Here is a 69,698-nt window from a genome sequence, read left to right as displayed (position 1 = left end):
TGGCTAAGTGGCGGTCATTTGTCCATATAAGCCACTCAATGGATGAACTGTTTCAATGAACGAATGAACACGCGAGAGGTCTATACTCTCGCAAAATAGTACTTTCCTAACGTTTCTTTTCTTGAGGACTATCCCCTTGAACTTTAACTTTGGGTGTATTTTCATCATGAAATATGATTTTTAGAAGACTTTGAGATTTACTCTATAAAAAACTCATGTTGAAAAGTTAACCAAAAATGGCAAACGAAAAGTTCAGGACAAAACATAAAGTAAAATGTAAAATCAAACACGTTTTTCAATGTTAACATAGAAAGTATGTATTGGCCTATCTACAATAACTTTACTAAGAAAACTGCACTTAGCAAAGAATTAGAACCAATGGAAATAAATCTGATTAACTACAATCAAAAGTTATCAAATAAGAAACTTGACGTATTTGGAAAATTTCAAAATCAACGGTAAGTTGACATTTCCATATCAAAGGTAAACAAACAACTGCATAGCAACGTATAACAGACCAGCAAGTTTTCTAAGCTGATTGTTGACAATCGTACTTTTTAAACGCAATTTTTCTATTCTACGCAATTAAATTATTCTAAGTAAATTCTTTGTAGATAGGCCATTATTCAATTCCTACAATGTAGGATTGATCTAATTTTTTTCTTTCGTGAAACAAAATAATATTCCCAGAAGATCGCTTACTTGATTAATCGTCTGCTTCCCCCATTGTCTACTAGAAGGTTCCTGTTGTAACAATTTTACCAAAATTAGCAGCAACGGTTATCACGTGCAAACATCGCACAAAAATAGAACATTTCTAGAAGTCGAAGCTTTGTGAGCACAAAAAAGAAAGTAATTTACGACTTGAGGTGCACAATTTTGGCGTTCTCAAAACCCACAAAAAGAAAGAACTTTAACCTACATTTAACGCAGGATAAAATCTTGTGCGGTCTCCTTTCTTTCGCTAAACTGGTTAATCTACCCCCATAAAGTTATAACTTGTAATCTGGTGCGTCCTATCTAAATGAGATGGTTACCTGAAAGTCATCCTCCGCACCGTTTCATTAGCACGAAAAACCGCGTGGGTTCAAATTGGCTGCAACTTTATGTATGCACATTCTTTCTGCGTTCGACGGGTGCATGGGCGATTTAATTAGACAATTAAGCGATATGAAACGGTTTCGTTGAGATTGTTGATGTTGGAAAATAGTTGGCGTTTCTACACCCAAAGTTAAAGAACGAGGGGATAGTCCTCACGAAAAGAAACGTGAGGAAAGTGCTTTTTTGCGAGAGTAAAGTCCTCTCGCGTGTTCATTCGTTCATTTGAACAGTTCATCCTATTGAGTGGCTTATATGGACAAATGACCGCCACTTAGTCACCGAACCATGGTGGCCCATACGGCAAAGGCACGGTCTAATAAGCCGAAGGTCTTGGGTTCGAGTCTCGGTACCGGTACTTTTTTTTGATAGATGAACTTTTTTGAAGATGACCTATGAGTAAAGTACTCTCGGTAATTTCGGAATTAATCCTCTCCGTCCGCACACAGTACCATTTTACTACCAAATCGTGCTCTTTATCCTCTCGTATGCCGATGCCCAGTTCTGGGTGTATGGTTAGATAATTTTGAGGCTGATTGTTAACAAAATGATCTTGTAGAGAGATTTTTTCAGAGCTTATGTTTTATGAAGGTTTCTGTGACATCAAAATAGAAACGCAAAATGTCAACGATTTCATTATTAAAATTATTATCTCAGTAGTGTTAAGTTTATTAAAACAAAAAATGATATTGATATTGATTTTCGACCTGATTGAGATTCACTCAACGTGAATGAAGCAATATTTCCCTATATTACATGTAACTAACGCCAACTCGCGGTGGTTATGGGGAACGACACCTTTGATAAGATAATAAAGCTTAGAGGGATGATTTCAAGTGTTCTACGCGAGGGTATTGTCTATGATTTATGTCTACCGTTCTGTTCCGGGATTTTGTAACTTGTGATAAGATGTTTTGCAAAGATTCTTTTTATATATTACCGGTTATAGGTATTAATGAAAAGTGTAAAGTAACAACTTGTAACAGTACCTTCATCAACCACTCACACTTGCCCTTCCGTATAAAATATCTGCGAGCTGTGCAGTCGACTTGTTTAGATTATCGTGAGCAGAATCATGGACGAACTTGTGCCCATTTCAAGGGAAAACTGGACGGACCTACGCGATTTGTTCAGGACAAACTGGCCAACGCATGAACTACCTCACAATGTGGTTCAAAATTACATTGATTGGATCCAAATTGATGCGAAAATTGCACATTTGCAAGTATTCAGTTTGAATGGGACTTGGCGCTCAAATGGAACATTCATCATAATAGTGAGTGAGTTTGTTTGCTTAATTGATCCAAGCTAAACTAGTCTTATTGTAGGATCGTTACGAGCTGTACTGCTACACGCTAGAAGAGTCAAACGACAGCTTGCTACGAGCCCTGAAGCTAGTCGACTGGGACTACAGCTACCGGATTTGTGCCATTCTGGACCGTCACCAACCTGCCCTGGAAGCGGTATTTGCAGATCATCCCCATTGCAACCCACTCCGGACTCCAAACCACGTTCTTCATCTGTCACGGGAGAAAGCTCTCCAGCTGGAGATCGCCCTGCCGGAAGGTTTTCGACTAGCCAATCTAGATCTGAAGCATGCTCCCCAAGTCAACCAAGCTTGGCCGTTTCACTGTGACGGTTCGGAGTTTACGGTCAAGCGATGTCTAGCTTGGAACACAAATGTAGGCTTGTTCAACCAGGAAGCCGAGCTGGTTGGATGGTGTTTGCACTCGAATCTGGGCTTTCTCAGCTATCTGCACGTGGACGATCGGTGCCGCAATCGAGGATTTGGGGAGTTGATGGTGAGGGCGATTTCGCGAAAGGTCGCCGAAAAGGGTCTAAATGTTTACGGCGGAGTGCGACCGGATAATGGACCCTCGAGACGACTGTTTCAGAAGGTTGGATTCGAGCAGAGGCAGGCGATCGCATGGATTAGGAGCCGGACGGGGAAGTTGGTGGAATGGGGGATTTCGTAAAGTTTTGGTTTTTCAGGTTTTCGACATCAACGTCTTATTCACAAATTCGGATTTGATAAGAGGTGAAACCATTGCTTGGACAAGCAATCGCCCCCAAAAGTAAACGCAATGAGATTTTCAATAAACTTTAACTCCGTTCAGTTCTAGCAGTTTGTCACCCCATGCCAAAAAACTCCCACATCTCACCCATCATGCTGCGGAAATGGCATAATCGTTAAAAAATACCCAACCTAGTCACAGTGCAAACAAAAAAGGGGCTTAACCAATATACTCTGCATCTGGCCCAACTTTCGTCACACTGTCTTTGCAGCGTGCGTCTTTCCGCATGTTTAATTTACAAACTTTTAAATATTGACTGCCATCGGCCGAAACTTTTGCATTCATCGCTGGTCGGTCACCGGGCTCGGATCTTCGTCAAAGTACCTGCAAATGGAAAAAGTTTAATCTGTTTCGTGACAAAAAGGAAACGTTTAGGGCGCCACAAAATGAGAAGGTTAATCGAAAACTCAATCAGAAGCTTGTTAATCTGTGGCTTATTGAAAGTGGCATTCTGTGGTGATGGGGAGCAGTTCCGGATGGAAAACGTGTACAACGAGGACACAACGGAAACCAACTCCCACGTGAGTTGGTACGTGGCCAGCGAGCGGAGATCCGTTGAGTGTGGGGGAGTTTTCAAGAGGTTGCAGAACGAGGTGCAATCCCCGGACTATCCGGAGGTTTACGGTGAAGATTTGCACTGCGAGTACACGTTCAAGTCCCCGTTTGTGTGCAGTAGCAGATATCACTTTCAGTTTGTGGACTTTGAGTTGGAGCCTTCGAGGGATTGTCGGAAGGATCGATTGGTTATTGGAGATGAGGAGGTGCTGTGTGGGACGGTTATTGGATCGAAGACGTACAACTCCAGCAACGGGATCCTGACGATGAAGTTCGTGACGGATGGGTGGGGTAGTGGGCGAGGTTTTCGTATCGTGGTCACTAGACAACCTTGCGATGACAACGAAGCTGTGGAATCGTCTACATCGTATACGGTGGACACTACGTTGCAGGTTGCAGATGATCAAACAATTGCAAGCGATGAAGAAGTAATAATCGGTTCGAAGAAGGTCAACAGCCGTCAGGATATTCCTCCGGAGTTTAATCCATCTGGATATTTACCTCCTGGGCCGTCTACTCCACCAAGTTATCCCACCAATACCTGTCCACCATACATTCCATCCTATCCAGTGAATCCAGGTTATCCGATTGGTCCAACTTGCCGGAACTGTCCTGGTACTCCAAACTACACACCAAACTGTCAGAACTATCCACAGCCATGTTATCCGTCCTATCCAGCGTATCCAAGTTATCCAAATAACCCTGTATACCCAGCATCACCCTCTTATCCCACCAATCCGATCTACCCAACTAAACCTGTTTATCCCAACTACCCACCAAACAATGGCGGTGGAACGAACTCAATCGGTGGTGCCCCTCCAGGATACCAACCACCTCAACAGATTCACCCAGATGTCGACGTAACCCTCAACGTCACCGACGTCGATCACCCACAACGTCAGGACATCCCACCACCCCCGATACTACCTCCAGCCAACCCGACAATCCTCTCCTGCTGCCGTAACGTGTTCAGCCAGCAGCGTTTCTACCTCGTCAGTCCAAACTTCCCCAGCTTCGAAACCTCCAACGCGAACTGTTACTACCACATCAATCGCTACTCCCCAAACACCTGCCGGCTGATCATCCGCTTCAAGTACTTCCTGCTCGGCGATGATCGCATCGGCTGTTCCGACGCCTTCGTCGAAATTGACGGCCGTCGCATCTGCGGATGTCGCACCGGAATGGTGTACACCAGCCAGTGGGGCTACCTGCCCAAGTTCATCCGAGTCTACAGCCGATACAACCGCTTCCCACGCGTCCAAGGGTTCGTGCTGGACATCTACCAAGAGCCCTGCCCTCCCCGATACACACGGAACATCGCCCAAAACCGCATCGACGTGCAACCCTCGAAGCCAGCCAACATTACCACGGTCGAAACCAACACCAGCTCACGGTACACGTACTACTTCTACAACATGGAAGACGAAGAACCCCTAAAACCGCAAGAAACGATACTCCAAGCTGCTCTACGAGTTCCGGAGGGACCGTCGTCGAAATTCTTCTACCCCACCAACGTGCCACAGTACGGATCGTGCAGCTTTACCAGCCTCGACTTGTTGCGGCTCAAGCTGGAGTCCCTGTGGATCTCGAAGCCGCGCTGTTACTGATTTAGGCAAGCACATATTTGCTCTCTGTGTAGAAAGTGCCCTTTTTCGTGAATGAAATTAAAAGAAGCGTTCCAGATGATTACAATTGTAAATATGCTATTTTCGTGACGAAATAAAGCGCGTATTAATTTCGAAGTTAGCGTGGCATTTTCTCCTAGAACATAATGTCACAGATTTTTCCTACTCAAAAATTACTCATGGGACGAGCCAAAGTTTCCATGTCGTATGAATTTAACGGTGTATTTACAGTGTTGAGCTTGCTCACTTTGTTTGATTTCATACCACCTCATCATCTTGCAGTCACTAGTAGCATACCCGTTAGGCGTTTTTCGTGGGAATCGTTTACGCTCGTTAACAGTCTCAATGGGAAATTTCTTACGAGCTGCAAGAAAACACCCGTAAATTGAATCACGAATCAGAGTTTATAGAGTTGAGTTTTTTTTAATGATGACTTGCCTACATGAGTTCATTTTTTATGTTAAAAACCGCATATTTAATCCTCCTTTAAAATTTTCAGATTCTGGTTCCAATTTTGTTATTCTTTTTTCAGCAGCATGAGTGGTATAAAGGTCATTTCGGCTCAACTGTACACAAAAAAAGTACAAATTCGAAATCGACTTTTTCTGATCAAGCTCAAATTTGGTGGAGCTATTATTGAACTATTAAAACATGTAAGATTCCCGATTTTGAACCAAATGGGACCTCCCATTTTTTGGCACCGCCCCAAAGTTTTGCGATTTTCGTATATTTTTCAAAAAACGTGTATTTTCAAATGGCCAGATATAGGAAACAAAAACGGATAGAGCTAAACTCGAAAGCTTGTTTTAAAAGGAAATTGGACGCCTCATTGAATGATTCAACGCTGGAACGCCCAACGCATGTCCAACTTACACGGACGCCCAAGCCTCGCAAAAAAGTTGGAACGGTAACTTCAACACGCCCGTTCTCGGGCATAACTCAACCAATCGGGACGATTCTTGTTCCCAGTGATTTGTAAGAATGTCTAGATGATCCTAAAATTTTGCAGAACTTGATTTGAACAAATCTGTAATTTCTGCGACCGAAAACATCGTTCCAACTTTTTTTAAACGACTGCCTCCGCGGAATTTTCGGCGAATTTTTTTTACACGCGAAAAAAAAAGTTGGAACGATGTTTTTGATCGCAAAAATTACAGATTTGATCAAATTAAGTTCTGCAAAGGTCTAGAATCATCTAGACATCCTAACAAATCACTGGAAAGAAGAATCATCTTGATTGGTTGAGTAATGCCTGAGAACCATTGAGTTGAAGTTACCGTTCCAACTTTTTTGGAGCCTTGGGCGTTGGAATGTTAATCAGATTTTCGATTGGAATCAAACTTCGATGCATTTTGCGCAATTGGAAAAATTGCAATTTTTGTAAATTTGTTTGTCCAAGTCATACATACCAGAAAATTTAAAAAAAAAACTAGTGATTTTCGAAAAAAAAAAAAAGATTTTTATGACGTTTTAGGATTGATTTAAAAGTATTGAAACTAATGTTATTTATCTCGAAGATTTGATAATTCCACAATTTTGGACCAATAGTTGCGGGTCAAATTGTCTTTTTACGAAAATGATAATATGTTCAAAATGCTGCCTTTAAACATTGTTTGTGCAAGCAAAAGGTTCACATTGTAGATTTGTATCAGTTCAGTTAGATCTAGTGCTACAGGATAATTATAAGCATCTTCAGTGAGTTCTTTTCATTTTGCTAGAATTTTCCGCTGGAACTATCAGCTTTGGTCTCAAGAATCATCTCTAGAAGTGGCCATTGCTTTTCGAGACAAAGTACAGAACAGATCAGACAGAACAGAACGGTCCTGTTCTGAAATATAGTTAAAGATGTGGAAAATCACATTTTTATTGTCTAATTACCATCCATTACAATTCAATTGAGTTGCCTCACCTTTTAACCTTAACAGATCCCCAAAATTCAATTGCAATCCTGAGATATTCAATAAAAATCAAAAAAGTGCATTTTTGTCACTTTTTATATGAAAGAAGTTCCAATCTTGTCGTGCTATCTTGTCACAGCCTGAACATTGATGTAAGTGCGACAATTGGCCAAAGGGATTTCAGGCCAGAACGCGTTTGACACACGTATGAGCTCGACTAGCGTGGACATTTTCAATTATAACTCGGGACTCCGGCAATCAAATTCAATCAAACTTTGGGACAATGCTCAGAATGGTCAACCAAACAAATTGTGTTTGTTATTGTTTACATCGCATGCTCTCGTTTTTGTTTATTCAAGGTCAAACATTAAAACGCGTTTTTCTCAGATCGTCAAAAAGTGACGTGCGACTGCTGGATGCTGGAAAATTAATAAGATTTGATCGTAAAAACACAAGCCGAATCAATTTTGAGTAAGGTTTTTCTAAAATTTTCTTCAACAGAACAGATTTTAAACTGTTACTACTAGAGGGTGACGATTCTCGAGATTTTCAATTTCCCGGGAATCGAGAGTTGAACTTGGCAATTTCCCGGGAATTCCCGGGACCCGGGAGTTTTCTTTTACTACGCCAACAGTGTCAAAAATTTAAAATGAATAGTAATAAATTTGTTTCTTTTAAATGAATTCAGTTACTGTTAATTCATACTAATTCTATGAAACGTTAATTTAAGCAGCCTCATTGTTTTGACGAAAACTTTTGATTTTTTTTCTGATTCTGCAAAAACAAAATCGTTTCTTGAGTTTTTTTAAGACTTAAAATTGTAGTTTAAAATACTTACGAATCTTAATTCGCACTGAGTGATTTTTCAAAAGGTTCACAAACTTGTTATTAGATTTTTGTAAAAAACAAGCCTTACCCGACAAACTTCGTTCTGCCTTCTTTTCGTTTGTTGACGTTTTTAACTTTTTTGCTTATTCAGCCTCCTGTGATCAAAATTTTATTTTACGTAATTATTCCCATACAATCTGCAGATTTTCCGGAATCGGTTCCAGAGTGGCCAAAGTTGTTACTTTTTGGCGTAAGAACCTTCCTTGGACTTATACGAACCCAACGCAACAAAGAGCATCTCGATCCAACGTTCTGTGTTGAACTGATACGCGTTCGAACAAAACCATCGAAATTTTTTATATATATAGATAACTAATATAGGTAGGTTATATATAATTTCCCATTATCGGGAATTTTGCAATATGATAAACAACGACTCAAAACAACAAATTAAATTGTTTTTTTTTTGTAATTTTTAAGTTCAACATTAAATATTAATTGAAGAAATATTTACAGTTATCAGGAAAACCCAAATGTTCACAAAAAACTAGATTGGATTGCTTTGCTCAAGAGAAGATATGGAAATTGAACTTAACTTGAAAAAGCTTTTCCCTTTTACAAATAATTAGAAAAAATAATATTTGAAAATAAAACATTTGATTTCATATCTGGGGTGTAACTGCTAAATAATTTTTAAGGTAAATTTTGAGGTCCACTTTTTATGGCTTCTCTAAATTATAGTTATTGGAATTTTTGACAAGTTAAAATTTACACTTTCCGAATAAGAAGATTAGAGAAACATTGGTTTATTCGAACTTGAACATCGAGCATTGGACATTCAATGTTCTAAACAATTTTGAATTTTTCAAATGTTTTTCTGATCAGTTTAAATAATTTTATTTCGATATTTATAAGCTTAAATTTCCCGGGAGTCTCGACCGAATTTCCCGGGAATCGAGAGGTCCAAAAACGGTCAATTTCCCGGGAAATTTTTCCCGGGAATTCCCGCTCGTCACCCTCTAGTTACTACGAACCAAGATAAGTGTAGGGACAATATGTTTTGAAAATCATTAAAGCGGCTTAAAATCATAATATTCCCCAGGAAGTCTCAACCAATTCCACGAAGGCCTCCCGCATACAATATCTAGTGCGCGAGGATTTAGCTTGTTTTGACCTGTTTATTCCGAGTAACTTCCAGTTTCCTCGAAACGACTTCAATGTTAGTTACACATCTATTTTTCCGCGACAACGCAAAGATCAACATGACCACGACTCCCCGCGTGCTGATAAACCACCAAACTGGCCTAATCTCGGCCTAGATCGTCCGCGATGCGGTGTTTACTTGCAGATTATTCCAGCAAGGGGTTGTTGGACTTTAACAGGTTGCAAAGTCCTCGCGATGATCGATGGTAGCCTAAATGCAGTCAATCTGTTAAGTCTACCCACAATTACCTACAAACATAGAATCGGTCGGGGTCACTCCATTAATGGATGCATTCTTTGTATGGTTGTTCATGACTACCCTGCTCGTTACGAGTCTTGAAGGAAGCAACATCAAGTTCAACTGTACTCATGTACGCTCTACCTCAGCCCTCGGTTACTTTTGTATACACATGTCAATCACTATGAGGCGTTTTTTTTGCTTCTGAGTTCTCGTAATTCCTTTATTTCCTTGCCATTCGTCAGATGCATCATGCAGGTAATATCACGTGTTACTGTTCTTAGCAGGTTGGCGAAGAAGCGGTTGGAATTTTTGCGAGAATTCACTTTGAAAACAAACTGCAAACAATTTACGACCTTCAGACGATTATCGCACCCCAAAATTTGAACAACTGGTCGTAACTCAGCGCTGTGACCACATGCATCATCATTCTACGCAGCAGTGTAGGTTACTCGGGATTGTCTCAACCGTCATCGTCAGTTCCCGCGGGGCTGAAGTTGTTATCAGTGCTGGTGATCCTCAGCTTGGCTTAAGTTCAGAGTGAGAGAGGAAAGTCTGTTATGATTGTGCGCGGGGCCATCATTCAGTCATCCTCGGCATCGTCATCCGAGGGTAGTAATCACAAAACATGCTGCGTTAAGAATTTAAGATGACCGGCCTGGATGCTGCAGTTCAGTGCCAGCAGCCGAAGGAAGCGGATCGTAGTACCAGCAGCATAAGCAGCAGTGGTGTTTAATTGAAGCGGTGTCCGAGCAACGGTGAAAGCAGTTCTAAGAGAGAAAAAAAGAGGGAAAGCAATTTACAAAAAAAGAAGAAAGAAGAACCAGAAGACAAGTGAAAAGAACCAACCGCCTGGAGTGACCTGCGAAGGAATAGCTACAATAAGAAAGGTGAAGGTCAGCAATTTAGATTATGACGAAAGCGAGATTGGGTCTAGTGCGCATTGTAGAAGAATTGTGTAACTTTCGTTTTCGGTAGAAAGTGATTTAATTTGAAATCGACTGTTGAATTATTTGATCGTCGTTACTGGGACGGATTTTTCAACTAAATTGTAGAGTTCTCAATTTTTATTTAGTAAACACCAACCTTAAGGCAACCTTAGGGCGGTTTTTAAAAGCATCATTTTTTGAAATCACTGAAACATCAATTTTACATGCCTCTCAAAATTAAAAACAAACTTTTTTATTAAGTTGTTTTTACAGAAATCGAGTGCCGTCATCTGGGGCGAAATGGGGCACATGGGGCGAATTGGGACAGTTTAGCCTTGTTACTGAACAATATTTGGATAATTTTGATTAGTTTCGGATAGAACAGACACAGGACATCTAACATAGTGCACAGTTTTCCAAATTTCAAGCTTTTAAGTGCTCTAAAAACTGCTGTCCATATTTAGACTGAAGTCCCGATTCGGCCCGGATGACGGTGCTTCAAATCAATTTGTGTTAACATTTTTTTAAAAATATTAGCAAATTCAAGTATAAAAAGTTAAATTTCGGTGGATTTTACAGTTCCTGGGAATGTTCAGCAAATGTTTCATAAGAATAACCCTTTGGACGTCTGTTGTGGCAAAACCTGTTGAAAAATGACCATGACCATCATTTCTTATAAAAAATGTCGTGGAATTCTGGTTAAGGGGTTACATACATGTAGAAAATCACAAAATTTCATGTTACAGAAAATTTATTGAATCAACTTAAAAGATGATTTTCTATCACTCCTGAAAGTTTCATGAAGATATTTTATGATTAAAGTAAGTTACAGGCGATTTTAGCTGAAAATTTTGCCATGCGCAAAGCGAACTGTCAAACTTTGCGAGCGTTTTTCTCTGAACACCGAGTTGATTTACGGGTGCCACGATATCTCGCGATTTTGAAATTTTGCATTTTTTTAAAATACAAAAATCAAAAACTTGCGATTTTTATATGAAAAACATAAAAATATTTTTATCTTTTTTAAAAATAAACTTTTTGAAAATCGGCCTTCGTCATGCACACGAGACCGGTTTAACGAGTCTTCACCAAAATTTTGAGCCGATTTGGTCAGCCACGATACAACCAAATGTCCTCAAATTTGTTTTGTTAACAGATGAAAATATATATTTTAATGCCCTGAAAACAGATTTAAAATAAGTTTATGTTTGTGTTCAAACCAACCTCTGGCATTTATGCCGATTTACATGTATGTAACCCCTTAATCGTGAAGAATACATGAAAACCTTTTTTGTATATGAATCAAATGTTTATGTTTTTGGTTACTCTATAACTTTGTAGAACATTGATTCATTCTAGAAAGTTAACCAAAAAATACAAAAACACGTAAATGACCTCTCTCGGTTATTGCAGATGTAGAAGTACATTAAATTTCTCATTTCAATATTGACATTTAATCAATGGGAAATGGCAGCGATTTCAAAAATATTTATCTTTGAATTGAATTGAATCATGCGTAAATGAGACTAAACAACTTCTAAACTTTTTCATAATACGAGAATGAATTTTAACCAAATAAGGCCAAAACACTTAAAATACTATCAAAGGTTAACCAGTTAACCTTTAGGAAGTCGCGTTTTTCAGCCTGCCATACAAACAATGCACAAAGTATGGGGATTGAATTTGACAAAATCAAACCAAATGAAACTTTTTTTTTCTTTTGGGAAAATTCTAACTTATATAGACAGTCCGTACTCGATTATCAATAACCCTAACTATCCGAAGATTCGAATATCCAAAATTTGATTATCCGGTTTCTGTAGAATAGGAGAATCGAAAGCAGACAAACGTCAAAAAAACAAAACAAACAAAACCGAGGGGTTAATGGATGCAAAAATCATGTTCCATTACTTAAAAAAAACTTTTTTCAAACTTTTATTTAATTTCAAGTCACAAATAAATTTGATTACCGTAAAACGGGGTGACTTTGATAGCCGGGGTGACATTGATAGGTTTGTGATTTTTCCGCAAAATGAAGAGTACAATTAAAATACGTATGGAATTGTTTAGAATAATTCTGACCGTGGAAGAGAAGTTTTCAAAGAACCTCGAAAAGAACTTTTCATAAAATTTTGAAAAGTTTAAAGTTAGTTAACTAAAGTAAAGTAAATGTTGATGAAAGTTATTATTTTAAACTACTCGAAGTGTCATGATTTTCTCAATGAAAATAATTTTGAATCGGAAAACGGAATGCGTTTTCGGATTCTTTGGACAATTTTCCACTAGGAAAAGGTAAAATAAGTTTGTAAATAATAAATAATATGTGTTTAAGAAACACAATTTAATAAAATCTCCAAATTTAAAGGCAATCTCAGTTGAACACATTTCATGTGAAATGTGAAAACTTGTGATTAGTGCTTCGAATTCAGTATAAAATGCAATATAAATCGATAATTTTATAAACAAAACTATGTTTTAACAAATTTCAGGCAAAATTCCGACTTTTTAGCAATTTTATTTAAAACTTGTGTTGTTTATTTTGTTAAAAAGCTTATTAACTTAGATAACTAAATATAAACATTGATTTTTTTTCTTAAAGGCAATATCATCAACTTCAGTGATGGTACATTTAACGTACAAATAAAGTTTGAACATCTTAAATATGATTTTAACAACAAAAACTATGACTGTCAAAGTCACCCTGGAATTCAAACTAAGAATTTTTAACGATACTATTTTTCTAAACACTATTGAAAAAACTTTTTTTTCCAAAATAGTGCATGGACTTTGTGTGGCCTACCCCAGTACATGTTTTAAAAATAAAAATCTTGAGTAAAACCTTACCTGTTGGAAAATATTCCAAAAACAAATTGAAATCCCATCAAAGTCACCCCGGTTCACGGTAACTTTTATTTTAATATTTCATAAGGAAAATATTATGCATCGGTGGTCCCCTCGATATTTTTTGTTCAGCCCAGTTTGCGAGCAGCATTCGGTGACTGGGCTATGTTCTCAGCCCAGTTACCGAACAAGTACTGTACAATAAAATATACAATGTTACAGTAACCAAATACTAGCATTGTGGACAACATCTTTGGACACATACAATGAGATCACTTCAGAGCATTTTGGATAAATATTTAAGGTCAATGACAAAAAATATGTTAAAAATAAAATCAAACATTTTGGGCAAGGACTTCAGATAATCGAATATGGACTGTATTAACTAGAATTCCAATGAATGATCCTTTCTATCAATTAAGCTTCAAACGTCCTTTTGAATCAGCTGATAGCTCCAACAGCGTACTCAACTTGATCTTCTCGCACGCGTGCATCAACACTTGCGATGCGTGATGCGCTCAATCTGACATGTGTGTTTGAGCTTAGACAAGGATGACCAACTATCTGTACACTAGAGCAGTAACAAGAGAGCAACTTCCTGTGCGGGGACAAAGAAGAAGTTCTCGCACCGGCATCAGCAATTGAAACTAGTTCACACGGGTACGGTAAACCGGTTACAGGCTGAACGCCGGTCGGGCTTGACCCAGCCTCAGCAATTCTGCCCAGCTGTAATCTATATTGTAACAACAGCAACACACGATGATGTCGAGGATCACCGTCAACACTTGGTAGACACATCATCACTCGGCGTTTGCGGCGTTCGATGATGATAAGCGAATTATTGATAGTTTCTTTCGAAACACTTCACGTAGAGGTTTCATGGCTGAGGAACTACCCAGATTTTAAGGAAATTTGTGGCATGACTTTCAAAACATTGACGTTATTAAAATAGAATTGAAACAGATTGGCTTTTTATAGACCAAGTATGATCGTATAGGTTATGTCTTGAGATAATAGAATTGTCGAAATATGACCAAGGCTATTGATTATTTTTAATGAATTAAATGCCGACACATGTATAGAAATTTTTTGGTGGCATTTAGGCCACGAAGGTCAACCACGAGGATGCGTATAAATTTATGTACGAGGATTACGCTTATCTGTTGTCCACATGAGTAAACAGGCGATCTGGAGGCCTGAAGTTTAGCCGACCTACTTACCTCACTTAATGTAATCTCATTCAACGAATTGCCTACGTGACTTTTTTACCCGTTGATGAGCGGCGACTTCTTCGTTGACCTCTTCAAAAATTCCAGCTCAACGCAAGCTTCGCTGTTTCCAAGAAATCCCATCTGGAAAACATATTTTGACTCAACTTCTAATCTTGTTTTTCTATCGCAGAACTGGACGAACCCCCCCGTGAACTTGTAATATTGCTGCGAAAGGGGGAAATCACTCTCTGACGTCCAGGACTTTAGAGAGAGGCTCATCAAAACAACAGCAACTGCAAGTTCGATCGTCATCCAGCGACTAGCAACCAACCAGCTACAAGATGATGTCCAGAAAGTTGGTAGCGGATGAAGCGACAGGCGCAGCCGAGCGTGACATCCCGGAAGAGTTCCGTATTAGCAACTACGGCTACGGCAAGGACAGCGTCAAGGTGATGCACGTGGTCCGCAACGGGCTGGTTCACAGTATTAAGGAGTTCGAGGTGGGCACCAAGCTGAAGCTGGCCAGCCAGAAGGACTACCTCCAGGGTGACAACTCGGACATCGTTGCCACAGATTCGCAGAAGAACACGGTATATCTGCTAGCGCGCAAGCACGGACTCAAATCACCGGAGGAGTTTGGCATCCTGCTGTGCAACCACTTCCTGACCAAATACTCCCACGTCAACGAGGTGTCGATCCACATCGAAGAGTACCCGTGGTCTCGGATGGGCTTCGGCAAAGGACCCTATCAGGCCCTCCACAACCATGCCTTCGTGTTCACCCCGACAGCCACGCGGTACTGTGACGTCACCCAGAAGCGAAGTGGTAAGACCCCAACAAACTCCAAAAAAGCATCCAACCTTAAACCTTCTCAACCCCCTTTCCAGAATCAACCCCAACCGTCATCAGCGGTCTAACCGACCTGCGCGTACTCAAAACCACCCAATCCGCGTTCGTTAACTTTGTGAACGACGAGTATCGGTCCCTGCCCGATCAACACGACCGCATCTTCAGCACGGTCGTGCGCTCGTCCTGGCAGTACTCCACCGTCGCCAACGTGGACTTTGACTTTTGCTGGAACAAGGTCAAGCACTGCATCCTGGACACGTTTGCCGGCGAGACGGAAAAGGGTGTGTTCTCGCCGAGCGTCCAGAACACGCTGTACCTCGCGGAAAAGCTGGTCCTCGAGCACATCCCCGAGGTGTCCTCGATCGATATGACGATGCCGAACAAGCACTACTTTAACTTTGACTTTAGCAAGTTTCCCAAGCTGATCAACGGGGACGAGATGAAGGAGGAAACGGTGTTCCTGCCGGTGGACAAGCCTTCGGGGATCATTTACGCCCAGCTGGATCGGAAGTCGACGATAAAGAGCAAGCTTTGAGGGTGGGATCTTCGGAGGGTGCGCGCGTGTGTGTGTTTCAATTTTAATGTATTTAGACTACGTATTTTAAATAATAAAGCTTACAAGACAACTTTTTAAAACGGTTTTTAGTTGATGACATACTCCATAAAGACTCAATGAGTATTAATTGAAAGCGGAAGCTCCCACCACCCACAAGAATGATCATTCTAAGTAGCAACGTTTCAAAACATAAACTTGCAGCATAAATTTTCCTGATTTTTCCCAAAGCTTTCGAAAGGTTCGTTTCAAATGCATGGGCAATAAGGCTTTCAAAAGTGAGCTTTTACACGGGCTTTCGTTTCAATTATTTCCAGGGCCGAGGGGTCATCAAATAGAGACAGATGGATGTAATTCAAGTCAAGGCATATAAATTAGATAAGGTTCCCAGCTGTAAAAAATAGTTAGCAAAATTGTAGATATTTAGTATCTAAAGTATTTTTTTAAACAGGTTCAAAACCATTTTTCTTAATTTTCACTTTCAAGGTGGTTTTTTGGCCTCTTTGAAATGTTTTCATATTATTTTTATTAGTAAAATTTCACTAAAATTAGCTCGACCATTAGTTTCTGAGATATTGGTACTAAATAGAGACCCTAAATAGGGAGACTGGTCTAAGTTTGCTAAATCGACCTGGCAACGTATGCTTTGAGCTTGGCAATACTGATAAGTTTTGCTAGGCGTAAAAGCAAATGCTCGTTTGGATACGTCAAACTCGTGTCTGTTTGGGTACGTCAAATTCACTTCGACCAGTCCCCTATTTAGGATCTCTAGTACTAAGCTGATTGGATCAGACTTTTAAAACGTTTTTTTGTTTTTTTTCTTTTTAATTAATTCGCTGTTTTTTAGCAACCATCCAACAACCATCGATCAAATCTAGAGTTTTTTAAGGTCCAATGAACAAAATTTTAAATTTTTGCTTTGTAAGTGTTTTTGAAACTGCATTGAGTCATTCAAAATCATTGAAAAGATTGTTTATTGGACCTTTAAAAAAATACTCCAGGAATCTTCTAGGTCTCTTAGGTAACTTCACGGAAATTTTCACAACTTTTCGAAATGAAAAATTATTTAAGGAATGATCAAGTATAGCCACTATTTTTAATTCTAATAACCTTAATTTTTCAGTTCAATCAAACTTTATCAAACAATCTGTAAAGTACTTTTCGATTCGCAAATGTGATTTTACATAAAAAACTTATGTCAAAAAAAAAATTCTAATAAAATTTCTATTTTTACAAAAATTCCTTTTTCAAAAAAAAAATCAAAGTTTTATCATAGGACCTAATAAAAAACAAAACAAAAATTTAGGTTAACATAAATAAATAATTTATATAATTTTTTAGTCAACAATTAATACATTCCATCAAATTCCTTTCACTCACCCCTCGGTGGACGTACGTCGGTTCTCGGCGTCTGTTTACATCGCTCGCGTTTGACAGTTGGCCAAGCCACCATTTGGAACTTTCGCTTGTTTTCGTGTTAGCGGCATTTTTCTCCAATTTCCCATAAAAATTGTGTAATTTTCTGTCCGCATCCGGTGCATCCCCGTCGAAATGGGTTCCAAAAAGCACAAGAAACACAAATCCGAGCGCAAGGAGCGGGAAGGTGAGTTGGTTTTGGTGTTTTTTTCGGTTTGCGAAAGTGATCAACATTCCGCTTTTGGATTTCGCAGAGAAAAACTTGCTGCTCGAGCGTCCGCCCAGTTTGAAGCTGATTCTGAAAGTCAGCGGCAACAGTTCGACGCCGGAACACGGCGGGGCCGATTCGCCGGCGTACGGTATCCACCAGGATCTGAACGTGGCGTCCTTTTCCGGGGAATATTCCGGCGAGCGGCACAAGAAGAGCAAGAAGAAGAAAAAGAAGAAGGACCGCGAGAAGAAGCACAAACACCACAAGGAGAAGCGCCGGCACCGGGGTGAGGACTCGAGCCAGGAGGACTTTAACAGCGTCGGCGATGAGAGTTCGCAGGCTCCGCCGGAGGGCAGTCTGTTTTACGGGGCGGCCGCCGTGGCTGGTGGCAGTTTGGCGTCCCTCCCGGTTACGAAGCCGCTGGTGCCGATGAGGAGTCCCGAGCCGGAACCGTGTCCGGTAATTCTGCAGCAGCCGGCAACTCCGGCTACCCCTGCTACGCCGGCCACGCCCGTTCCGATGCTGCAAAAGGACGATCTTATCGCGCCCAGTTCGGTCACGACGGAGGAACCGATGCAGAGTCCCGGGTCGGTCAGTCAGTCAACGTCGCGGCCGGGCAGTAAAATGGACTTTCACGAGTCGAACTCGAACCTGGGGGCGCCGAAAACGCCCGGGTCGGATTGTAGTGGCCGTGAGCCGCGGACTTGCGTGCTTAAGCTCAAGCAGAGTCGGTCCCCGTTGGCACGGCTGTTGGATCATCTGCTGAAGGCGCTGGAGAAGCGCGATCCGCACCAGTTCTTTGCGTGGCCCGTCACTGATGATATTGCGCCCGGGTACTCGTCGATTATTACGCGGCCGATGGATTTCAGCACGATTCGGCAGAAGATTGACGACAACGAGTACATATCGCTGTCGGAGTTTAGTGACGATTTTAAGCTGATGTGCGATAATGCGATCAGGTGAGTAAACTTTCAAATCTTTAAAATTAATGAGAATTTACTTATTCGAGTGCGACTAAAAATTACAAACCTTTGAAATAAATTTGTACATTTGAAAATCCAACATTACCTCATAAGGCCGAATCTTGAAATTAGATGGGCATCCCAATTCGAATTAGCGGACATTTGCAGTAGCGAAACTCTAATCAACGAGTTCACTCTGTAAACCCAAGAAAGAAGTCGAACAATAATCATCAAACTTTCCAGAAATTAAAAAAAAAAAACAATATTTAAAAATTGTATATGGAGAAAACAGATATCTAGAAATATAAAAATACACATATTTAAAAACTTCAAATAGAAATTTTAAAAAATTTAAGAATCAAAATTTAAGAAACTCTACAATGAAAAAATGTACAGACATTCTTAAATTCTAAAATTTTACAATTCTGAAATGCTGGGGTTCTAAAATTTTCAAATTCTAGTTTTTTAAAGTACTACAATTCTAAAATTCATCGATTCTAAAATTCAGAATTTTTATTTGCATTTTTGCAAATTCAACATGCGTATATTTCGATGTTTAAAATATTTGACACACATTTTTTTTTTAAAATTAGCAGATTGTTTTTTCTTTCAAGATTACAAATAAAAAAAAATAGAATAAAAACACAAAACTTCCGATATTTAACTTTCAATTTAATTAGTGTTTATTAGAATTTAACAGTTCTGCTCCAGGATGTTACATTTGCAATTCAGAGATTTGGAGAACCTTTCAACTGAGATTAATTCATAAGCCTTTACAGGGAGGGTACTTATGTCTAAGTTTAGATTTTGCCAGCTGAGTGCTCTTTTAGGAAAACGATTTTTTGAGAAAAAAAATTAAGAAATAATTAAAAATTTAAAAATAATAAAACTTTAACAATGTTCTCACTCGATTATCCTAAGCCATCTTTAAAATTTTATTGCATATTATCGAATCACAAAAAAAACATCTTCCTCAAAATTTTTGACTCAAAAAGGCTTCAAAAATGTTGATTTTCTGTTCTATTAGATGGCGTAATGAAAGAATTGATAAATTGGTGAATTGAAATGAATACAAGAATTTTAGCAATTTGATATATTTAATAAATTTTAAGAATTTTAGAAATCTTTTTTTTTTGGAATTTGAGACATTTTAGGATTTAAGAAAATTTTAGATATTTCAAGAATATTTTTTGAATTTTTAGATTTTTAGGAACTGTAGGATTTTGAAAATCTTTGGATTTAGGAATTTTTGGAATTTTATTGATTTTTTGGATTTTAAATTTTATGAATTTTTGAGTATTTTAAGAAACTTTAGAAGTTTCAGTAATTTTTGAAATTCCAAAAGTTAGGAGTTAAAAAATCCAAGGAATTTAAAAATGTTAGGATTTTTAAGAATTTTAAGGATTTTAGGTGTTTTATAAGTTCAATGAATTTTAAAAATTTTAGGTTTTCAAGAATTTTAGGAATTGAAAAAAAAATTAAGTTTAGACATTTTAGAAATTTAAAATTCATGAGTCTAGGAATTTTAGAATTTTTAAATTTTAAAATTCTAGGAATTTCAAAATTTTTTATAAATTTTATAAATTTTATACTTTTAAATAATTTTGGAAATTCAAGGAATTTTAGTAACTGTAGGAATTTTTGAAATTTTTAGATTTTAAGAATTTTAGGAGTTATAGTAATTTTGATAAAATTAGAATTTCAGAAAGTTTAAATTTTATAATTCTTAAATTAAATACTATAAGAGTTTAAGAATGTAAGATATTAAGGAATTAAATATTTTTTCAATGAATTTTAGGATTTTTGGAATTTGTAGAGTTCCAGGAATTCTAAAAATTTAAAAAAAAATCATTTTTTTTACAATTTTAGGAATTTTGTAGATTTGGGGAATTTTATAAATTGTATGTTTCTTTTTAAATTTAGGTTTGAGGAATTTTAGATGTTTAGAACTTTAGAATTAAAAAATTGTATTTTCAATTTTCAAAATTTAATATTCTAAACTATAAGATTTTATGAAATTTATAAATTTTTTATAAATTTAAGAATTTTGAAATTCTAAGATTCTAAAATTTAAGAGTTTAAGAATTGATAAATTCTAGGAATTATAGGATTTTTATAAATTTTATGAATTTTATATATTTTTTGTATTCTTAGAACTTTAAGAATTTTAGGAATTTTAGGGGTTATAGTAATTTTAAGACATTTAGAATTTCAAAATTTTGGAATTTTAGAATTTTAAGACTCGAATATTGAAGAGTTTACGAATTTGAAAATTTTAAAATTTTATGAATTTTATAAAATTTAGGAATTTAGGAATTTTAGAACTTTCAGGAATTTCAAGAATTGTGTGAATTTCGGGAATTTGGAGTATTTTGGAACTAAAGAATTCAAGGATTTTATAATTCTAGGAATTTTTAATTCCAGAATCTCAGAATTTTGTTTTTTTATTTAAGAATATTGAATTTAACCGAGCCACGTAGCCTAGTAGTAACGCTTCCGCCTCGTAAGCGGTAGATCGGGGTTCAAATCCCGGCTCGGACCAACACAACTGGCGATCGTTTCTCTCTTCTGGATTCGATTGCTTAGTAAAGGGAACGATACACTGTCACAAACTGGACCATATCAAGACACCTTAGGAAGACAACCTAAGGAATGTTAACATTAAGTTGAATAATAAACTGTCACTGAATCCGCTTTGTAAATGTCGGCCCCGATACTCTTCACGGGTTTTCCCCTCAGGAACAGGGAAAGATTTACTTAATATTGAATTTAAGTACTGCAACTTTTTAATTTTTCTTGACCGCGTTCCTTCCTAGTTCCGTACTTAGCTTATAAGGCCTCGATTAAAACAACTCTTTCCACTTTCAGATACAACCACTCCGAGACCGTCTACCACAAGGCGGCCAAAAAGCTGCTCCACGTCGGCGCCCGCCTGCTGCAGCCCGAAAACCTGATGCGTTCGCTGCGCCCCCTCATGACGTACATGCGCGAACTGACCCCAAAAGAGCTGGGCTTCGAACTCCCGGCGTCATCCGACTCTGCCGAAAACGACCACCACCTGCTGGACTCGGCCGACGAGGCGGTTGCCGCGGCGGTGGACGAGGGCATCAACGCGCAAATAAACGCCCAAATCGAGGAAGATGAGAAGCGCAAACAAATTCGGCTGGAGAACAATCCGAAGGGCAAGTTCGAGCCGTTTGTGGACGACTTGACGGCGGAGGAGGTGCTGGCGCAGGTTCAGAGTGCGGCGATGAATGCGCGGACGAAGCTGCTGAAGAAGAAGTCGGCGAATCGGATGGGCTTTTTGCGACAGTTGAAGAACGGCACGACCAGCATGAGCATTTTGATTGATGGCGAGAATAACGCGCCGGAGAAGGTAGTTTCGCTGGAGGCGTTTACGGGGAAGTTGCAGTACGGAACGGCGCAGCTGCAGGGATTTAGGGAGGATCGTCGGAATTATGCCAAGACGATTAAACCGTTGAATTATGGGGCTTTCAGCTCGTTTGCGCCGACGTTTGATTCGCGCTTTTCGAACCTCTCGAAGCAGGAGTCGGAGCTGGTGTTGAACACGTACGGCGATGAAACGGGGGCGGATTACGCCGAAAGTATTATGAAGTACACGAAGGATAGTCCGTACGCGGGTGGCATCGCGCACAGTCTGCTGGACATCTTGACGAATGGGGAGCATCGCAAAACTTTTGGGACGCTGTACGAGTCGGACATGCAACGGCAGGAAAAGGACGCCGTCAAGCACACGTTTCCGGAGCCGGTCGAGCGCGAACGGGAAGAGAAGAAGCTGGCGGACGTGAAGGTTGACTTCAACGCGTTGCGTTCGCTGAGCGATCTCGGCGTTGACGTGGGATTCTTGGACGAGTTTGAGCAGCAGCTGCAGAGCGCGAACGTAACCAGCTCGCTGCAGCAGTCGCTGAACGTCAACTCGGGGCTCATTCACAAGTTGCACCAGATTCAGTCGGATCGCCTTTCGGCGCCGCTGCCCGGGCATTTGTCGTTTGTTCAGCGAGCCGGCGAGACGGAGATTGATTTGGCCGCGCAGATTACAAACAATTTGACGAATATTGCGAAGCAGCTGCCGCCGGTGGCGCTTGCATCGCCGCATGGATTGCGGAAGGCGATGGGGATGAGTAGTGGTGAGTGCGGAGTGGAACGCTCTGGAAATCTTCATTTCACCTCTTATTGTTTCTTTCAGTCGGTTTGGACATGTTCCAGACGCCTCCGGTTGGCATCATCAACCCGCAACCGAATCTGGGATCCAACCAGCAGCAGCACAACAATCCACCGGGAGGTAAGTTCTCTGATTAAACACTCAAAAAGCAATTCTCTAATCCATTTTCAACCTTCTCCAGCGGACATCATCGACACCACCCCGATGGACATGGATCTGGAGCCGGAACCGATTGGGACCGCCACGAGCGCCGTCCACCATCAGCTTCCCAACGCGAACCCCTCCCAGGTGGACATTGACAGCGAGTTGCGCGAACTGCTCGGCTCGTCCGGGGGTGGTGGGGAAGGGGGTGAATCGGATGCCGCTTCCGGCATCGAGGGGATGCTGATGGATTGAAGTTTTTCACTTCTTATTACTTTTTTTTTACTTTGTGTTAGGGTACTTGTGCGTTTAATTTTCATTGGTAAGGAGAAAGTGGGGAAAAGATAGAGGGAGACGGCACGCGAGATAGAGATGAATAAGTTTATATTTTTATCCTTCTGACTACTAACGATGAATAAACAGCTTAACAGCGTTGAAGAAAGAACAAAACTGTGATGTGAATACAAAGAGACGAGTTGTTCCTTTTAATTCCGCTATATATTTTAATATCTTGACAGATACGTATTTCGTCTACTACTTGCAGACTTCATCAGTGTTCTGTTCTCGACTGAAGGTTCATCGCTGGTGTATCCATATTTGTAGTTACTGTAGGTACTACCTCCTCGTTCTTCTTTTGTGCCTGTATAGGTAACAGCTTAAACAGCCACGTTGAGCCGTTACCTGAATCCTTGTTGAGTAAACGTTTGTTGCCTGCCTTGAAGATTTCCAAACTTTCAGCGACAGCCAGCTTCGATGGGTTAGTGATGTGTCTTAAGATGACCGCGTCGCTAGCTGTGATGTTATGTTTTTCCTCGATGATGTGTTCGGTTACTGCTGACTTGAAATGGGGGACAAATCCTTTCCGTTTTCCTCCATGGCAATTTTGACATATGTGTGTATATGCTCATCCAACCTGGTTTGCAGCAATCTCTTAGTTTGTCCAATGTAGCTCATATCACAGTGGCCGCAGGATACCTCGTAGATGCCGGGTTTGCCTAAAGTCGGTATGGGGTCTTTCGTTGAACCTAAGATGGATTCCAACTGGCTGTTTCTACTGCTGAACACTAAATCAATGCCAAATTTAGCCAGTTTTTGTCGTAATGGGCGTGTTATCCTGTAGTCGAATTCTACTGCTGCTCTTCGCAGTGGCTCTGCTGATGGCGTAAGGGTTGTGAGTGAAGTTCTGTGCAGTTTTCTTTCCTTCTTATCGATGATTGCTTGGATAGTTGTTCTGCTGTAACCGTTGATTTCCGCTGTTTCAAATATGTACTCCAATTCTTTCTGTTTTCCTGCTTCGCTGAGGGGTAAAGTTGTCATCCTATGTATAAAATAATGATATGCTGCCATCTTATGTTGGAATGAATGGTTTGACGTGGCTGGGATTGTTCTTCTGGTGTTTGTTGGTTTCCTGTAGATCTCGAAAGAAAACGAAGATGGGCAACCTGGTTCTCTTAGGATCAGGATGTCTAAGAAAGGTAACTTTCCTTCGACTTCCATTTCGTAAGTGAACTTGATGCTCCTGCGTGCACTGTTTATGGTGTCCAGTACCGTTGTTAGTGAGTCCCTTTTGATGATGCAGAAGATGTCATCTACGTATCTCCACCAACGTTCTGGTAGTAGGTTTTTGGTTTGTAGTTCGTGTTCCAAAGCTGCCATATAAACATCGCTCATGAACGGTGACAGTGGGTTACCCATCGATGCTCCCATCCTCTGTTGGTAGATGCAATCCCTGAACTGGAAGTAGCTCTGTTCCATGCATAATTTGACGAATGTTATATACTGGATCGTTTTTTGTCTCCATGGTTCTCCCTCGTATTGTGATTGCAGCCAATCCCGTAGAGTTCCTATTGCGTTTTTTACTGGTATGCTTGGGAACAGTGCTGTTACGTCGAAGGAAACCATTATTTCATCCTCAGCTATCGGTCCCGACTCTAAGAGCTCCTTTGTGAACACCTGCGAACTGATGATCGAACGGCTCGGGAAGGGTTTCGGCATACTCTTGAATTCCTCGACAAGCCACTTTGCGATCCGACTGGTTGGGGCATCCACTGCTGAAATGATTTCTCGCATCTCGTTGCCAGGTTTATGCACTTTAGGTAGTGCTTTAATCCTTGGTAGAGTTGGGTTCGGTACTCTCAACGATTTTGCAGTTTTCCCAACCGATTTCAAAAGGCCTGCACATTCTTTGATGGTGTTCTCTACTTTTTTGACCATATCGATTAGCGTGTATCCTCGTTGTAGTGAATATTTTTCCCTGTTTCCGAGTTTCTCAAGAAGTTCCTTGTCGTATTCGTCCCGGTCCATGATTACTACCCGGTTTCCCTTGTCCGCTTTTAGGTAGTACACGGGTTTCTCCTTGAGTTCCTTCACTACTCGTACTTCGGCGTTGTCCTGGTGTTTTGTTGTTGCTTCTCGTATTAATTTGGATACCGTCATCCTGACGCTGTTGATTTGTGCTGGAAGGAGCGGGGGAGGTTTTGTCTGTTTTTCGTCGATGCTGTTAGCATTGATAACAGTTTCGATGTCGATAACAATGTTTTCCAGGTTTGGTTTTGATGATACCGCGTACTTAAGACCTTTGTTGAGTAAAGTTAACTGTTCTTCTGAAAAAGTTTCAGAAGAACGATTAACAACGAACTACAAATATGGATACACCAGCGATGAACCTTCAGTCGAGAACAGAACACTGATGAAGTCTGCAAGTAGTAGACGAAATACGTATCTGTCAAGATATTAAAATATATAGCGGAATTAAAAGGAACAACTCGTCTCTTTGTATTCACAGTAATGCATTCTGCTAAAACGCTCAACCAAACCACAAAACTGTGATCTTTTGTTGGGGCTCTGGATGATGACTTTGTTGTAATTCTATTTCCACTATCTCGTTGCTTTGCAAAAAAGGTAAAGAAATTTTACGACTCGTCATAAACCAAATTGTTATTGTATGCAGTAGCAATTTAAAGCGGAAAAAGAAGACGCATAATCGCAGGGTAGCAAATCGAGCATTTAAGTTTACAATTTTTTTTAATAATAATCCTCAACCGCCTATCATATTTTACTGTTGAGCAATTCTCTGAGATTTCGGTAATTGGATTTTTTTTGTATTTTTCATCCAGATGGAACTCTTTTGGTGCCTTCGGTATCCCCAAAGAGCCATTTTGCATCATTAGATTATCGATATAATTTTCTGCACAAATTTGGCAGCTGTCCATACAAAAATGATAAGTGAAAATTCAAAAATCTGTATCTTTTGAAGGAATTTTCTGATCGATTTGATGCCTTCGGCAAAGTTGTAGGCATGGATATGGACTACACTGAAAAAATGATATGTACATTGTTAAAAAAAAATTCACTTTCACTTTTTGTGATTTTTTCAAAAAAAATAAATATAGGTCGCAAAAATTTTCCAACTTCATTTTTCGATTTAAAATCGAATTTGAAATCAAAAAGTTTTTTAGTGAAATTTTGTTTAAGTGCACCGTTTACAAGTTATTGCAAATTTTAGGTAACTTTTTTGAAAATTGTCGCAGTTATTATATTTTTAAATAAGTGCTCATGTTTGCCCACTTTAAAAAAATATATTTTCGAAAAGCTGAGAAAATTTTATATGTTTTGCTTTTTTGAACTTTGTTGATACGACCTTTAGTTGCTGAGATATATCATGCAAATATTTAAAAACTGGAAAATTTATGTATTCTAAATCTTACCCAAACAACCCACTAGTTTGTAATGTCGATATATCAGGAACTAACTCTGTCCAATTTTCAATGTTAAAATATGAAACATTCGTGAAATTTTACGATCTTTTCAAAAACATTTTTTATATTTTTTAAACCAAGACTAACATTTCAAAAGAGCCAAACAGTTTATATTACGCAATCAATTTTTTTTTCAATTTTTTTACCGTTTACCATTTTTTCAGTGTAGTCCTTATCAATACCTACAACTTTGCCAAAGACATCAAATCGATCAAAAAATTCCTTCAAAAGATACAGATCTTCAAATTTTCATGTATAATTTTCATGGCTTCTTTGGGCATACAGAAGGCACCAAAAATGTTTCAGCTGGATTGAAAAATACAAAAAAATCGCATGGGGACCATCCATAAACCACGTAAACACTTTAGGGGGGGGGGGGGTTGTATGGCGATTGTCCACGCTCCATACAAAAGTTTTTTTTGTATAAACAATTGTCCACGAGGAGAGGGGGGGAGGGGGGGGGGTTAGATTTCCAAAAAAGTGTCCACGTGGTTTGTGGATGGTCCCATGACCGAAATCTCAGAGAATTGCTCAACAGTAACAACTTGTTAAATCAACATTGATTTTAAAAATTAAATATCAAAATCCACAACATAAAAAAGAATTATTTTGATAAGAAATGCCATTTATTTCAGGTTTGGGAAATGTTAAGAAAAAGTCAAGATGCAAAAATGGGAATTGAGTGACCATCCTATGTTGCTGAATGCTTAAATTTTCATTTTCAAGGTTTTGGAATTTTAGATTTTTTAATTGAAGATTTTTAAATTTTTGGATTGTTGAGTTGTTTTTATTTGTATATTGCTGATTTTTTGATGGTTGATTACCTACTTTTTAATCACAGAATTTAAAATTTATTATTTTTTAATATTATTATTAATAAAAAATGAAATTCTAGATGTTTAAATCATTTATTTTTTTATTTTTGAATATTTGTTTTTTTTTAACTTCAAATTTTCTATAATTCTGATTTTTATGCCAGAAAATTAAATGAATTTGTATTTTTATGTTTCGCTCTGTTTTCCTTTATTGTGAGCAAGAAACAAAATCTGTACTCTTAATTTTCGGCTTTGTAAGATTCTTTTTTTCGTTTTTGAAAATCGTACCATGCAATTTGAACACTTTGTTCGTGGTTCCCATTTTCATGAACGCATGTTCACGATGTTCCTTGACGTTTTTTGTATGGAGTTTTGTGTTCCTTCAGAGCTCCGATATTAGCCTAATATGTGAAATATTTTTAAACGAGCCCAAAAATGCTCAAAATAGTAATAGTAAAAAATGTGTGTACATCACCTTGTGTGAAGACACATTTTGTGATGAAACATGTGAAAAATTGATAGTTTGACACTAGATTTTTTTTTAATAAGAACTATGAAAGCTTAACCCTCCTTTTTATATGATAGGAAGTTTTTTTTAAAGAAGGGTTAAATTTTCACAATAAACATGAAATTCATAAAAAATCACTCTTCATTTTTTTAAATAAAATTCGAAGTTTAGATTATAAGAAAATTTAAAGATTTGAAGATTTAAATATAACAAAAAAAAGAAAATCTATAGAGCAATTCCAGCGCAAATCAGGATTTTTTCTGGTTTTTTGTACCCAAACCTCTCCGATCGCAATGAAACTTTGTAGAAATGTTATCCTATGTTAAATACACTGAAAGAAAAATACACGCCACTTCAATGAGATTTTAAATTTTTAGGTTTAAAAGTTGAATTTAATGGTGATGTCAAGATTTTTTCGTTCAATTTTTTTTTAAAGAAATAGTGATTTTTGGCAATTTCTATATGACAGACTTGATTTTTCAGTCTCGTAAATATTTTTACCGGAAAGCTCGTCCAATTTCCCATAACTTGTCAAACATTTCTGGGGAACAGGAATGGGATTTGGAAGCTGCAGATTAGGTTTTCATATAAACTTTGGCAAAGACGGGTTATAATTATTAAATGTTATATAGGTACTCGAGGAAAAACGATTTGGAAATAATTTCTAAACACTATACTTTAGTGTACTTTACATTATTTTAGAATTTATTCAGAAAATCATTTTAGAAATCATTTGTTTCTAATCCTGGTATTGCGCAATTCTCACTAACTTGGACTTCGCACTAAATTATTGCTATCGATCGCACTATTGCGACTTGTCAAGCTGACTTGGGAAATTTTAATTTTCTCAAAAAATGATCAAAGCGAGCCGATGTTGCTCACCTGTCAATAACAATTTTAAAGTGCGAATGTCCAGTTTGGTGGAAACTGCGACTGGAAATCGACGTCGTCGTGCTATCTTGTCGCACCCGCCATTTTGACGTTCCGAGAAAAACGCGTTTTAATGTTTGACCTTAAATATTCAAAAACGAGAGCACGCAATGTAAACAATAACAAACACGTTTTGCATTGTCCCAAAGTTTGGTTGAATTTGTTTGCTGGAGTCCCGAGTTATAATTAAAAATGTTTACGGTAGTCTAGCTTGTACATGCGACAAACGCATCCTGACTTTCCTGGCCTGAAATCCCTTTGGCCTTTTGTCGCACTTACATCAATTTTCATGGAGTGACAAGATAGCACGACAAGATTGAAACTAATTTCATATGTAAAGTGACAAAAATGCACGGAGTTTTTTCGGTTTTTGTTGAATATCTCAGGATTGAAATCGAATTTTGGGGATCTGTGAAGGTCAAAAGGTGAGGCATTGTGAGCTGCACAAAATGGCGTTCTTAACTCAATTTGGCCCAAAATGCACGTACGACAAGTTAGCACGATGGCGACGAAATGTAAATAAACAACTGCTGGTTGCCTAGTTTTTTGAAATTTTGTTGTCAAAAGTGCGAAAGAAAAGTGCGGGGAAATTCCAAGTTACAGTGCAAGGATCAATATTTGTATAAATTTTATTGGATTTTTATATTCTTAATATTTCATTTAAATACATAAATGTGATTCCCGATCGACACCCTGCTCTGCGGCGGCGCCCCCATTCTGTCTAACCTTGACCTTGGCGTGATTTCTGGTTCTGGAGGCGCATCATCCTCGAATCCAAATCCAAAAAGTTGATCCCTAGCAGCAGCCATCATCTTCAATTGCAGTTAAAAGAAGAAAAGAAAGAAGTCGTAATCGGGGCCATTACAATTCCCCCAACGACCGCCAGCCAGCCAGCGTGAGACATCGCCGCCATAAAAAGTCGCGCGATAAAAATGGGGCCGTTATCGGGGGAGGAACCTCGCCAAACGGAACGGCTCTTCGATAGGGATCAACCTAACGAGGAGGAAAAGTCAATTAATCGGTTGGGATCACACGGTGTGGGTGGCGGCAGCTGACTGGCCATAATAACAATAATGTGTCGTCGGGTGGGCGGGATCTCGCCTCTCACATCCAAAAGCTGGTGTTGGGAAATTAGTGGGTTTTGGTTGGGTGGCAAGTTTGGACCACCTCCCCCACAGGGTGGGTTTCTCTATAATTACGAAACTAATGAAGTGAAGATTATGGCGATAAATGACACACGAAATTATTGTGTGCACGTGGTGCAGGATTTATGCATTTTAGTTGCTACACTTTGTAATATTATGAATGTCTAATTGAAATCTTTCTTAAAAACTAAAATAATGTACAAATTCTTGAGAAATTTAGCACTTTTGCCTTTTTTAACTAAGATTTCAGCATTTTTATGCAACAGAGTGTAGATATCGAGAATAAACAACCACGATTTCCCCACCACAGTTTCGTGCAGCCGAGGAAAATCCCGAAAGGGTTGAAGCTGGCAGAATCAACCGCCGTGGAGCGATAAAATCGAGGTGGAATAATTTCCATTTGATTGGAGCAGCAGCCGTGGAAAACGAGCGCGATAACAACTCACCACCACCGGCAGGGATAATAAACGAACTGAGCTGACCGGGGGGACTAGTCGACGTGGCCAGGGAATTATGATTCTTTGGTGGTTGAGTCATGATCGCCAGAGTTGATAAGGAAAAGAACAAGAACAATGGATACACAATTCTAACGGGATAGATTTGTGATAAATGGAGTTACAAGCAACATTTGTTTTGACTGTGAAATGACTTTGCAAATGAGGCATTTTTTGATTCGTTACGCTTTTGCTAATTGAAATCAATCAAATCAGGAAGAACAACAGCAAAAAATTGTAGGATTTAACGTTACTGATTCCTTATTGATTCTATTGAGGAGAACTTCTTCTGAGAGAACAAATTCAAATAAATTTTCAGGAAGCTATACCAAATAACTTTTATTTACATCCAGTTAAAACATTGAAGAGCCAACAAAGATTTACCAGGTTCCCGGAGCCGGGGCCAGGTTCAGCGACTTCTGGTTGACGGCATGTCCGGCGAGTGGGGCCTTGTGGACAGCTCCACGGTTGGCGGCGACGTACGTGGCCGAGTGCTGAACTGGGGCAGCGATCACGGCGGAATGTCCATGGTAGTTATCGTAGTAGTGGCCAGAGTTGTAGGTCACGGCCGCGGGGACATTCCAGTGGTTGTTGTAGGCCGAGACAATTGGAGCCGCAGCCCATCCGTGATGGTAGTCGTTGGACTGGACGACGGTTGGTCCACCGTAATGTCCGGCGTAGGTCACTGCTGGAGCCACGGCGTATCCCTGGTGGGCGTACGGGATGTAGGAAGCTTCGGCGACGGCAAGGGCCACCAGGACAATAGCTGCGATGCACTGAAGTTGGAGAATAGATTATAATTTGGTAAACCAATTATGATATTCAAATTACCTTCATGATTGTTGCTTTGAGTGTTGAAGAACTTGTGTTCTGATTGAAGGTTGAGATGAGTATGATTTACAAATCCAACAAGCTGTAGCTTTTATACTGAATAGAATCCTTAAGCAAGTGCTCCAAATTAAGTATATCTCCCAAATTTATTGCACTACTTTCAGTTAGCCAAACTACATTCACTTCTAGATTGGTAGAATTCATTATCCCTGTCCTACTACAATGAGCGACACACATTCCAGTGATTGAAACAAGTTTCGGGCGAGCCTCTCAACGGATTGATAGATCTGTATCAACGCTGCTCGATTGTATAATTCGGTCATAAAACAAAGCGTAGCGTAGCGGTCCATTGAATCGTCACTAAGTGTGCCTCACTAATTGCCGCTTATACTTTTGGGGGTTGGATTCCGGTGCACTTGATGGATCAAGTGTTGGAATTTTAGGATTAGTAAAAGTTGCACTTTGATCATAGGTGGTATAAATACTACAGCAACTGGTTGATGGTATCATTGTCAACTCATCGTTCAACTTGATCGCAGGTTTCAAGCAATCCTTAAAACTCAACCATGAAGGTAAGGCACAGACCTCCAACATCTTTGTTGATCACTAATCCACAATCTTGGTATTCCAGTGCATCGCAGCTGTTGTCCTGGTGGCCCTTGCCGTCGCCGAAGCTTCCTACATCCCGTACGCCCACCAGGGATACGCCGTGGCTCCAGCAGTGACCTACGCCGGCCATTACGGAGGACCAACCGTTGTCCAGTCCAACGACCCTCACAGCTGGGCCTACGCCTCGGCCGTCCACAATGCCTACCAAGCCCCAATTGTCTCGGCCTACAACAACCACTGGAACGTCCCAGCTGCCGTGACCTACAACTCTGGCCACTACTACGATAACTACCATCATGGACACTCCGCTGCCGTGATCGCTGCCCCAGTTCAGCACTCGGCCACGTACGTCGCCGCCAACCGTGGAGCTGTCCACAAGGCCCCACTCGCCGGACATGCCGTCAACCAGAAGTCGCTGAACCTGGCCCCGGCTCCGGGAACCTGGTGAAGAGATTTACTTGTCTGTGATTTTATTCTGTAATAAAAATGTGAAAATTAAGATGTTTTGAATTAAACCATTGGCAAACTTCAGATAACTTTGTTTGATTCTTATATTTGAGAAAGTAAAACATATCTTGATCTCCAATATTATGATTTAGTCTCACATACAATCTTGCTCAAACTCTTAAGTGTTTTTTGTTCAATCTGATTTAATTTGGACACAGTTGATTAATGTCCACCGCCTTTTTTTCCTATCTCTGTTCAAATTGAATGTGACACCTCCGGTTAGCCTGAAGGTATGATACTGTTGCGAAGCGGTGTATTAGCTAATAAAAACTATTATCTGTTAAGAGATTTAGATAGAGCATATTAGTCGCACGTGGATAAACAACAGACAAATGTGGCGGACACTCCCGCACATGGTGAAACGATTTTTTTTCTAGTATGTTTTGCTTGTTTTTATATTTTGTCACCGTTTGTACTACGCTTCTTCGAGGTACCATTGATGGTTGGCAGGTTGGTAGCATGTTGTCTCTCGTAAATAATTTTATTATTAAATAACCCGAATTAAATGATATCTTCGAATTGTTCATCATAATGTTGGCCGATTTTAGAGTGACATACTTTATGGATGACGTCTTATAAGGCAACGTGGTTTATTGATGTATTCTTACGTTTTCCTACAACGACTTATTAGTACTTGAATTTTTAAATTGCATTTTTCCACGATAATTTGTAAAATTTATAAAAATTACCACCATGTGAAATTGTTGGTAATTTTGGCTAAAAAAATAAATTGAACTAAATTGAATTGAAATTAAATGAATTAAATTTAATTGAAAACAAAAGCGGACCTTCTAGCTGATGATCTTCTCGATGTCAAAAATGCTCCAGCTGTCAATAAAATTTTCAGTCTCTTCAAGAAGATTGCTTTGATTTTTCGTTCAATAATTTCGACATCGTCGTGCTATCTTGTCGCACCCGCCATTTTGACGTTCCGAGAAAACGTGTTTTAATGTTTGACCTTGAATATTCAAAACCGAGAGCACGCAATGTAAACAATAACAAACAGGTTTTGTTTGACTCACCATTATGTGGATTGTCCCAAAGTTTGGTTGAAGTTGGTTGCTGGAGTCCCGAGTTATAATTACAAATGTTTACGGTAGTCTAGCTTGTACGCGCGACAAACGCATCCTGACTTTCCTGGCCTGAAATCCCTTTGGCCTTTTGTCGCACTTACATCAATTTTCATGGAGTGACAAGATAGCACGACAAGATTGAAACTACTTTCATATGTAAAGTGACAAAAATGCACGGAGTTTTTTCGGTTTTTGTTGAATATCTCAGGATTGAAATCGAATTTTGGGGATCTGTGAAGGTCAAAAGGTGAGGCATTGTGAGCTGCACAAAATGGCGTTCTTAACTCAATTTGGCCCAAAATGCACGTACGACAAGTTAGCACGATGGCGACGATTTGATAACTCCCTCTCTCGACGGTTCCTTCAATATCAACTACGAGAGAGTCCACTGTATTTGAATTGTGTTTGATTGGGTTAAACTGAGTTAAAATGAATTGAATTAAATTCAAAACATTTTGAAATGGTTTTTATTCTCGCAATAATATTCCATAAATTCAAATTAAAAAGCTATATTAGTGAGAGGGAAATTAATACTCATATAATTTTAGAGTGCTTCAATCAGTTTATTCAAAACATACATCAGTCAAATCCTTATTCATACAGAACATCAACCACAGATCATTTCAACACCTTACAGAGTTCCTGGAGCTGGAGCCAGGTTCAGTGACTTCTGGTTGATGGCATGTCCGACGAGTGGTGCCTTGTGGACAGCTCCACGGTTTGCGGCGACGTACGTGGCCGAGTGCTGAACTGGGGCAGCAATCACTGCGGAATGTCCATGATGGTAGTTATCGTAGTAGTGGCCAGAGTTGTAGGTCACGGCCGCCGGGACGTTCCAGTGGTTGTTGTAGGCCGAGACAATTGGGGCTTGGTAGGCATTGTGGACGGCCGAGGCGTATGCCCAGCTGTGAGGGTCGTTGGACTGGACGACGGTTGGTCCACCGTAATGGCCGGCGTAGGTCACTGCCGGGGCTACGGCGTATCCCTGGTGGGCGTACGGGATGTAGGAAGCTTCGGCGACGGCAAGGGCCACCAGGACAACTGCTGCGATGCACTGGGATAAAAATTTAAAAAATTATAGTTTAAGTCACACAATACTAATCATTGATTCTTCTACCTTCATGATGATTGTTTTTTTTGGAGATTTGTTTAGTACTTCGATGCCTCTGTGCTCTGATGTACTAACTGACTTTTGGGCCAAAATGAGTTAATGATGACATCTTTTAGATAATTAAATTCCCTACAAAACGCTTCTAAGAGATCTGAAAAATTCGTTTCCTACGCGGAGATATCGCCCTGCAACCATTTGTACTAACTGACATTTTCGAACGCATCATGGATGTGCTCTCTTATTTTTCATCATGGCTTGACCTTTTGAAAACACGCAAATCCATAAAAATACGATTATACTATAATATTATGGTGAATTGCCAGGTGTCCTTACTGGTTTGAGCAATATTATGGAGCACTATTTTGGAAGGCAATTAGCACAAGTGTGCACATTTGGATACGTGAAGAAGTTGCAAGTTAGACGAAGTGTGTCAAATAATTATTTAGTGGCAGAGTTTTTTTAATTGGATGACCCCTAAGTGTGACATTGGTAGGTGGATGTTATTGTTACGTAGTTTTTGGATTGGACGACCCCCGCAGTTGTTCTAAGTGTGCACAACGTCTTAAAAATGTTTTAAATTGGATATTTTTGTTAGGCTAAGTGTGAGATTAATTAGTGGATGTTATTGTTACATAGTTTTTTTAATGGATGACCCCTGCAGTTGTGCTAAGTGTGCACAACTACTTGGGGGGTTTTTGAATTGGATATTTGAGTTAGGCTAAGTGTGATATTGGTGAATGGATGATGTTGTTACGTAGTTTTTTTTATTGGACGACCCCGGCAGTTGTGCTAAGTGTGCACAACGACTTAAAAAATGTTTTAATTGCGGTGTATTACGGTGTAACGAATGTCCCGGTGTAAAGAATGCTACGATGCAACGAATGTTGCGGTATAACAATGTTACGGTGTAACCATACTACGGTGGAACCATACTGCGGTGTAACGAATGTTACGGTGTAACCATACTACGGTGTAACCATACTACGGTGTAACGAATGTTACGGTGTAACAAATGTTACGGTGTAACAAATGTTACGGTGTAACAAATGTTACGGTGTAACGAATGTTACGGTGTAACGAATGTTACGGTGTAACGAATGTTACGGTGTAACGAATGTTACGGTGTAACGAATGTTACGGTGTAACGAATGTTACGGTGTAACTATTGTTACGGTGTAACCATACTACGGTGTAACGAATGTTACGGTGTAACGAATGTTACGGTGTAACGTATGTTACGGTGTAACGTATGTTACGGTGTAACGAATGTTACGGTGTAACGAAGGTTACGATGTAACGAATGTTATGGTGTAACGATTTTTACGGTGAAATGTATGTTGCGGTGTAACGAATGTTACGATGTAACGAATGATACGGTGTAAGGAATGATACGGTGTAACGAATGATACGGTGTAACGAATGTTATTGTGTAACCATACTACGGTGTAACGAATATTACGGTGTAATTATACTACGGTGTAACAAATGTTACGGTGTAAAGAATGTTATGGTGAAATGTATGTTGCGGTGTAACGAATGTTACGGTGTAAAGAATGTTACGGTGTAACGAATGTTACGGTGTAACGTATGTTGCGGTGTAACGAATGTTACGGTGTAACGAATGTCACGGTGTAACGAATGTCACGGTGTAACGAATGTCACGGTGTAACGAATGTCACGGTGTAACGAATGTTACGGTGAAACGAATGTTACGGTGTAACTATACTACGGTGTAACGAATATTACGGTGTAATTATACTACGGTGTAACGAATGATACGGTGTAACGAATGATGTGGTGTAACGAATGTTACGGTGTAACGAATGTGATGGTGTAACGAATGTTACGGTGTAACGAATGTTACGGTGTAACGAATGATACAGTGTAACGAAAGATACGGTGTAACGAGTGATACGGTGTAACGAATGTTACGGTGTAATTAATGTTACGGTGTAATGAATGTTATGGTGTAACGAATGTTACGGTGTAACCATACTACGGTGTAACGAATTTTACGGTGTAACCATACTACGGTGTAACCATACTACGGTGTAACCATACTACGGTGTAACGAATGTTACGGTGTAACCATACTGCGGTGTAACGAATGTTACGGTGTAACCATACTACGGTGTAACGAATTTTACGGTGTAACGAATGTTAAGGTGTAACGAATGTTACGGTGTAACGAATGTTGCGGTTTAACGAATGTTGCGGTGTAACGAATTTTACGGTGAAACGTATGTTCGGTGTAACTAATGTCACGGTGTAACGAATGGTTCATGGTTCACTGAACCAGGATTGAACCACAAAGGGAGGTTTAAGCTGAATCAATAGGTGAACGTAGCCTAACCGGTTCATTTGGGAACTCTTAGCACAATTGCAGGGATCGTCCAATCCAAAAAACTACGTAACAAAATCATCCATCAACCAATCTCACACTTAGCCTAACTCAAATATCCAATTTAAAACACTTTTAAGTAGTTGTGCACACTTAGCACAACTGCAGGGGTCGTCCAAACCAAAAAAAATACGTAACAACATCATTCACGTAGTTGTGCACACTTAGCACAACTGTAGGGGTCGTCCATGTTCAAAGACTAAGCATTGATTTTTTTGGAGCACTTTTGTTCTATTCGATACAAACCAAGAATCCATTGCAAGAGACACACTTGTTCTAACTGCAATCTACCATAACAGTTCTAGGGGTTGTGTCCTGGATATCTCGCATTTCTAAAAAGGTCGTATGACATGATGGAAATAAAATAAACTAGCTCAAAGTTTTTACAAATTCTTTTTCTTCTGTTTGTAAGCGTAGATCTATTCGGTTTTCGTCATACTTGGTCTTATTGAAGCTATTTCATGGATCATCATACTTATATTTATGAAACCTTACACTTCACTAAGTTTTTCTTCATAAAATTCAAGTTTTAACGGTAGTTGCTCTCAAAAACTACAATTTTCACACTAAATTTAATGATAAACAAGTATATTAAAAAAGTATTGTTGAGAAAAATTTTCCTTAACTTGCAACAATTCAAAGTTACCACGCAAAAAACATTGAAACAACAAATACCTACTATTTTTACAATAAAATGACTCTGCGCACTTTTGTACCAAGTGCCACGTTGGAAGTATACACGACTCTGCCATCGAAGAAGCATTTTAGCTCAACTGCAAAATTCGCCCTGTGCACGTTTGTGCTAACTCATACAAATCACTGTTCAAGACACACTTGTGCTAATTGCAAGCATGATTTTTTTTCGTAATTTCTCTGCCAATTTTTTTTTTTGCATTTCAAAAGTTTTCATATTTTACCATGTCTTTAAGTTATGTCAGGAGCATACTTTAAAATTATTAGGACAATTGTTTGTCGAATAGTTTCCCAGAAACAGTAATTCAAAGTTAAAAAATCGAATTTCTCGTAATCACCAAAATGTCAGTTAGTATAAGAGAGCACACAAGCATCGACTTGTGAACAACTTGAACGATGTTCTTTGAATGATTAAGGTTACCACTGTCAATCAGCTTTTATACCCAGAAAATATTTTTCAATGTTTTCTACAACTTTCATATCATCAAAAAATGCATCAAATTGATCTATTTTACTCAGTGGCATTACACCTATCTACTACAACTAACTCAATGTATGGTACGCAAGTATACTCGAAAAAAGCGACAACCAGTTTTTTACATAAGTTTCGGTTCAGTTGGTACGCGTGCCTCTGCTTAATTTAGAAAGGAACTGATCAAAGTAGAATGACTTCAATATAAATTGAAAGAATTTTGACAATATTGATCAGAGTTCAAGTAGCATTCAATTCGAGCGAGTTCGTCGCAGTCAACCTTCCAAAATCCAACCATGAAGGTGAGAATTGTAGAATTGATACTTTTAATAGAATTTAAATAACTTATCCAACTTCTTCCAGTGCATCGCAGCAGTTGTCCTGGTGGCCCTTGCCGTCGCCGAAGCATCCTACATCCCGTACGCCCACCAGGGATACGGCGTATCCCCGGCAGTGACCTACGTCGGTCATTACGGTGGACTGACTGTTGTTCAGTCCAACGACTACCACCACGGATGGGCTGCGGCTCCAATTGTCTCGGCCTACAACAACCACTGGAACGTCCCAGCTGCCGTGACCTACAACTCTGGCCACTACTACGATAACTACCATCATGGACACTCCGCTGCCGTGATCGCTGCCCCAGTTCAGCACTCGGCCACGTACGTCGCCGCCAACCGTGGAGCTGTCCACAAGGCACCACTCGCCGGACATGCCGTCAACCAGAAGTCGCTGAACCTGGCCCCGGCTCCGGGAACTTGGTAAAAATGTTGATACATTTCATATTCTTTGTGTCAAAATTGTATAAAAAAAAATCTGATTGTTTAAATGGAAATTTAAACGTTGTGTTTTATCTCTGCTGAAGAATTTCCATCGGATGTTACGTCCCTGATTTCCTATGAAGTCATTTTTCGAGGTGTCTGACCACATTGAAAGCGGTTAGCGTGAAGTTGTGCTGCTGTTGCTATGAGGAATAGCAGTTGATATCTGATTAGTGATTTCGTTCGATACAGCTCATTAGCTTCACGTGTCTGAAAAGAGTTGGAGCATGAAAAGTATTTTTAACGATTATTTTCCAAAAATGTTTTCATGGTTTTTGATTCGACAAAACATGTGATAACTTTTTAATCAGCTTGATTAATAAAAAAGAGAACAACATTTCTATTTAGTTGAATTATTTATAACGATTTTCAAACACTCAAGTTTCAACCATGAATATCCAACTGTAACAGAAATAATGTCTTTCAACTGAATGTGACAACTTCCCTCTCAGGAAAAACCATCCGTGCATCCAATTACACTTTCACCCTTAGTAACAAACTCAAAACTTTTGTCGTATCATCCGGAAATTGTACGTGTGTCTCAGGCAAGAGTATTACAGTTTTGTTGACCGGTCATTTAGAATGGCAGCAGACCAACACACCTCACAGGAGTGTGGACTTCAATTTGCCAACTATAGCAAAGGAAAACTAAACTCATTAATCGACAACACAACAGTTGTTGGGAAACTATTTTGCAAATGGTCGGACTGCAGTGACAATTTAATTTTCTACAAACTCTCACTAAACTGAAAAAGTTTTATATCAAAATTAAAAAATAGGAATATTTAGTTTATTTAAAAAAAAAAACTGTGTATTTTGTATGACCCAACTATTTCTCAAGATTAGTGAATAAATTAGGTGTTGATATCAAGAAATTACACAATTAACGTAGAATAGCAATTTGAGCAACAGGACAAAACTTCTGCCCCCGCTCAGATATCGGGCACATCTTGAAACTTTCGCTGGAAACTTGGTGGACGAACTTTCGTAACCAAATAGTTGTCTGGGTTTCGTCACCATCAAAACCAGCTGCTTGGGGTGCAATTTTGGAGCAACTGTCTGAAGATGTGGCAAAAGTTGTTTGGGGGCGTCCAAGTGTCTTGTGCAACAGACAGGGGAAACACACGACACGTACATCGTTTTCTAGATTCTGAACCCAAGATGACACACTTTGCTAGCCGGTTTAATTAATGTTGAGAAAGTAAAACAGCCTGGGACAGTTTTGTGTCAATTGCACTGCTCAAACAAGCATCATTTTGGCAGGTTTTGTTATTTTCAAAAGCAGATTTGTAAAACGTTTCAAGCTTTCTCTTGATACTGAGTGAGTATACTCGAAGATTGTTGGCAATGATTAAAAAACTGCCTGTTCAGCATGTTTTGCTAGTTACACTAATTGGTCTTGTGATCTGATGTGTAAGCAATTATTTTTGCATTTCTTTACTCTCTCATTATCGAGCAAATTTTAACTTGTATTTTGTGCAGAAAATATGGTCTCGAAGCTTCGAAGAAGCAAGAACAAATTGTTTATCACGGATGCTGCAGTTTATGCTTTATGGATTGCATAAATGTTTGATCTTTTAATACTTGCAAATATTTTGAAGTATAAAATAACAGCTGACCTTCAATGCAACATTTTGAAACTGCTGGGTTTGTTAAATAGTTACACATTGACTCAAAAGTACGGCTCTGCTAGTATTTTTTTAATCTGTTAAAAGTAAAACCATTGTAATTATCTAGACGAGACACATAATCCCTTTAAAGTTTGACTTTTCATACTCAAACAACAAGCAATAATCCCATAACTTGACCCGTCTAGTTTAGGGGCCAATTTCAACAAGTCATAAATTTACTCTTCCACCCCCGCAAACAAATCCAGACCCCTTAACAAGTAGTCCTCAACGCACACTTGCATATTAAACAACAGCTTCCCTCCAATCGTGCGACCCTTAAACGCGTTCCGAAATCCTCCCCCCTCAAAACCAAACTTTTCGAACGAGCTTTCACACGCAGCCAATTGAAACTTTTCCAGCCCCCCGTTTTCCATTCAACCCAACAAAAGTGGTCCCCCTTTGTGTGTTGCCAAAAGTTGGACTGATTTGCGCGCCCTTTTTGCATCACCCAGACAACGCCACGAAGACCAACGACGACGGGGATGAAATGCTGATGAATGTTGGAAAAGTTTTGCTCATCACAACCACCCCCCTTCCAAAACACCCCCCTTTAGCACCACAATTGGAAGAATCAGACACACGATGCCACACGCGTGCGAATTTGCTCGCTTTTCTGAGCCATCCACCACAAACAGAAAGAGGCAGCCGGTTAAGAAGTCAGTCAGCTGTCGTCATCACACAGCAGACACACAACAACACACATGGTTCGGGGGGGAAAGTGACGAAACAATGCACGTGGTTTTGGCTTTGGCACGTGGTTTTTCCCCGAAAGTTGCGTTTCGTTTCGTCGAAATTTGGGCGCTTTTTCTCCGAAGCTTGTAATTAAACAGCGTTGGTATGTAACAAGATCTGAGAGCGTTGTTTTGGAAGAATTGAATGAGTTGTTTCTGAGAAATTGTGGTTACAAGAGTTTGGTGGAATTCTGGGAATAAATTTACTCACCTTACATGAAAACATTTCTCGGAAAAAAGAAGTTTGTTCAATTGAAGGTTAATTCATATTAATCATTTTTTTCAGCAATAAATATCACAGTCCATTCTAAACTTCTTACAGCGTTCCCGGAGCCGGGGCCAGGTTCAGCGACTTCTGGTTGACGGCATGTCCGGCGAGTGGGGCCTTGTGAACAGCTCCACGGTTGGCGGCGACGTACGTGGCCGAGTGCTGAACTGGGGCAGCGATCACGGCAGCGGAGTGTCCATGATGGTAGTTATCGTAGTAGTGGCCAGAGTTGTAGGTCACGGCCGCCGGGACGTTCCAGTGGTTGTTGTAGGCGGAGACAATTGGGGCTTGGTAGGCATTGTGGACGGCCGAGGCGTAGGCCCAGCTGTGAGGATCGTTGGACTGGACGACTGTTGGTCCACCGTAATGGCCGGCGTAGGTCACTGCCGAGGCTACGACGTATCCCTGGTGGGCGTACGGGATGTAGGAAGCTTCGGCGACGGCAAGGGCCACCAGGACAACTGCTGCGATGCACTTGAAAAAGTTTGATAAGTTATTATTCTATTAAAAGTATCAATTCTTCAATTCTCACCTTCATGGTTGAATGTTGGAGGGTTGACTGCGACGAACTAGTACGAATTGAATGCTACTTGAACTCTGATCAAAATTGTCAAAATTCTGTCAATTTATATTGAAGTCATTCCACTTAGCTCGAGCAGTTCCTCATCAGCTCCTTTCTAAATCAAGCAGAGGCACGCGTATTAATTGGACCGAATCAGGTGCAAAAAAACCAGTCGTCGCAATTTTTTGTTGCTATGCTGAAAAAAGCGTATAGATCGCACACGACACGTTAAAAAGCAGTAGCAGTTTAGTTTGATCCCGTAATAAGGTTGGTTTGCATTTCCTTATAATCAATTTTGGAATGTTTGAATGGTAGAATATAGATGAGTACAACGAACAAGTCATATTTTGTATAAAAGCTGATTGAGGGAGTGATCTAAGCCATTCTTAGAACATCGTTCAACTTGTTCACAAGTGTCAATCAAATCCTCACCAAATCATTCATAATGAAGGCAAAAGAATTAACGATTAATGTTGTGTGAATTTAATCCATAGAATTTTTATTTTTTATCCCAGTGCATCGCAGCTGTTGTCCTGGTGGCCCTTGCCGTCGCCGAAGCTTCCTACATCCCGTACGCCCACCAGGGATACGCCGTTGCCCCAGCAGTGACCTACGCCGGCCATTACGGTGGACCAACCGTCGTCCAGTCCAACGACCCTCACAGCTGGGCCTACGCCTCGGCCGTCCACAATGCCTACCAAGCCCCAATTGTCTCGGCCTACAACAACCACTGGAACGTCCCGGCGGCCGTGACCTACAACTCTGGCCACTACTACGATAACTACCATGGACATTCCGCAGTGATTGCTGCCCCAGTTCAGCACTCGGCCACGTACGTCGCCGCCAACCGTGGAGCTGTCCACAAGGCCCCACTCGCCGGACATGCCGTCAACCAGAAGTCGCTGAACCTGGCCCCGGCTCCGGGAACTCTGTAAGGTGTTGAAATGATCCGTGATTTGTTTGCTATATGAATGAGGTTATGACTGATGTATATTTTGAATAAACTGATTGTAGTTCACTGAACATATCTGTTTTAATAATATTTTAATATAAAGCAAAAATATTTTTTTTCTATTTTTTTTATGTTTATAATAAAAGTGAGACATGGTAAAATAATCAGATATAAACAGGGAATGGGTTCCGTCTTCTTTAAAAAGAATATGTTTTTTGTTGTTTTTTTTTGTTGAATTGGGAGCAACCTCCTTTTTAGTTGTTTTGAAAGAAAAATTCAATGTAACATGTGTTCATATGACAAACTTAATTAGTCATTTCCAAAAATAAAAAAAAATAACGCGAGACACCATGTTGGCAACCTGCCAAGCTCTCAAATAAGGCTTTCTAGTCAGAAATTTACCAACACATTCAAAGTATGTTTACATTACAACTAGTGGTTTGTTTGCATCAGGTTTTCTATCTCTTTCTAGCAAAATTTTTTTGTCAGGCGACTTCTAGCTGGTTTTTTTTACTGTCCGCACGATATGTCAGCCAACATACTTCGCAGGGCTGTGACAGCTCGAGCTTGGTCATTGTTTGCATCAGGACACTGTGGCGAGAAGTTCGTCATTTTTGGGTTAAATTATATTTTTTTCACTGGGCCTAGAAAGCCTTATGGGTATCGACAGTAGTGGTGACAAACTTTGCTGAAAACGTTCTTACAGAATAAATCTTGTTTAAAGTTCAATGATGTTTCATAATTCATTTACTTAAATACATTTAATTTATCAGATCTTCTTCTTAAAAAAAATTCTTGGAAGAAATTGGGCCAAATTTAATAGAATTGACTTTTAAGATTTTAAAGTAGAGTTCATCAAAATTAATCATAATTTAGAGAAAAATGTTGTTGATTTTTCTTAAACATTTTTTGATGAAGTTTGACTTATTAATGGTAATCAGATATTACGATAAACACAGATGGAAAGCGTTTATTTTTGGGTTATTGTGAGCATCTGCGTCAATTTTGAGCGAAATTGGTTGATCTCATTGATACCCGAGCCTGAAGTTGCTTGTGATAAAAAAATGACATTTTTAACTCACTAATAACTTTTCAGGTTCGTGTTTTACTGTTTTGGTATGTTCTAGCAAGTTGCAGAGCATTAAATCATCAATGAGAATTTCACTTTTGGGAATATGCGGATGGAAGTAGCGCACCGTGCAGATCAAACCGTAAGAAATTGTAATTTTTCATTCATGTATCCCATTTTTTAAACACAAACTTCACCTTTGAGTGAAGTTTGTTTTTAAAATGGGTAAATATTTACCGATTTAGCTTATATTTGGCACTTTTGGAGTCCAAAAGGAAAAATATTCAGCACGTGGTGCGAGGTTTTTTAAAAAAGTTCTATATTCGGAGCACCTTAATGTCCTCGTGCATCTAACGAGCTCTATCTAAAACTAATAATCAGATAATTAATTTTATTTGCTTCGCAACAGTTCGATGGCTATCCGAAGTGTGTCTTTCAATTGGAACGGTCAGCGGAAAAAAAGGTGGTGGACATTAATCGACTGTGACTAATCATACCAGATTGGAGAAATCCACAACATTGAAGGGCTTGAGCTGGAATGTTTATTAGACCAGGTTATTAAATATGTGGTCTTAGTATTATTTGTTTCTCAAATGAAATAGTAAGACAAAGTTATGTTAAGTTTGCCAATTTATGTTAATTTAGATCATCCTAATATTCACATTTTTTTTACAGAATAAAATAAAAGACATGTAATACCCTTTACCAGGTTCCCGGAGCCGGGGCCAGGTTCAGCGACTTCTGGTTGACGGCATGTCCGGCGAGTGGGGCCTTGTGGACAGCTCCACGGTTGGCGGCGACGTACGTGGCCGAGTGCTGAACTGGGGCAGTGATCACGGCAGCGGAGTGTCCATGATGGTAGTTATCGTAGTAGTGGCCAGAGTTGTAGGTCACGGCAGCTGGGGCGTTCCAGTGGTTGTTGTAGGCCGAGACAATTGGGGATTGGTAGGCATTGTGGACGGCCGATGCATAGGCCCAGCTGTGAGGGTCGTTGGACTGGACGACGGTTGGTCCACCGTAATGGCTGGCGTAGGTCACTGCCGGGGCTACGGCGTATCCCTGGTGAGCGTACGGGATGTAGGAAGCTTCGGCGACGGCAAGGGCCACCAGGACAACAGCTGCGATGCACTGGAATACGAAGAGTCTTGATTAGTAGTTATCAAAGATATTGTAAGTCTGTCTTACCTTCATGGTTGAGTTTTAAGGATTGCTTGAAACCTGCGATCAAGTTGAACAATGAGTGGACAATGATAACCTCAACCGATTGCTGTAGTATTTATACCACCAAAGTGCAACTTTTACCAATTCTTAAATTCCAACACTTGATCCATCATGTGCACCGGAACCTAACCCCCAAAAGTATAAACGGCAATTAGTGAGGCACACTTAGTGACGATTCAATGGACCGCTACGATACGCTTTGTTTTATGACCGAATTATACAATCGAGCAGCGTTGATACAGATCTATCAATCCGTTGAGAGGCTCGCCCGAAACTTGTTTCAATCACTGGAATGTGTGTCGCTCATTGTAGTAGGACAGGGATAATGAATTCTACCAATCTAGAAGTGAATGTAGTTTGGCTAACTGAAAGTAGTGCAATAAATTTTGGAGATATATTTAATTTGGAGCACTTGCTTAAGAATTCTATTCAGTATAAAAGCTTCAGCTTGTAGGATCTGTAAATCATACTCATCTCAACCTTCAATCAGAACACAAGTTCTTTAACACTCAAAGCAACAAACATGAAGGTAATTTGAATATTATAATTGGTTTACCAAAATCTAATATATTCTTCAACACTAGTGCATCGCAGCAGTTGTCCTGGTGGCCCTTGCCGTCGCCGAAGCTTCCTACGTCCCGTACACCCACCAGGGATACGCCGTGGCTCCAGCAGTGACCTACGCCGGTCATTACGGTGGACCAACTGTTGTTCAGTCCAACGACTACCACCACGGATGGGCTGCGGCTCCAATTGTCTCGGCCTACAACAACCACTGGAATGTCCCCGCGGCCGTGACCTACAACTCTGGCCATTACTACGATAACTACCATGGACATTCCGCCTTGATCGCTGCCCCAGTTCAGCACTCGGCCACGTACGTCGCTGCCAACCGTGGAGCTGTCCACAAGGCCCCACTCGTCGGACATGCCGTCAACCAGAAGTCGCTGAACCTGGCCCCGGCTCCGGGAACCTGGTAAATATTTGTCGGCCCTTCAAAGTTTTAACTGGATGTAAATAAAAGTGTCGTAACTCTGGCTACATTCTGCCACACGCGGGAGCGAACCTTCGTTTTGTTTTATGGTCCCACCACCCACCACATAAAACTCAACCGCTCGCTTCAGGATTAAACGCCAGACTGAAGAACTCTTCTGAATCCCGAAACCCGAAGGCCAGTCCCGACACAATCGGTCCACAAGCGAACAAACACACGCGTAACTCTCTCAATTTCCCTCAACCACGCCGCGCGAGTTCATCCCGAAGTTCATCTGCTACACTCTCACGACACATCCGCGTCTACGTTCGTTTTCGCTCTCTCTCTTTATCTACCAACGTGCGCGTTGCGCACACTAGAGCTATCTAAGCCCGATCTCACACACACTAGCGCACCATTTGTTTTGCTGGCTGGTACAAAATTTAACCTCACTTTTTTCGTGTACGTACACGCAATACATGCGCACGTAGATAACTCTCTTCAATCTACCCAGACGACGCGCTCACACTTATACAGTTGCACCCGCGGAGCAGGCTCATTTCATTGCACACGAGGTTGCTCTCGCTTCGTGTGCATCTCCGTTGTCTAACGGAGAATCAAGAAACATTCGAATTACGGCACTAACATTTTGAATGGTCACAGGCAATATCTCTGCAACATTTTGTGCTCATTTACGCATTCTTCAAATTCTACCATCATTGCCCGCCCTATCTGCGACATTTTCCTTCTCCTGTACTCCGCTTTGAATAAACAATTCAAATTTCGCAATTTTAACAATTCCCCTCCAGCGCATTCATCATCAGGTTAAATTTTCCTTACAATTCAATCAAAATTCTAAAATATGATTGTTCTCTCTCGCAATCACCATCCTCAATTCTCACTAGAACTCAATCAACGGCTCCAACATAAGTCGTGTGGAATTTCAAACTACCATTTTTTAAATCTTTGCTCAAAACTGATTGAAATTCTCAAACCCAACGATTTTTCTAGCTCAAATCAACATCTTATATTCTCCCTAGAATACATACAAAAGCTCCAACGTAAGTCGTTTAGGATTTCAGGCTACCGTTTCTTAAATCGTTGCTCAAAACTGATTGAATTTCTCAAACCCATAGATTTTTCTAGCTCAAATCAACATTTTAATTTCTCCCTAGAATACAATCAAAAGCTCCAACGTAAGTCGTGTAGGGTTTCAGGCTACCGTTTCTTAAATCTTTGCTCAAAACTGATTGGAATTCTCAAACCCAACGATTTTTCTAGCTCAAATAAACATCTTATATTCTCACTAGAATACAATCAAAAGCTCCAACGTAAGTCGTGTAGGGTTTCAGGCTACCGTTTCTTAAATCTTTGCTCAAAACTGATTGGAATTCTCAAACCCAACGATTTTTCTAGCTCAAATCAACATCTCATATTCTCCCTAGAATACAATCAAAAGCTCCAACGTAAGTCGTGTAGGGTTTCAGGCTACCGTTTCTTAAATCTTTGCTCAAAACTGATTGGAATTCTCAAACCCAACGATTTTTCTAGCTCAAATAAACATCTTATATTCTCACTAGAATACAATCAAAAGCTCCAACGTAAGTCGTGTAGGGTTTCAGGCTACCGTTTCTTAAATCTTTGCTCAAAACTGATTGGAATTCTCAAACCCAACGATTTTTCTAGCTCAAATCAACATCTCATATTCTCCCTAGAATACAATCAAAAGCTCCAACGTAAGTCGTGTAGGGTTTCAGGCTACCGTTTCTTAAATCTTTGCTCAAAACTGATTGGAATTCTCAAACCCAACGATTTTTCTAGCTCAAATAAACATCTTATATTCTCCCTAGAATACAATCAAAAGCTCCAACGTAAGTCGTGTAGGATTTCAGGCTACCGTTTCTTAAATCTTTGCTCAAAACTGATTGAATTTCTCAAACCCATCGATTTTTCTAGCTCAAATCAACATTTTAATTTCTCCCTAGAATACAATCAAAAGCTCCAACGTAAGTCGTGTAGGGTTTCAGGCTACCGTTACTTAAATGTTTGCTCAAAACTGATTGGAATTCTCAAACCCAACGACTTTTCTAGCTCAAATCAACATCTTATATTCTCCCTAGAATACAATCAAAAGCTCCAACGTAAGTCGTGTAGGGTTTCAGGCTACCGTTTCTTAAATCTTTGCTCAAAACTGATTAGAATTCTCAAACCCATCGATTTTTCGCTCGAATCAACATATTAAATTCTCCCTAGAATACAATCAAAAGCTCCAACGTAAGTCGTGTAGGATTTCAGGCTACCGTTTCTTAAATCTTTGCTCAAAACTGGTTGAATTTCTCAAACCCATCGATTTATCTAGCTCAAATCAACATTTTAATTTCTCCCTAGAATACAATCAAAAGCTCCAACGTAAGTCGTGTAGGGTTTCAGGCTACCGTTACTTAAATGTTTGCTCAAAACTGATTGGAATTCTCAAACCCAACGACTTTTCTAGCTCAAATCAACATCTTATATTCTCCCTAGAATACAATCAAAAGCTCCAACGTAAGTCGTGTAGGGTTTCAGGCTACCGTTACTTAAATGTTTGCTCAAAACTGATTGAAATTCTCAAACCAAACGATTTTTCGCTCGAATCAACATATTAAATTCTCCCTAGAATACAATCAAAAGCTCCAACGTAAGTCATGTAGGGTTCAGGCTATCTTTACTTAAATCTTTGCTCAAAACTGATTGAAATTCTCAAAACCCAACGATTTTTCGCTCGTAATCATTATTTTAATTCCTTTGAATTCAACCAACGATTCCAACAAAAGTCGTATAGAGGTACAAGCTACCTTTTATTAAGTCTTGTCTTTTCCTAAATATATATCCTTGTTTCAAACGTAGCATTTCTTCTACCAAATATGTTTCTTTCCGTAACCGTAAAATGCTAGTTACACAAAGATCCTGGCATGGTGGCTCGTGTTAATGCCCACCAAGCAAAACTTGTCTCGAGAATTTTCGCCTCAGTGGCCAACGAACAACGCTCGTCTCACGATTTTTTTTCTAGCGGCCATCGAGCAACGCTCATCTCACAATGTATCCTTCTTAGTGGCCAACGAGCAACGCTCGTCTCACACATTTTACTCTCAGTGTCCAACGAGTAACGCTCGTCTCACAATTGTCCCTCTAAGCGGTCAACGAGCAACGCTCGTCTTACAAATTCATCCTTAGTGGCCAACGAGCAACACTCGTCTCACAAAAGTCCTTCTTATTGGCCAACGAGCAACGCTCGTCTCACGAAACTGTGTCTTTGTGGCCAACGAGCAACGCTCGTCTCACGAAATTCTGTCTTTGTGGCCAACGAGCAACGCTCGTCTCACACATTTCACTTTCAGTGGCCAACGAGCAACGCTCGTCTCACAAATTCTTCCTCAGTGGCCAACGAGCAACACTCGTCTCACAAAAGTCCTTCTTATTGGCCAACGAGCAACGCTCGTCACACGAAATTGTGTCTTTGTGGCCAACGAGCAACGCTCGTCTCACACATTTCACTTTCAGTGGCCAACGAACAACGCTCGTCTCACAAATTCTTCCTCAGTGGCCAACGAGCAACACTCGTCTCACAAAAGTCCTTCTTATTGGCCAACGAGCAACGTTCGTCTCACGAACATGTGTCCTTGTGGCAACGAGCAAACGCTGTCTCAAATTCGTCCTCAGTGCCATCGGACAACACTCGTCTCACAAAGTTTTTTCATTGGCCAAAGAGCAACGATCGTCTAGAATTGATGCTGTGGCCAACTGAGCAACGTCATCAACATTTCTTAATGGTCAGTGAGAAATCGTAAGAAGGTTCAAAAGTGGGAATAGACTCGAATACGAATAGTTTGGATTAGTGGCCATCAGAGCAAGCTGTGTTCATAATTCTTCTAGTGGCATAGTGAAAGCTGTTCTACGAGTGTTTTGGTCTAGTGTCCAATGGGTAAAGATTAATTTGGGTGGGTGTGGAATAAGGGGGTATTAGAACGTAGCACATATATATGGCGAGGGTGGCCAAGTTCAGTGTCTTAAGATAGAGATCGTGTAAGTAAGATGATATATTGTGAGGCCTCGAGCAACGCTCGTCCATAAATTGTAGGCAATAGATACGTTTGTTATAAGACTTTATGATCTAGAGTATACATATTGTATAGAATATATTTAAATTGTATGAGTAGTTTCGTTTTAGTGTATTTTGTCAATAGGTTCAACATCAACAAATTTCACATTTCACTGTTGTCATGTATTATTTTTTGTAGATAGTCTACGTATATTCAGTTTTTGACTCACTCTCAAATTTCATCACGGAACGATCCTTTTAATGTCAGCTCTAAAACAAACGACATCGAATTGATTTCGACCACAACATGTAGCCGAATTGCATAACCACAAATCAAATAAACTTGACTGCTCTCCAACCATTCAACGTCAACTCAATATTTCAACGCATTTCAATATACCGTTCCAATCAGAATCAGAACATTTAAAATATTGTTTGAAGTGCTACCGCTTCCAGTATTGCTTGACCACTCATTCAACAATTTCCATTTTTGTTTTTTTATTAGCAAATCCTATAAAAAAATAACTATTTCAACAAATCACGCCATAAAACACCGAATCAGACAAAAAAATAATTTCTGCGTGATATCTAATCATCATCGGGCCGAAATTGGGCAGAAGTGCAGAAGTCACCCTTACGATGTCTCGTCGACTCAACTTTCACCTGACAAAATTAATTCCTTCGGCACGATGTCTGATCAACATCGGCCCGACATTGGTCAGGATTGCGCACAATCATTGCGGTTTGTCGACCCAACCCTCACATGACTCGGTCCCAACATACTTTGCGGGCCACACACATTGATGAGATTAAACATGGCGTCTCATTCAAAACACCTTTGAAAAGTCACGAAAACTTACCGGCTTTCTTCATCTGTCCAAGGAGTAGGAAAACACCTGCTGAATTTCAGGAAACTGCTCATCAACACATTTCACAACACTACTTTTATGATTACTTCAATCACTTCTTGTGGGACCATCAAAACAAACATTATCGGAGAAATTACTCACTTTATTTAATAAACCTACAGACTGCGCCATTGTCGTAACTCTGGCTACATTCTGCCACACGCGGGAGCGAACCTTCGTTTTGTTTTATGGTCCCACCACCCACCACATAAAACTCAACCGCTCGCTTCAGGATTAAACGCCAGACTGAAGAACTCTTCTGAATCCCGAAACCCGAAGGCCAGTCCCGACACAATCGGTCCACAAGCGAACAAACACACGCGTAACTCTCTCAATTTCCCTCAACCACGCCGCGCGAGTTCATCCCGAAGTTCATCTGCTACACTCTCACGACACATCCGCGTCTACGTTCGTTTTCGCTCTCTCTCTTTATCTACCAACGTGCGCGTTGCGCACACTTCAATCTACCCAGACGACGCGCTCACACTTATACAGTTGCACCCGCGGAGCAGGCTCATTTCATTGCACACGAGGTTGCTCTCGCTTCGTGTGCATCTCCGTTGTCTAACGGAGAATCAAGAAACATGAGGTTATCTACGTGCGCATGTATTGAGTACGTACACGAAAAAGATTGAGGTTAAATTTTGTACCGGCCAGCAAAACAAATGATGCGCTAGTGTGCGTGAGATCGTGCATAGATAACTCTATTCGAATTACGGCACTAACATTTTGAATGGTCACAGGCAATATCTCTGCAACATTTTGTGCTCATTTACGCATTCTTCAAATTCTACCATCATTGCCCGCCCTATCTGCGACAAAAAGTTATTTGGTATCGCTGTATGAACATTTACTTTATTTCACACTCTAGGCAGCAGTTTCTCTAAAAAGAATCAATTACGTTTTCGCGCATCTTAATTCGTATGAAGTTTTGTTTGTTAGAACAAATGCAAAAATAGGTTTTGTAGACGAATTTTGGAATCAAATAATGATATTTTTTGCTAAAAGCTAGAGAACTGCTCGATTGTCAAAAGGGAAACATAAAACTCGTAATTCAGAACATCGCAACGTCCCAAGCATAAAAAGTAGGACACTGCCATAGAAACTGGACCATCAGAAACACACAAATCTGGACAGACCATCTGCACGGAACCGTGGTCCATGACCCTGCAGCTTCGTTCAACAACTCCCCTCCCCCATTCTCCTTGTTCCGTCACGTGATCTGTCACGTGGTCCCGAGTTTGGTTGTGATTTATATATCGATGATGGTGACGACAAGCAATCCGAAAGAGGTGGACCCCCTCTCCCTCCTAAGCAGTAGAAAAGTGGCAACAGTAGCAGTTCCGGTTTTCCGCGGTCACTGGTTTTTTTCCTAGCAGCACAACTTTGTTTAAGAAAGATAATAAAATATATTGCAAATAAAAAGAAACGAACGAGCGCGCGAACTCTCGAGTGGAGATTTATCTGCAAACTGGCCTGGAAATGAAACGCGCTACGGGAAAGGGTTGAGGGAAAGCTCCAGGAATGCAGTGAGGGAGTGTGTGTGTGTGGTGGAAAACTTGTTCGTCCTCCCCTTAGGATACACATAAAATTGAGCGCACTTCTCTTTTTTCTTCGGGTTTCACGATGATGGCAAAGAGTTATTGCCGCACCAGAGCAAATAGTTTTGCAGCTACTTACTTACTTTATCGAGTTAGGGCGGTCTTTGCTTGCAATTGGAATAATCTTGTTTTCTGAAATGTGTCATAAAACTGCGTTTGAAATCAAATCAAAGATTCTTGAGATCTAAAGGAGAATTCAATAACGACATCACCCTAAATGCCAAGGACATGCCGATACGGTTTCGATTTCAATTTCAATTTGATGGTTTTTTCTCCCGGACTGCACACACACTCTAAATTAAGTTGATTAACTGAGCACTGCCAGCTGGCTGGCACATTACCGGTGTAATGCAGTTACCCTCAACCAACCAACACCCGTAATTGAGAGTCATTCTTCTTAGTAGTGGACCTTGGTGTTGGGGAGTACCATCAATTCCGTTCAAGAAGCATCGTAATTTCTCACTTGAGCCCGAAGTGTGGCGGGGGAAAATATAGTGCAAGCCATGACTATCAAGGAGCGCAGCGCAAACTTGTTGCAATTTGGGATGACCTGGCAGAAATGGATGTGCGGGAATTCGATAGTTAATCATGGGAAAAATTTGTTACTTTGAACTGGTAGACAAATTGTTGTTAAATTTTTGAATTTTTTATACTCAGATTGATTATTAGAAGGGTTAGTGAATTTTCACGATTTCGCGGACAGCGTGAAATTCGTGAAATTTGAAGATTTCCGCGAAATTCCGTGAAATTCATCAATTTTCTAAAATCAATTCTTTGAAATATATAATCGATATTTCATTCTTAAAAGACTTTATTTGTTTTCAATTGGAAAATGTGATATGAACCATTTGAACCAATTGTTAGCAAAACCTACATTAACATGAAATTAATAGAATATTTACTAAGGCTGGTACAAATATTTTTAAAAGTTTTTGTCACCCCCCCCTTCAAAATTGGCCCGAAAAATCAGGGGGCAAAAAAAATATTTTTACAATAAACTTCAAAATTTCAATGAAAATTCAAGTGCCACCAACTGAAATCAAATTATAATACATTCTCCTGCGTTTAAAATCATTTTTAGCATGTTTGGGTTTATTAAAAAATCTTAAGATTTTTTGAAAATTTTCGATGCAAAATCTTTTTTTTCGATAAAATTTTTGTTTTTGTCAGATCTTAGATTTTTTGAAAACTAATGATTGCAAAACAACTGAACTAGTGTAAAATGCATTTTAAAACACTTTTTTCATTTAAATGTGAAGACTATGGCTTGTTATTAAAATTTTTATATTTTTTTATTTTTTTGCCCCCCTTGACCTCGGCCAGGGCCGAGGGACAAAAACTTTTTTAAATATTTGCATCGGCCTAATAAAAGAATGCTGTGAAAACTTCAATGATGTTAACAAAAATCAGTCGAAGAAAAAAATATTCTCGCATTTTTTTTCCCATTTCCTCCGGTCAATGATTTGACGGAGGGCCAAAAAATTGATTGAAAAATTGAAATTCATCACAGGAAAGAAAAATATTGAGAAAATAGATTGCTCTTTACTCGTACCATGGGATTTGAACACTTTGTTCGAGGTTCCCATTTTCATGAACGCTTGTTCACGATTTTTGTAACTGTTTTTTCTCCGTGTAGGAAACTAACTTGATTTAGCAATATTTTCATCAGCCGTAATAACAATTTAATTATTATTTAATTTGAGATTTGAAACATATTATTTTGAAAGATATTAAAAGATTCATGCTTAGTTATTCAACATTAAATTAAAATTGATTAGCATTTTTTTTCTATTTAGTTTTTTTTATCTTTAAAGTCACCTTTAAGAATATTTCACCTTAAAATATTTTCAACTTGGCAAAATGTCACAAAAAAAAGTTAATTGTTAGATTGTTTTGTTGAATTGGGTTTTGATATGAAATTCAATAAAAGGTAAAGGATGAAATAGTAGCAAATCAACGAAAACTATTTAGCTGTATTAGTCGAATATTAAAAAAGCAGCTCAATAACTGACATTACGCATGCCCTACATTTTCATTTCAAAATAGATATAGGGCCCATCCATAAACCAAGTAGATTTTTTTTTATAATTACTCAAATTATTTTTTAGTGTCAACAATATATTATCAAGCAGAAAAAGCAGTTTCTGTAAGTTTAACATAAGATTTTGATAGTAATTTTAACATTTTTCACGTTCCGAAATTTCCATGATAATTCATAAATCATCTGATTGAGCAAAGGCTATAAAACCACTACAAAAATAAACTTCCTTGTTATCATTCCTCCCTAAGCCCATCTTCCTATCGATTCAGAATCAAATTCAGAGTAAACGTGTGTGTGTGTGTGTGTGTGTGTGTGTGTGTGTGTGTGTGTGTGTGTGTGTGTGTGTGTGTGTGTGTGTAAAAAATGCACTCGATTATCATGGCACTAGCTGAATTGATACCTAAGCTCGAAAAAATCTCTAAGGTCTTCAAATAGCCTAGTCTGGACTGTACAAAATTATGAGATTTGGTAAAGTGCTTCGAAAGTTATGCTTCATATTAAATATATTTAAGAAAGATATTTGATATGCCTTTCCAACGCGAATTCATCTATCCAGAGTACTTTTTCAAAGCCACCTTTGTGATATCAATTAGTTGTGCAGAAAGCACCTATTGAAAAGTTAAGCTAAACGTTTAAATGAAATTTGAGTATTCTCGGAAATTTTGATTTTTTTCACCGATTTTCTGTTTGAATTTATTTATTTGGATAAAACTTTGTCGATGCATTCTCTATGCCATTTTTCATAATTAGTTTTTCCATACAAAATTTTATTCAATTTTAAAGCTGGTCATACAAAATGGGCACGGGAGAAAACCCTATTTTTATTGGATTTTTCAACACTTAGAGATGATTTATTTAAGGAAACTAAAAAGTCAAATTTTGCGAGAGATTTTATATTGGTGCAAAATCTGGAACTATAGCCTATTTTTTGAAAAAAATATTTTTGAAAAAAAAATAAAATATTGTTAGCAAAATTTCAAAAATCGTACTAAGATGCCAGATAAAAATTGAAATCGAGAAGGATCCTTTTTTTAACAAGTGCACTAATTTCAAGTAACAGGCATTTTAACGCTAAATTTTTCAAAAAATCTTTAGATTTTTTTTGTTAAAAGCACCCCTTTAAAAAATATTGTCGACAAGCTGAGAACTTTACAAATTGTATTTTTTATATTTTTGACCAGACTGCTGGTTGCTGAGAAAAAGCCTCTTAAAGTTTATATTTTGCGAAAAAAAATTGTAGAAAATGTTAGACTGGATATGAAAATTATCGAACAATTTTTTTTCGGGGCTGCTTTTTCTTAATTGCAAAAATTTTTAATTGCAAAAAACAGATAACTTTTCGAATAAATACCATAAATTAGATATAACATGAAATCAGTGCACTTAATCAAAAAATGTATCAAGCTTTTTTTGAATGCAAATTTGATTTTGGCATCTTGACACGTTTGTTTTTATTTTGTTTGACAACATTTTAAATTTTTCCAAGAATCACATTTTTTACAAAACATCATAGTTCCGGTACAAGATTTTGTACCAGCGTAAAATTCTGGCTCAAAATGTCTTTTGTGTTCCCCCAAAACAAACCAAAAATTTTGAACATTAAAATAAGCTTGTTTTGAGAATTTAACTTTTTGTTGCAATGCAATTTGCAAAAACATTTTTTGTAATTGATTCATAGTTTTATGAAGTACAGAATTTGTTCATTTTGTCATGTATTATTTTATGAGTTATCACGTTGTTTAAACCTTTTTTTCATATTCATTTCTCATATTTTTTATATCATATTTTGTTGTCTGTTACGTTTTCTGTTTTTTTTAAACAAATTTTGCACGGTCTGCTCTCAGATTAGATTGGTTTTTTTTGTATAGGTTCAAGATACAACTTTAGTGCTTTAAATGTGTAATCATAATTATAATTAAAGAAAAGTAGGGAAAGAAGTCCATCAATGGATAAAGTTCTCAATAATTCCCATAATAAGTGGGATTTTTTGTATTTATTCATCACTGTGTACATAATTCAATTGTGTAAAGATTAACGAAAATCGATATATGCAGCAATTAATTCAATATTTTCAATTCGTCTGACAGTGACTGGAATCTCGAAGTTCAGATGATAGAAATTGACACAATTAACACGACAAAAATACATTTTCCAATTAGTTGTGCTCTTACAACTCTACACGGAAAAACTCAAACCTATTAGTTTTCAATTGAGAATTAAGTTTAGTTTTTTGGGGCAACTAACATATTCGATAATTTTACCTGTAAAATACTTCACAGAAGCTTAATTCTCGATTACTTTTCCAAAAGGTTTTATTTACATTAGTTGTTTTGAAAAAGTTATCTAGAGTTCAATCATTTCCGTGCCCCACTCAGTCACGAAATGTAGCAAAATGTTCAACATTCCAATGAAAAGTTGCAAACCATCTTCTGCTGAATTCTCAATTTCGCCATCCTACAAAGTCGCCATTAATTATCTCACCATCGTCGTCGTTCTTCGTCCGAAAATTAAATTTTCAATTGAGTGGGGAGAAGGGGAAAATTCCCATCGCACAACACAAGTGTGAAGTAGGTGTGTAAAGAAGAAACATTTGAATTGAAGCTCGTTTCGTTTGACTCCCGAAACATTCTCGATAATTTCGTACAAGTTTCGCGTGGAAATAAAAAAGTTCATTTTATACCTTTTTTCGGCTACGAACATACGAAACTATTTCATTTCGCCAGTTTCCGGTTCCTTTTGTAAGCGTTCGGTGTTGCAACATGGTGTACACATTTGTACATGCATGTAGGATTGGTATCACCGACTGTCAGCAAATAATAAAACGTGCAGCTGTGTGCATCGTCCTACTGTGAATTCGGCTCGCTCGACACATTTATAGCTATCGAGCATTATTGGTTCAAATTTGAAATTGAACAGCCATGGAAATGGAGCTCTCGTATTGGAGTGGAAATAGTGGTTCAGGTGGTTTTGCAGTGGATGACATTGTCAAATTCGAAAATGTTTAAATTATTCCACAACTTCGAAAAAAATTGAGGACGTTGGTTTTAAATTGAAAGATATTAGAAAAAATATTACCTACTCAATGTGACACAATCTCCCCTAAGTTTGCTGTCGATTGCAATCATCGTGATCATCATCCTGTCCACAGATAGAAACAGTATGTGGTCTACGTCTGCCTGCTGGATAGTCGTGCAGTTTGAACACACATGAAATTCCGAGTAAAGTTTGACCATCAATTTCAGTGACTGAGGAGAGCGCGGTGGAGACACTGAGGAGGTAAAATGTGCACACACTGATAATTGAGCGCCCCCGCCAGATTGAAGTGAGCTGATAGCCAGCCTCAGAGCTGTATGTTGACAGATCGGCAATGTACTTGGGGGCCTTAATTTGTGTTTGTGTTTGGCTGCACGATTGTGGTTATTTGTATCATAATTAATCGAATTGAGCAACGAGCGGTTGCCTGTTTGAACAATGGTGGAAATTATGCGGTGTCAATAAAATGACTGTTTTACAAAGATTTGTATGATAAGTTATCTTTCAACACATAATTATAAATTAGTTTGTTTTATTAGGTGGAAGTTTTTTTCTAGAATTTGTAAAGATTCCCCGATTTGGATGACAACTTTCAACATTTCGATTCCTCTATACACTTTTGTGCTAACCAGATTCAGGAATCCTTACAAGATAAGTACAAGAGAACATAGAGGTTTGTTGTTTTCATTTGAGATGAACTCATGCTGAATATGAGCCGTCTACGTCAGAGGTAAGTGGAGTCAAACGGAAATTGAAACTCGATGTACAAAAAGCAATAAAATCTTAAAAGTGCTCGCATTTTCGTAATATTTTATGAAATCTTTTTTTTTGTAATTGTATTTTTTTATTTGGCTCAAACTTTGTGGGGGCCTTCCCTATGACCAAATAAGCTATTTTGTGTCATTGGTTCACCCATACAAGTCTCCATACAATTTTGGCAGCTGTCCATACAAAAATGGTACGTAAATATTCGAATATCCGTAACTTTTGAATTAATTTTCTGATCAATTTGGTGTCTTCAGCAAAGTTGTAGGTATTGATGGGACTTTTGAGAAAAAATAGGTACATGGAAAAAAATATTGCCGATTTTTAACTAATTTTTTTTACAAAAACCCAGTTTCCCAAAAAACGTATTTTTTTTATTTTCGAGATTTTTTGATATGTTTTAGAGGACAAAAACCCGCAACTTTTGAGCCAAAGAGAAACATGGTCAAAAAATCTGCCGCCGAGTTATGATTTTTTGAAAAAATAGTGATTTTTGGGAAAAATTGAAATTTCATGCAAAAACTAATCTGACATAATTTTTTTTTGTTAAATTGAATTTCCAATCGAAAAGAACTTTAAAGATTTTTTGATAAAAGGCTCTGTTTTCAAAATATAGCCACCGAATGTTTGGTTTTAGCGAAATATTTGCAGTTTTTCGATTTTCAAAAATAGTGACCAAGAGTGACCATTTATAAAAATATTTTTTTTTTTGAAAAGTTCATTAAATTTGCTATTAAATTGTCTAAGAGACATTGAAGATTGGACCTCTGGTTGCTGAGATATAGCGGCTTAAACAAAAAGAAACACGAAAATTGAAGTTTTCTTAGTCTCACCCAAACAGCTCACCATTTTCTAATGTCGATATCTCAGCAAAGAATGGTTCGATTTTCAATGTTAAAACATGAAACAATTTTCCGATCTTTCCGAAAAAAATGTTTAAAAAAATTAAATCAAGACTAACATTTTAAATGGGCGCAACATTCAATGTTTGGCCCTTTTAAAATGTAAATCTTGATTTAAACTTTTTATAATACTTTTTTCGAAAAGATCGGAAAATTTTACAAATGTTTCATGTTTTAACATTGAAAATCGGACCATTAGTTGCTGAGATATCAACATTAGAAAATGGTTGGCTGTTTGGGTGCGACTTAGAAAACATCAATTTTCGTGTTTCTTTTTCTTAAAGCCACTGTATTTCAGCAACCAGAGGTCCAATCTTCAATGGCTCTTAGACAATTTTATAGCAATTTTTCGGAACTTTCAAAAAAAAATTTTTTTTAGGAAATGGTCACTCATGATCACTATTTTTAAAAATCGAAAAAACTGCAAATATTTCGCTTAAATCAAACATTCGGTGGCTATATCTTGAAAACGGAGCCCTTTATCAAAAAATCTGTAAAGAACTTTTCGATTAGAAATTCAATTTTACATTAAAAAATTACGTCAGATTTTGTTTTGCGAGAAATTTCGATTTTTTTCCAAAAATCACTATTTTTTCAAAAATTCATAACTCGGCGGCAGATTTTTTGACCATGCTTCTCTATGGCTCAAAAGTTGCGGGATTTTATCCCCTAAATTCTCGAAAATCAAAAAATATGTATTTTGGGAAATAGAGCTCTTGTGAAAAAAAAAATTAATTAAAAAATCGGCAAACTGTTTTTTCCGTGGACTTTTTTTTCTCAATAGTCCTACAACAACCTACAACTTCAAAATTCATTCAAAAGTTACAGATATTCGAATATTTACGTACCATTTTTGTATGGACAACTGCCAAAATTGTATGGAGACTTGTATGGGTGAACCAATGACACAAAATAGCTTCTTTGGTCATAGGGAAGGCCCCCACAAAGTTTGAGCCAAATCAAAAAATAGCATAGCATAGCATAGCATTGGTGTCTAAGTTTGAGCCAAATCAAAAAATAAAAAAATAAAAAAAATGGTCGAAATCGGCCGATTTTGTAGAGAGTTGCTCACGTAGTCTTTTAAAAAATATATGAAATTAAATAGAAAATATATAAGCACTACGTATTTTGCGGAATTATTAACTTGAATTTTAACGATTTTTTCCTAATTAGCTAAGTAAATATTGATATATGAAGAAATTTATTTTATTTTTTTCGATTTCTTTGTATTAAACTGTTTATCTATTTCCACAACCAAATCTGAATTTCGGGTATTCCCGGGTCAACATATAACAAATTCGGGATTAGGGAATTTCCGTTTTTGAAAAAAAAAAATCCCTAGAATTTTGTCCCAGGAATTCTAGGGATGTACGCTTATATTGCTGATTTCAAAATATTTTTCCCCATAAAAATCATATCTCTTGACTTTGTACAGTTGAGTAACGAAAAATGGCAGTTTTCAAACTATTTTTTGGATGAACTAACACCTAGTTTCGAGTAGAAATCTCGCAATAAAGAACACCAAGGCAATGCTGTTGAGTGAACGATTTGGTATGACCTTTTGGCACTAAATTTACTATCTGTTTATGGTTTCTAGCAAGAAATCATTGAAATACATTTCTAAGTAAAAATAATTAAAAAAATGGATGGGGTTGAGTCACGAGATAACAAAAAATGGGCCTTGGAATCATGATAAGAGAACAACATTACTTTTAAGAAGCTTCACGGAAACCAGATCAAAAGCTTTGTGAGTTGGCAAAAACTACCCTATTACAAACAAAAAACAGGAGAAGTCAACATTGTTTAAGATCAAAAATTGATTTTCTGAACAAAGGCACAATTCAAATATCCGAAAAAATGGGCAAAAGAGAGTCAATTAAAATTGTGACATATTCTATCCACCCCAGCCGGTCTTTTTTGATTGACTACCAGCAAATTTCCACCCAAAACTGCGATCTCACCCGTTAAAACCGCTCAAAATCGATTTCAAACAACATATTCAGTCGAAAACCCCGCCAATGCACGTCTTAAGAAACCGCACACCAACCAAAAATGTGCTTATCATACAGGGGGGAAAGCAAAATTTTGATGGATTTCCATTCCTCAGCTCACAACACACCATCAATCACGGAACCAGAGAACGTTTTCCTACCCTCACAGCATCACCCCATTCGAAAACGGGGGATGCTGAGTGAAAACTTTTGGCGCGCATTTTCCATCTTCCGGAATTCCTCCCAACCAACGCGCGCGCCAGCTGGATTTCCTCCTGACCTGTGATAACACATTTTCGTGTTTAACCTTTATCATTTCGACGACGGACCCGAACGGGACCCGACAGGACGACTTCGACGACGACGACGATTCCGACCAGGATGAAAATGCTTTTCCTCTGGCTTTCAGTACTGCGCTGGAACTCGTCGGAAAAGGACGCGTGTGCTTTTTTGCGGGAGCTTTCGTCGTCGGGGTTCGTCGTTTTTGTCGACGGTCGTCGCGTGCGGTTACTGTTAAGGAACTTTTCGACGAGGGGGTGGTGGGACCGGTACCCACAATTGTTGTGTCCCATCGCCTGCCAGTCTTCCACCGGAGAGCGCCGGGTGGTTTTGTTGGACAAAAAAGTGTCATCTTCGTGTGACAGGCCAAAAAAGCTCCTCCGGGCAATATCGCACCGTCAGCGAGGCAGGCAAAGTGACGCGAGAAATCGCTAGAAAAAAATAAGTTTAAAAAGGACAAAACATTTTAAGAACTCTGTGTCCTGGAGGGCCTTTTGGCCGTTTTCGGTGGACAGTCGACGACGATTGTCCCTCTCCAAAGCGTCGCAAGTGTGACAAAGGATTATATTAACGAAGGACAAGCGAATAAAAAAGTTTGGTGCGAAGAAAGGTCGTTGAGATTTTCCCGCTTTGCGTGCAAAGTAATGTAGAATTGAACACTTCCAGTGTCAGACTGGAAGAGAGCAAACCGGTAAAGGACAAAGTGACAGTTTAGAGTGAGGATTTGCAGGCACAACACTGTTGCAGTGTTGCCTTGGCAGTGTCAGCTGTTGTTGTTGAGTGAACTTTTGTGTAACTGCATAAAAGGGGAGGTATTCGAAGGATAATTGCGTGATTAAATGAAATCTAGCCCCGGAGGTAAGCATTATCATGTCTAGCGTATAATTTACGAATAATGGTGGACTCGGGTGACAATCACAGTTCATTAGAGTAATTGAGATTTGTGGTTGCGATTATCATGTAACGTAGTGCATTCCTTAAAATCTTGATACAAGTCGTCAGCTGTGTGCTATCTTGTGACATAGACCATTTTGGTCAAAAATGAGTTCATGATGACGTTTTGCTATACTTAACAAACACTACAAGATGCTTTAACCCGATTTTGGAAACTCTCTTCCGTTTCCCGAATATCGCAATACACACTTGTGACATAGACCAATTTATCATCAAAATGATTGTGCACACTTGTGACACGTCATACATGTTGTTGGAAAATGTGGAAAAATTTTCTTGTTTTTCACAAAATTATGTACACACATACTTTCTAAAGGCAATGAAACCTTTTGTTTATAAAATAAACTGATTAAGTCGATTAAACCATTGATTTGAGCTTATTTTAGTTTGTATGGGAATTCTGTGCACACTTGTGACACGTACTACAATTTTACTTTCGAAACACACTTGTGACACGTGCTGTTCAGATTTTTTTACTTAATTTACTGTATCTTTTAACTGGTGTAACCAAATTAATTGAAACTTGGAGCGTTTGTTAAGCGATAGTATACGAACCGATTGCTTCAAAAAGTTTGGCTCTATCATTCATAGTTTTGAAATTATTTATCAACAAACTTTTAAAATCGATTTTCCCGAAAAGTACTAAATGGCCGTTGTCACAAGATAGCACACAACTGACGAAGTGTATTCCGTTATACACTTTCGGTGCTTTTAAAGTTAGATCATCAAAAGATAGAAGTTTAACAATATAATTGAATTGATTAACATGTTTGCTTCTTTTAACAGTTAAAGCTGTATGTGATAGTATGTAAGCTATAGTAAGTTGATAAAATAGGAATAAGAAGAAATATATGAAAAGTATTTACGATTTTTTTTTGATTTTATGCATTGAATATTCAAAATAGCATAAAATATTTTTATTTTGAATTTTTTTGGAAAGATTGCGATGTGCTAAATGCCCTTAATTTAATCGCTAACAGTTTTGCATATTTTGTTCTGAAAGAATTAGGCTTAAACACACTTTTTTTAAGGCTTATGCCCCCTCCTCTTTCGTAACATTCAAAAAGGTCCTCAAAATTGCTTTGCGACTAAAATGCATTGCTTTGCGACTAAAAACGGTCCAACATACATTCAAAAATAAAATAAAATTGTGAAAAAATACACTTTATTGGCTGTTTGATAAAGTCAATTTGCTCTTGAAAAGATGTATCTGAATTTTAAATTTAATTAATAAAAAGTTTCAAGTTTGATCATCAGTCTTTGAAATACGAATTTTTGTCGCCATCAAAACCAATTTTCTAGCACAAATAATTAAAAATCAAAATTAACTATACAACATCTTGTACTTAAAAATATCTATTAAGCGATTTCACGTCAAACCAGATCAAAAGAGTTCCAGTTTAATATTTGGTATGGGAGTTTCCTGGCCAAAATAACTAGACTCTTATTTTTTTTGTCAGTCGATTAGGGTGGTCCAAAAAATAGGTCCAGTAGATATGTTTTTAAGACATCTTAGTATAACACCTTTCCTTTGCAACGCGGCGAGTTAAACTTGGTTCAGCCGTTCCGGAGTTTGACTTTTTCCACCCGCTCGTGCGGATCAATGGACCGTGCACTGGACTCTCAATTCAGAGGTCGCCGGTTCGAATCCCGCAACGGGCGCCCTAAAATTATTAGTATTAAATCTGGGTATTCGGCGCGTTCGCCTTAGAGCAATTCTCTACGAAATCGGTCTTTTTTCTTCAATTTTAATTTTTGTATTTTTTAATCCGACTGAAACTTTTTTGGTGCCTTTGGTATGCCCAAAAAAGCCATTTTGCATCATTAGTTTGTCCATATAATTTTCCATACAAATTTGGCAGCTGTCCATACAAAAATGATATGTGAAAATTCAAAAATCTGTATCTTTCGAAGGAATTTTTTGATCGATTTGGTGTCTTCGGCAAAGTTGTAGGTATGGATACGGACTACACTGGAAAAAAATAATACACGGTAAAAAAAAATTGGTGATTTTTTTATTTAACTTTTTATCACTAAAACTTGATTTGCAAAAAAACACTATTTTTAATTTTTTTTATTTTTTGATATGTTTTAGAGGACATAAAATGCCAACTTTTCAGAAATTTTCAGGTTGTGCAAAAAATCTTTGAACGAGTTATGAATTTTTTAATCAATACTGATTTTTTCAAAAAATCGAAATATTGGTCGCAAAAATTTTTCAACTTCATTTTTCGATGTAAAATCAAATTTGCAATCGAAAAGTACTTTAGTAAAATTTTGATAAAGTGCACCGTTTTCAAGTTAAATCCATATTAAGGTGACTTTTTTGAAAATAGTCGCAGTTTATCATTTTTTTAAATTAGTGCACATGTTTGCACACTTTTGGAAAAAATATTTTTGAAAAGCTGAGAAAATTCTCTATATTTTGCTTCTTCGGACTTTGTTGATACGATCTTTAGTTGCTGAGATATTGCAATGCAAAGGTTTAAAAACAGGAAAATTGATGTTTTCTAAGTTTCACCCAAACAACCCACCATTTTCTAATATCGATATCTCAGCAACTAATTGTCCGATTTTCAATGTTAATATATGAAACATTTGTGAAATTTTCCGATCTTTTCGAAAAAAATATTTTCAAAAATTTCAAATCATGACTAACATTTCAAAAGGGCCAAACATTCAATATTACGCCCTTTTAAAATGTTAGTCTTGATTTGAAAATTTTGAATTTTTTTTTTTTCGAAAAGATCGGAAAATTTCACAAATGTTTCATATATTAACATTGAAAATCGGACCATTAGTTGCTGAGATATCGACATTGAAAAATGGTGGGCTGTTTGGGTGAGACTTAGAAAACATCAATTTTCCTGTTTTTAAACCTTTGCATTGCAATATCTCAGCAACTAAAGATCGTATCAACAAAGTCTGAAGAAGCAAAATATAGAGAATTTTCTCAGCTTTTCAAAAATATTTTTTTCCAAAAGTGTGCAAACATGTGCACTAATTTAAAAAAATGATAAACTGCGACTATTTTCAAAAAAGTCACCTTAATATGGACTTAACTTGAAAACGGTGCACTTTATCAAAATTTTACTTAAGTTCTTTTCGATTGCAAATTTGATTTTACATCGAAAAATGAAGTTGAAAAAATTTTGCGACCAATATTTCGATTTTTTGAAAAAATCAGTATTGATTAAAAAATTCATAACTCGTTCAAAGATTTTTTGCACAACCTGAAAATTTCTGAAAAGTTGGCATTTTATGTCCTCTAAAACATATCAAAAAATAAAAAAAATTAAAAATAGTGTTTTTTTGCAAATCAAGTTTTAGTGATAAAAAGTTAAATAAAAAAATCACCAAATTTTTTTTACCGTGTATCATTTTTTTCCAGTGTAGTCCGTATCCATACCTACAACTTTGCCGAAGACACCAAATCGATCAAAAAATTCCTTCAAAAGATACAGATTTTAGAATTTTCACATATCATTTTTGTATGGACAGCTGCCAAATTTGTATGGAAAATTATATGGACAAACTAATGATGCAAAATGGCTTCTTTGGGCATACCGAAGCCACCAAAAAAGTTTCAGTCGGATTAAAAAATACAAAAAAAATCGAATGACCGAAATCCTAGAGAACTGCTCCTTAGACAAAAGGGAGACACTAGTGGTTGGTACTAGCAATAGTGTTCGAAAGCTAGAAAGTCAACTTCGTTTTTTATGGTTTCACAACAAAAAAAAATTGAACCGCCCTATTTCGGGTAGGTTCACCCTAATAGCCAAACCAAAATCAATTCTGTACGAAATTGGCCGTTTTTGCGCATTTTTTTTATTAAGCTCTAACTTTGTGGGGCCTTGCCTTGCTGTCCATAAAAAATGGTACGTAAATGTCCAAACATCTGCAACGTTTGAAGAAATTTTCTGATCGAATTGGTGTCCTCGGCAAAGTTGTAGGAATGATAAGGAATATTCCGAAAAAAATATTTTGGTCAATGTTAGAACATATAAATAGAAATAAAAGCAAAATCATGCAATGCAAATTTTGAAATAAGCTTTCTGTTTAAACAAATTTAATTTCAAAAATCCGTATTTTTTCATTTTTTTATATTTTAGGGGACATTTCTCTGCGGCAAAATTTTGGCCCGTTCTTCTTTACGGCTCGAAAGTCCCCTCAAACATATAAAATTCGAAAATTGAAAAAAATCGGATTTTTGAACATTGATTTTTTGTGAGAACCATATTTTTATTTGCCAACATTGACTTCTTAAGAAATATAGTTTTCATAACATTTCGTAAATTCAAATTTTGATCACAGAAGGCTGAATAAGCAAAACAAGCTAAAAACGTCAAGAAACGAAAAAAAAACAAGATGAAGTTTGTCGGGTTCAGGGTATCTCCGGCAAAAAAATAGGCATTGAATGTGATTGATTTTTCGAAAGAAAGCTATGATTATATTTTTATATTATAACAATTACCCTTTACTACACCCAAAGTTAATGATCGAGGGGATAGTCCTCCCGAAAAGAAACGTGAGGAAAGTACTATTCTGCGTGAGTAAAGCCCTTTCGCGTGTTCACTGTTCATTCGTTCATTGAAACAGTTCATTCTATTGAGTGGCTTAAATGGACAAATGACCACCACTTAGTCAGCGAACCATGGTGGTTCAATAAGCCAAAGGTCTTGGGTTCGAGTCTCGCTACCGGAACTTTTTTTTTGATAGATGAACTTTTTTGGAAAATCTCGGTAATTTCGGTATTTATCCTCTCAGTCTGCACAGTGCAGTGCACACAGTACCATTTACTACCAAACCGTGCACTTTATCATCTCGTATGCCGATGCCCGGTACTGGGTGTATAAGCTATTTCGAAGGTAATTTTGTAATTTTTTGTAAGGGAAGCCCTGCTCAATTCATTCTCCCATGTACCAGTAAACACTTACCCCGTTTGAATTAGTCAGCTGTTGCAAGGATCCCCATTGATCAGTTTAGGTTAATTACTGATGTTTTTGCCAAAATAATCAAATAAGTAAAATTAATTGAAAAAAAACCCATTTCAAATGTACCGTCAACTGGGGTGAATTGGGACACATGGGGCGAATTGGGACAGCAGTTTTAACCATGTTAGAGCATAGTATTTTGATTTTTCTGGATGGTTTCGGATAGAACAGACTCAGACCAACAAAATGTGTACATCCATTTCCAAATTTAAAACCTTTAAGTGCTCTAAACACTGCTGTCCCTATTCAGACTGTAGTCCCGATTCACCCCAGATGACGGTAAACCAGCCCGGGAGCATGTTGACAGCTCCCATACAAACTGAGCGTACCCCGTTTTGTGGGCCCAGTGGGCCTAAGATGGCGGCTTTCGATATTATCTAGCCAAACTTTTGAAAAAGGCGAATAGTTTAAATAAATATAGTGTTTGCCTTGTTTCGGTTTAAAACGACAAAATGAGCATTCTGGATTCTTTTCATTAAAAACAAGTTTAGAGATACGCCACGTACAAATATTAGTCTAGAATAGTTGAAATGAGCGTGCCGCAAAAGCCGTCACGAAAAAAAAAAGTTTCATATGCAAATTTTGAGTTGCGTATTTGATGGGCGGACTCCGACGAGGCCCACTTGCCATCTGTTGGTGAATACGCGCAACTCACGAAAACTGTCATCTTAGGGTCCGGTTGCGGTAAACATTGTCTTAAGATTTGGATTGGTAGCTTTATTGATTTTTAATTTAGGAATGTTTTATTGTTTAGTAATGCTTGATCATTTTTATTAATTTATGTGAATGCAAGCATAGTTTTTAATTTAAAATTGTAAATTTTTTTCAAAAAAAATTTTTTTGTATCAGTTAAAATTTAAATAAATCTTAGTGGATTTTTTTATTAGTCTAATCTGCATAAGAACCCGTTAAGGAAGGACATTCTGATTTATATAATTGTATTTTTGAACATAATTTTTAAAGTTTTAAAATACATTTTTTCATTTTATTTTGGAACATAATGATTTAATCAATTTTAAATCAAAATGCTTTGAATCGAAAAAAAAAATGCCAAATGCTTCTTCTAAAACAAACATTAAAGACTATCTTTAACAAACTTTGCACCTCCCAGATCCTCTTTAAAATTTCCACTTTCTCAAACAACCTTTGTCCTATTCCCGTCCTAGGCGCCCCAGTTTGGAGATATTTCCCTCGTTATGCCGGAAGTTTCCACTCAAGCACTAATGGTTTTCATTCGATTTACATCGCCGCATTCCTTCGAACACAATATTGAGGCAGAAACGCACTTCCTCATATTCTGACATTATTTGCCAGGACCGGCCATTTGCCAACTCTGCTGAAATGACATAAAACGAGGACGTGCGAAAAGAAAACGGAGACGTTCCTTGTGCAAAAGGTGCAATTAGTCACATCCAATATAATTAAATGGTAACCATTAATCAAAAGCTAGATGTCGTTGTACCTTTCTTTCTCTTTTGGGAAAGCCGAAATGGTCATTTTCCGGTGTGTATGGCAGGGCAGTATCAGGTTGGGGAATATATCTTTGCACATTTTTCATCATCATTATGGCGGATATTTATTGTGGTGTGGCATTAGATGACTCACTCTGGTGGTGATATATTTGCTGGGGTAAATGAATACATGATTATTATAGCATAAAGCAGTTATATTTCATAGCAATAAAATTTGATTAATTTTGAAGACTGTTGAAGACTCTCCACG

At 38.4% G+C, this 69,698-nt stretch overlaps 13 protein-coding genes across 13 annotated transcripts; 8 read left to right on the top strand and 5 right to left on the bottom strand.

The window, feature by feature from the left end:
- Positions 1-2,151: 2,151 nt before the first annotated feature.
- On the top strand, positions 2,152-3,211 carry LOC120419668 (uncharacterized). Its single transcript, XM_039582432.2, has 2 exons — positions 2,152-2,374; positions 2,427-3,211. Exons 1-2 carry the CDS (start codon positions 2,174-2,176, stop codon positions 3,072-3,074), a joined length of 849 nt encoding a protein of 282 aa, XP_039438366.1. The 5' UTR covers positions 2,152-2,173; the 3' UTR covers positions 3,075-3,211.
- A 33-nt stretch (positions 3,212-3,244) lies between these two features.
- On the top strand, positions 3,245-5,470 carry LOC120419667 (uncharacterized). Its single transcript, XM_039582431.2, has one exon. It carries the CDS (start codon positions 3,560-3,562, stop codon positions 5,333-5,335), a length of 1,776 nt encoding a protein of 591 aa, XP_039438365.1. The 5' UTR covers positions 3,245-3,559; the 3' UTR covers positions 5,336-5,470.
- A 4,606-nt stretch (positions 5,471-10,076) lies between these two features.
- Positions 10,077-15,976, top strand: LOC120419666 (uricase). The gene is made up of 3 exons (XM_039582430.2): positions 10,077-10,410; positions 14,692-15,326; positions 15,389-15,976. The coding sequence occupies exons 2-3, from the start codon at positions 14,843-14,845 to the stop codon at positions 15,883-15,885; spliced, it is 981 nt and encodes a 326-aa protein (XP_039438364.1). The 5' UTR covers positions 10,077-10,410; positions 14,692-14,842; the 3' UTR covers positions 15,886-15,976.
- A 1,358-nt stretch (positions 15,977-17,334) lies between these two features.
- LOC120419650 (bromodomain-containing protein 7) lies at positions 17,335-23,227 on the top strand. The gene is made up of 5 exons (XM_039582407.1): positions 17,335-17,506; positions 17,574-18,489; positions 21,361-22,640; positions 22,700-22,795; positions 22,857-23,227. The coding sequence occupies exons 1-5, from the start codon at positions 17,455-17,457 to the stop codon at positions 23,069-23,071; spliced, it is 2,559 nt and encodes an 852-aa protein (XP_039438341.1). The 5' UTR covers positions 17,335-17,454; the 3' UTR covers positions 23,072-23,227.
- A 149-nt stretch (positions 23,228-23,376) lies between these two features.
- On the bottom strand, positions 23,377-25,418 carry LOC128092908 (uncharacterized). The gene is made up of 2 exons (XM_052708058.1): positions 24,327-25,418; positions 23,377-24,295 (listed from the first exon to the last, which is right to left on the bottom strand). The coding sequence occupies exons 1-2, from the start codon at positions 25,250-25,252 to the stop codon at positions 24,283-24,285; spliced, it is 939 nt and encodes a 312-aa protein (XP_052564018.1). The 5' UTR covers positions 25,253-25,418; the 3' UTR covers positions 23,377-24,282.
- Positions 25,419-30,784: 5,366 nt separating this feature from the next.
- Positions 30,785-31,351, bottom strand: LOC120419643 (adult cuticle protein 1-like). The gene is made up of 2 exons (XM_039582401.2): positions 31,298-31,351; positions 30,785-31,242 (listed from the first exon to the last, which is right to left on the bottom strand). The coding sequence occupies exons 1-2, from the start codon at positions 31,301-31,303 to the stop codon at positions 30,847-30,849; spliced, it is 402 nt and encodes a 133-aa protein (XP_039438335.1). The 5' UTR covers positions 31,304-31,351; the 3' UTR covers positions 30,785-30,846.
- Positions 31,352-31,745: 394 nt separating this feature from the next.
- LOC120419642 (adult cuticle protein 1-like) lies at positions 31,746-32,385 on the top strand. Its single transcript, XM_039582400.2, has 2 exons — positions 31,746-31,869; positions 31,929-32,385. The coding sequence occupies exons 1-2, from the start codon at positions 31,864-31,866 to the stop codon at positions 32,352-32,354; spliced, it is 432 nt and encodes a 143-aa protein (XP_039438334.1). The 5' UTR covers positions 31,746-31,863; the 3' UTR covers positions 32,355-32,385.
- Positions 32,386-34,044: 1,659 nt separating this feature from the next.
- On the bottom strand, positions 34,045-34,609 carry LOC120419656 (adult cuticle protein 1-like). Its single transcript, XM_039582415.1, has 2 exons — positions 34,604-34,609; positions 34,045-34,540 (listed from the first exon to the last, which is right to left on the bottom strand). Exons 1-2 carry the CDS (start codon positions 34,607-34,609, stop codon positions 34,118-34,120), a joined length of 429 nt encoding a protein of 142 aa, XP_039438349.1. The 3' UTR covers positions 34,045-34,117.
- Positions 34,610-38,459: 3,850 nt separating this feature from the next.
- On the top strand, positions 38,460-38,943 carry LOC120419641 (adult cuticle protein 1-like). Its single transcript, XM_039582399.2, has 2 exons — positions 38,460-38,465; positions 38,527-38,943. The coding sequence occupies exons 1-2, from the start codon at positions 38,460-38,462 to the stop codon at positions 38,926-38,928; spliced, it is 408 nt and encodes a 135-aa protein (XP_039438333.1). The 3' UTR covers positions 38,929-38,943.
- A 2,757-nt stretch (positions 38,944-41,700) lies between these two features.
- Positions 41,701-42,191, bottom strand: LOC120419654 (adult cuticle protein 1-like). Its single transcript, XM_039582414.2, has 2 exons — positions 42,186-42,191; positions 41,701-42,127 (listed from the first exon to the last, which is right to left on the bottom strand). Exons 1-2 carry the CDS (start codon positions 42,189-42,191, stop codon positions 41,702-41,704), a joined length of 432 nt encoding a protein of 143 aa, XP_039438348.1. The 3' UTR covers position 41,701.
- Positions 42,192-42,660: 469 nt separating this feature from the next.
- Positions 42,661-43,220, top strand: LOC120419653 (adult cuticle protein 1-like). Its single transcript, XM_039582413.2, has 2 exons — positions 42,661-42,666; positions 42,731-43,220. Exons 1-2 carry the CDS (start codon positions 42,661-42,663, stop codon positions 43,148-43,150), a joined length of 426 nt encoding a protein of 141 aa, XP_039438347.1. The 3' UTR covers positions 43,151-43,220.
- A 1,646-nt stretch (positions 43,221-44,866) lies between these two features.
- On the bottom strand, positions 44,867-45,773 carry LOC120419681 (adult cuticle protein 1-like). The gene is made up of 2 exons (XM_039582468.2): positions 45,422-45,773; positions 44,867-45,364 (listed from the first exon to the last, which is right to left on the bottom strand). Exons 1-2 carry the CDS (start codon positions 45,425-45,427, stop codon positions 44,939-44,941), a joined length of 432 nt encoding a protein of 143 aa, XP_039438402.1. The 5' UTR covers positions 45,428-45,773; the 3' UTR covers positions 44,867-44,938.
- Positions 45,774-45,980: 207 nt separating this feature from the next.
- LOC120419652 (adult cuticle protein 1-like) lies at positions 45,981-46,437 on the top strand. Its single transcript, XM_039582412.2, has 2 exons — positions 45,981-45,986; positions 46,042-46,437. The coding sequence occupies exons 1-2, from the start codon at positions 45,981-45,983 to the stop codon at positions 46,435-46,437; spliced, it is 402 nt and encodes a 133-aa protein (XP_039438346.1).
- The last annotated feature ends 23,261 nt before the right edge of the window (positions 46,438-69,698 follow it).

The sequence above is a fragment of the Culex pipiens genome, chromosome 2, assembly GCF_016801865.2.
Source record: "Culex pipiens pallens isolate TS chromosome 2, TS_CPP_V2, whole genome shotgun sequence".
Classification (NCBI taxonomy): Eukaryota; Metazoa; Arthropoda; class Insecta; order Diptera; family Culicidae; genus Culex; species Culex pipiens.
Note: the sequence above shows the minus strand (reverse complement) of the source record. Positions and strands in the feature narration are given on the sequence as shown.

What these genes read in the sequence shown, in the direction of transcription:
- LOC120419668 (XM_039582432.2), top strand. Translation starts at nt 2,174, where the DNA reads ATGGACGAACTTGTGCCCATTTCAAGGGAAAACTGGACGGACCTACGC. An exon ending in ATGGAACATTCATCATAATA is followed by an intron (nt 2,375 to 2,426) that starts GTGAGTGAGTTT and finishes GTCTTATTGTAG; the next exon opens with GATCGTTACGAGCTGTACTG.
- LOC120419667 (XM_039582431.2), top strand. Translation starts at nt 3,560, where the DNA reads ATGAGAAGGTTAATCGAAAACTCAATCAGAAGCTTGTTAATCTGTGGC.
- LOC120419666 (XM_039582430.2), top strand. Translation starts at nt 14,843, where the DNA reads ATGATGTCCAGAAAGTTGGTAGCGGATGAAGCGACAGGCGCAGCCGAG. An exon ending in CGTCACCCAGAAGCGAAGTG is followed by an intron (nt 15,327 to 15,388) that starts GTAAGACCCCAA and finishes CCCCCTTTCCAG; the next exon opens with AATCAACCCCAACCGTCATC.
- LOC120419650 (XM_039582407.1), top strand. Translation starts at nt 17,455, where the DNA reads ATGGGTTCCAAAAAGCACAAGAAACACAAATCCGAGCGCAAGGAGCGG. An exon ending in ATGTGCGATAATGCGATCAG is followed by an intron (nt 18,490 to 21,360) that starts GTGAGTAAACTT and finishes TTCCACTTTCAG; the next exon opens with ATACAACCACTCCGAGACCG. An exon ending in GCACAACAATCCACCGGGAG is followed by an intron (nt 22,796 to 22,856) that starts GTAAGTTCTCTG and finishes AACCTTCTCCAG; the next exon opens with CGGACATCATCGACACCACC.
- LOC128092908 (XM_052708058.1), bottom strand. Translation starts at nt 25,252, where the DNA reads ATGACGGTATCCAAATTAATACGAGAAGCAACAACAAAACACCAGGAC.